This window comes from Falco rusticolus, chromosome 5 (genome assembly GCF_015220075.1).
Source record: "Falco rusticolus isolate bFalRus1 chromosome 5, bFalRus1.pri, whole genome shotgun sequence".
NCBI classification, from domain to species: Eukaryota; Metazoa; Chordata; class Aves; order Falconiformes; family Falconidae; genus Falco; species Falco rusticolus.
This window is the reverse complement of record NC_051191.1, coordinates 85,452,087-85,511,793: the sequence shown is the minus strand read 5'-3', so window position 1 is coordinate 85,511,793 and position 59,707 is coordinate 85,452,087. Positions and strand designations below refer to the sequence as shown.

The 59,707-nt window shown below is 46.1% G+C and overlaps 5 protein-coding genes across 11 annotated transcripts in view; 2 read left to right on the top strand and 3 right to left on the bottom strand.

Annotated features, from left to right (window-relative positions):
* LOC119149268 (protein spire homolog 1-like) overlaps positions 1 to 9,036 on the bottom strand; it is a 14,869-nt gene extending 5,833 nt beyond the window's left edge. Inside the window, exons 1-8 of the mRNA XM_037390354.1 lie at positions 8,919 to 9,036; positions 8,086 to 8,117; positions 7,435 to 7,599; positions 6,567 to 6,692; positions 6,209 to 6,274; positions 3,140 to 3,301; positions 1,007 to 1,075; positions 391 to 520 (exon numbers count right to left, since the gene is read on the bottom strand). Of these exons, the coding sequence (XP_037246251.1) occupies positions 391 to 520; positions 1,007 to 1,075; positions 3,140 to 3,301; positions 6,209 to 6,274; positions 6,567 to 6,692; positions 7,435 to 7,599; positions 8,086 to 8,117; positions 8,919 to 9,036 (868 nt within the window). The remainder of the gene's footprint in view (positions 1 to 390; positions 521 to 1,006; positions 1,076 to 3,139; positions 3,302 to 6,208; positions 6,275 to 6,566; positions 6,693 to 7,434; positions 7,600 to 8,085; positions 8,118 to 8,918) is intronic.
* A 1,538-nt stretch (positions 9,037 to 10,574) lies between these two features.
* NEPRO (nucleolus and neural progenitor protein) lies at positions 10,575 to 28,813 on the top strand. 7 transcript variants are annotated; one of them, XR_005104404.1, is made up of 12 exons: positions 10,575 to 10,719; positions 10,869 to 11,023; positions 11,798 to 11,874; positions 11,982 to 12,113; positions 12,457 to 12,534; positions 13,431 to 13,786; positions 14,506 to 14,576; positions 14,971 to 15,221; positions 22,701 to 22,786; positions 25,045 to 25,242; positions 25,949 to 26,052; positions 27,483 to 28,813. XR_005104404.1 is itself a non-coding variant. In XM_037388722.1 (10 exons), the coding sequence occupies exons 1-9, from the start codon at positions 10,629 to 10,631 to the stop codon at positions 22,762 to 22,764; spliced, it is 1,275 nt and encodes a 424-aa protein (XP_037244619.1). In that variant the 5' UTR covers positions 10,575 to 10,628; the 3' UTR covers positions 22,765 to 22,786; positions 25,949 to 28,813. The 7 variants fall into 7 exon arrangements, 3 of the variants coding, with proteins under 3 accessions (XP_037244619.1, XP_037244617.1, XP_037244618.1); XR_005104403.1 differs by having other exon boundaries at positions 27,436 to 28,813; XR_005104402.1 differs by having other exon boundaries at positions 25,114 to 25,242; positions 25,949 to 28,813.
* Positions 17,070 to 19,502, bottom strand: TAF13 (TATA-box binding protein associated factor 13). The gene is made up of 4 exons (XM_037388724.1): positions 19,415 to 19,502; positions 19,231 to 19,309; positions 18,614 to 18,711; positions 17,070 to 17,722 (listed from the first exon to the last, which is right to left on the bottom strand). Exons 1-4 carry the CDS (start codon positions 19,439 to 19,441, stop codon positions 17,552 to 17,554), a joined length of 375 nt encoding a protein of 124 aa, XP_037244621.1. The 5' UTR covers positions 19,442 to 19,502; the 3' UTR covers positions 17,070 to 17,551.
* Positions 28,689 to 32,317, bottom strand: GTPBP8 (GTP binding protein 8 (putative)). The gene is made up of 7 exons (XM_037388723.1): positions 32,004 to 32,317; positions 31,768 to 31,866; positions 31,101 to 31,231; positions 30,586 to 30,685; positions 30,037 to 30,155; positions 29,461 to 29,587; positions 28,689 to 28,856 (listed from the first exon to the last, which is right to left on the bottom strand). The coding sequence occupies exons 1-6, from the start codon at positions 32,289 to 32,291 to the stop codon at positions 29,503 to 29,505; spliced, it is 822 nt and encodes a 273-aa protein (XP_037244620.1). The 5' UTR covers positions 32,292 to 32,317; the 3' UTR covers positions 28,689 to 28,856; positions 29,461 to 29,502.
* Positions 32,318 to 40,338: 8,021 nt separating this feature from the next.
* On the top strand, positions 40,339 to 42,148 carry LOC119149485 (cell surface glycoprotein CD200 receptor 1-A-like). Its single transcript, XM_037390767.1, has 2 exons — positions 40,339 to 40,790; positions 41,815 to 42,148. Exons 1-2 carry the CDS (start codon positions 40,502 to 40,504, stop codon positions 42,117 to 42,119), a joined length of 594 nt encoding a protein of 197 aa, XP_037246664.1. The 5' UTR covers positions 40,339 to 40,501; the 3' UTR covers positions 42,120 to 42,148.
* The last annotated feature ends 17,559 nt before the right edge of the window (positions 42,149 to 59,707 follow it).

Here is a 59,707-nt window from a genome sequence, read left to right as displayed (position 1 = left end):
ACCCATACACACCAACAAGGTAAGATACTGTGCTGTGACAAGAAAATTACAAATTTGATACCTACACATCAGAATTTGAGATTTGGCTAGACTTTATCCTGATAGTTACATAATCTTTTAGTTTTAGTTGATGGTCAAAATCCTGTTCTTTCACTTAGTGGACAGACAAGTTTGAACATCCATAAATAAAGGGTAAGTTGAAACATCTTTTGAGTCTTAATAAGCCATAAACAGATTTTCTAGAAAGAACTATTCTTATGCCATACCACCTCTATCGCATTATACATGCTATGGGAAAGATAAGTGAGCTTTCATTTCAAAGGCCATTCATTATTTTTAGTCAATGCTGAGTTCACTTGCATGCTTGGTAGGTCACTTTGCAGCAAGTACCTTTGGGCCTGCTCCCATTTTCCCTTGATGCTGCTGACCAAAGCTTCTGTGGTCGTTTTATTTCTGCCATCAGCTGTTCATGCCAGCTGGACTCCAATGGCACACGCTCTTTCAGCTTCCTCTCCAGCACCTGCAGGCAAAGCATGGCACCAGAAAAAACCAGTCGACAGAGCAAGGAGACCAGTGGTGACAGAACTGCTCCTTCAGCAGTGGCACTATTTTACAAGTGCCTCTCACTCAAGAGGGCCCTGGGCCCTGCACATGAGATACACATGAGAACACCTTTAGATGAATAGTAGAATACTTCAGCAACTTTCAGATTTGAAACCAAGAACTCCAGGCGTACTTTCAAGAGCAAAAAGCGTTCCAAATGGAAGAAGCAGTGGAGGAAGTAGGGAGACAATTATCTTTTTCCTATGAAGATATCACTTCCCATTTTCCTAACCCCGTGTTTTGGCAGGAGGGTCTGCCCAAAATTTAAGTATGGTTAATACACCCCCAGCTTCCAAATCCGAACCAGTAGCTAAGACATTAGCTTTCTATTCCAAGAAACTGTCCTATCAGCTCCAGAATCATCTTATTTTGCTATCATTAGATGCAGCACCAGGTCACGTACAGGCTTTAGATGAGGCTTGGGAGCAGCTACATCAACTCTGGGAGTCCTCTGTTTTTGCTCGATGATCACCTGAAAGGGCAGAAATTATGCTTAAGCAATAGGTCTTCCTCTACTGGAACAGCCTCCCATTCAGTGGCACAGTGGATGACTCACATCAGGATTTGGGAATGGGAGAGGTGGGGAAGGCATAACAAAGCTGAGCCGGGAAGTGCACAATGATGAGGTTTACTTACATGGATTTTTAGTAGAGACCAATTTGCCTGTGGCAAGCTAGGGGCAGTCAGAAGTGCTGCACAGCCCTTGGAGGCTTGCACAGGAAGCATAAAGCCTTCTACCCCCAGCAGCTCATGAACTGCTCTGAGAAGCCACTGGAAAGGGTTGTACTCAGATGTTAATGTCAGGAGTGATCCTGACAAGCACCACGGTCACATCACATTCAGCAATGAGAACTCAGCTCCAGGGAAAAGAGCAATTGAATGGGTTAACAAGACTGCAACAAAACCTGAAGCAGTAGACAGCTGTATGCATAAGCTACAGTCCTAGAGACTGGCTTACAGTTCCATAAACTATGAATAATAGCAAGACAGAATTGCAGGGCAGGTATTCATGTGGGACAGATTGTCTCACTTATCAAGCCCCATGCTCCCTGCATAGGGGAGAACTGACAAAAAAGTCAAGCTGCACATGCATGTCTTTAGCTGCCTTGTTCACCCACTCTTACTTTGAGGCTATGCCATTTACTTTCCCTCCGAGTACAACTTCAGAACACAAGAGAGTGCAGGTAGAACAACATTAAGGCTTCCCACACTAGCTGTGCTTTCATTCATTTGCAAATTAGACCACTGTTTGCTAGAGAAGCTTTAAAATAGCTTTGCAGATGGGGAAAACCTCATTTAAGAGCCATCACAAAGACCTGAGCAGTAGCACTGCATGCTTTCTTCTAGCATTTCTGACTAGTAGTGTTTGTGCTTCTCAACCACGGGGGGGAGGGGGGGGGGGGATAAAAAAAGAGAGAAAAAAATAAAATCAAGACCCAGTTCATCCTGCCACCTTGAGTTACTATTCTGTACTGCATTGATATAGTACACTGCAAAGAAAAAAGAACACAAGTATGCATTGTCTCCTTTCCACTACTAGTCATTTAGATATCAATCAAGAGGATATCTCCAGAGAAATGGCATAGCCTTATGTGAAAACTGGAGCCACAGTCAAGACAAGCAAGAGATGGGGTTTTATAGAGGTGCATGGTTTAGTTGAGGCTTTTAACCCCCCTGTACTCCAGCAGCACCAACAAGGGGAAAAAAAGTTGATGTCTAGTGTGGTATGCAAAGTTTTCACTTTTAAAAATATCAGTCTTTATTACAAGCAGAGTTCTGTCTAATCTTCTGCCAAGACGTCTGTTTGCAAAGCATGCCAATGCCACAAAGCCTTATGCCAATGTTTTAGATCTGCTCATTCCCAGCTCAAGCTGCAGCAAACGAAGAGCATCACAAGCCTTTAGAGACACCCCAGACATTTTTGTGTCTGGTCACCTTCAATCATCCATGTTGCTGGAAGCCCCAGCCACTTGAGTCAGCACAGCACTGTCCCCGAAAGGGCTCAGCATTTTGTTCACCCTGACTAAACTCCTGCAGTAGCTGGCGTGCGCTGCCTAGAGGCCTCCACCTAAGGCAAAGGACTTGCTCAAAAGTGCTTTTGCACTTGCACACATCCCACAACATCCAGGAAGGCAAGGAAACTAAGAGATATCAGGTACAGCTCAGCTCAAGGAGCCTGGGGAGGACAGAAGTGTCCAAGGTGGAAAGCATAAGCAGAAAAGCGTTCGTTTCATGAAAAGCATAATTGCTCCAGGAAAGGGAGTGGCTGACCACTGGAAGGAGAAAACGTTTACCTTCCAGCTTCATGAAAGCATGGCTACCCTGACCTAAAAAGTTACTGGGAATGAAGCACCTGGGTGGACAAACAAGGTGATCTTAATGTTGAGCTGCAGGTGAGAGGGAGACTCAGACACTTCCAGACTTGGAAGTACCTTTGAGAAAGGTAGGCTTTTGGAGAAAAGGTCTCAACAAATACTGCTTAGAAATGAGATAGAGCAGGTGGTTTCAAAGCTGCCCATTGACTCTAGTCACTCACCTTCCGCAGGGTGTACCTCTTATGCTGAATATCATCCAAAATTACTTCATAGGGAGAGCGGACAAATTTTTTTGGAGGTGTGTGACGCTGTGGTCGCTCAGTGGCCTTGTGTAGCCTCACACCATTCTGCAGTTCACAGATGACATTGGGCCACAGGGATGCCTCGGGGAAAACAGCGAGGGTCAACAACTGGCTAGAATGCACAGAGCAGCATCCCCTCCCTCCATGTAACAGGGCATGCTTAGCAACCAAATTCATTCAGAAACATGGAAGTGTGTCCTTAATACCCCCATCAACTCACTTCCAAATCAGGGCACAGTACCAGAGTAGAGAATTGCTTCTCTTTGCAGAAGTTAATTTACAACAAGGTATCTGGGAGATGTCTCACCAGGCTCATTCCCAAATTTTGTCATTAACTTTATGAACATACTTCAGCAATACACAGCTTCTGCTGCCAGGTAGCTAGACTCATTTTCCTAAATATCTACTTCCTGCAAGTGCTCCAGGTGCCAGCGTTTTTTTGTGTTACTGGATCCTAGAAAACACTGGGAATAAAATCCATTAAAATCCTCTGAACTTTCAGAAACCAAGGGTTTAAGGGCCCACAGACAAAAGAGGAAGGCAAGGGGAAAGAGTTCTCATGCTTTAACCTTCACAGCAGCATGTGTTAGCAGTTTCAGCCTGGAGACACAAGCTGATAACTCTGACATCTGCTCATCCTGTTCCTGTGCTAATATCTGAGGATGCTTAGGCATGCAGTGTAACTTAACAAAAGTTAAGACAGGAAAAAAAAATAATCAACTCAATAGCATGTTTAGACAACATTGTAATGGAAGTGCTAAGTCAACAGCTTATCTGGATCCCAACTGGCAAATTAAGTAAGAACAAGTGATTGTATTATAAACAGTGAAAAGGAAGCAAAACATTTTAGAAAACTGGCTTAAAACAAAGTTTCTGACCTAGATTCCTTTCCCTTTTCCACTTACAACATGAAGCATCCTCTCTCAACTTATCCCTTCGGATATCTTGGTAAAATATCAGAAGAGTCTTATGCAAGCTCTGACTGATGGCTGCCTTCAAGGAGACAGATTTTGTTGTTGTTGCATTGTTTTATCCCGACTTTGGTGCAATCATACCTCAACTCCAGAGAACCAGAACCATCAAAGACTGACCACATACTAGCCATATCACCTAGGCTATATTTATTATTGTGCAGAACACACAAAAGCCTCTGTGCAAACTGATCAGTATTAGATACCTTTGAAATGACTTATCCCGAGCCATTTGCACTTTCTAGAGTTCTATTTCATGTGGTGACAGAACTTTACTAAAAGATATGACCTGAAGAGAAACTTCTGTAAATGTAATATTGCTGCCTTAGTTCTGGGACAAGAATTGCCTTCAGCTGGCCACTTCAGAGGAACTTGTACACCCAAAACATTTCTCAGATGTAGGCAACATCATTATCACTCACACTTTCCTTCCCCTACTGACTGGAACACTGCAGTTACACTACTTGGGCCATCCCATGTATTGTCAAACTCTACATAAACTTCCCACATCTGTGCAATACAAAACAAATACTACAACACTCCAAACCCATTGCGTTCAGCTCAACAGATGAGTGGTAACACAGCTGTGTTCTTAAGAGGTCTCACTGCTTAGATTTCAAGGTGAAGATGGGCTTGTGACATGTATGGATAAGGTCTGCTGAAACTTTGCAACACTACATGCAATCAGGCTGTGGTCTGTGTTTCAGAAGGCTTGTTTTGTAGCAGTCGGCATGAAAAAGTCTGGTCCATAGAGAGCATTAGCTGCTCAGCACCACTCAAGGCATCAGCTCTCATCTGTGGGATCCCAGTGAAGCTGGCATCCTGGTTATTTTAAACTCAAGAGTTTGTCAGAGCGATGCAATCAGCTGGTGCTTAGGGACTTAAGGACTTGGAAACTGGAGGCAGAGGATTTGCAACAGACATCCTGCTTTTGGAATTCATGTCTCCTGAAGGAGCAGAGGCCAAATACACTGGCCTTCAGGCCACACGGCAAAGCCCGTGTATTTATTCATGTATTCCCCGCAGAAAAGAGCTATAGCAGTTGATGAGTTTGTGGTTTGAGATAGCCTGCCAGTTTATTTTAATAGATCACAAAATTGAGAATATGCCCAAACACACATTTCACAAACATTTTCATACGAATAGTTTGAGCACGCTTCAAAGCAAGTGCTATTTAGACAAAGGGAGCAAGTCCACAAGTCTCTCGGGGCTTGCCATTTGTCTCCACAGTCTCCAGACTACAGTGCATTTGTTTATGCTGGGCAGAGTTCCAGCCAGAAGAGCTGTTTGTTTCTGGTTGAGCCCTGACTGCGTAGGGCCTTGAAAAGAGCAAAGTAAGTTGCTTTCTTTGCCCCAAACACACAGTCCAAAATCTGTGGAAGGACAGAATGAAAAGGAAAAAAAGGCAGTGAGCAGAAGGTAGGAGCCACATCTCTAACTGCAGCCTCCTTCGCCCCTTTTTGCTGCTGGAACTGCAGAGCCACGAAGATGGACAGAGCTACTGGACTTCATCGCCCTCCAGCCCTGAACCAGCACAGACCCCACATAATAAGGGTGAACTAGTCCACCCCAGTACTACCACCAACAGAACAGTTTTCTGGGAGTTTTCAGTTCAGCTACAAGAAAGGAACAGATTGCTTTTAGCACATGTCAGCTCCTGCCAAGAGCTGGGGTTTGGGGCTCATTTGCAGAACAGCCTGAGTAACTACTTGTGGACACTTACTCCAAAGACTGCCTCCAATTTAATTTTTGGAGATGGTTTAAGTTGAACCACAAAGACAATCTTTGTGTAGAATAAGTGTCCACGTGAGGTTAACACATCAAATAGTTTAATTTCAAGTTCACTCCCCAGCTTGTTTTGCAGACAAGTCTTTAACAGCTTAAACTCTGGAACAACCTGAGAAGTTTTGTTTGCGTTCAAGCTCTACTTTTAACTAGAGGAGTCAATAGAAAGCCTCAGAGAACCAAGGTAGACAAAAAACGCCAATCCCCATAATGAAGGAATTAAATCCCTTACCCAGTGTTTTTCCTTCTTCTGAAGGGGATTTTCCACTGAATCTTCCACATCCATTTTTCTCAGACTCTGAGAAGCAAGTACGTCAGATTGTTACCTTGCACTGTTCAGTGATTCCCTATCTATCCATCCAGTATAAATTACTAATGTTAATCTGAAAAGCCTAGAAACCCCAAACATCCAAACTTTCAAAAGATACAATAAACTACTAATAAGGCGCAGAGACAGTAGCCTTTTGTATTGTGAAAATAGACCTTCAGCTAGGTACTTCATTTCTAGTGCAATGGGAAGGTTACTTTAAGAACTAGGTGAGTGTGTGAGGGTAGAGGGAATAGCATCTAAGGGGTAACCCCAAATGTACCTCTTTGGAGGTCTGGATGATGGTCACAAGCCTTTGAAGTTCCATATATTCAGTAAACAGACTCCTACAGGTAATTTCGTAATGGCTGGTAGCCTCACAAGGCCTGGACAAGTGCTCCTCACAGGCCTGAAAGAAGTGCAGCTATTTAAAAGAAATCTTAAAATGAAAAAAACATGGTAGGATGGAATAAAGCCAGATTCAGTTTTCTCATTCCATGATTAAAAAACATCTTCTCCACAGACCCTTTGTAACTTTTGCTTTTTTATTGCAGCTGCAAAGGAACAAAGAAGCAAGATGTCCAATTTTATATGTACAATAATGTAAGTAGCTGTGCAATTTATATAACTTGTTCTGTATAAGGTGTGCTTTGAAATAAATTAAGTACCTGGAAGGGGAAGCCTCCACTGTGGCCACAGCACAAAAAAAATACAGCAGGTGGAGACACTTGCCCTTTTCTTTTCCCCTGCCCTGATCAGACTGAGGGATGGGAAGTTTCTTGTACCTTTAAATTCTAGTTAGGAGGAAAATACTTGAGTTGAGACACTGAAATCCCAGTTCTTGCAGTAACATTTTTCAATATGCATTGTCTCCTAGGTATCAAATTCAGTGACTGTGTGCAGAAGGAGTTCACAGGCACAGCTGCGTTAGAGCCATGCTCAGCTTCCTTCTTAATTCTTTTCCACAGGCACTTGCACACACCTAAGATGGCTTTTGCCTTTTCCCTCTGATGGGAAAGCCACGTGCTCCCTCTATGTCCTCCAATAAGCTACCCAGCTTTTTCCCAGAAATAGTCTTGCCCCTTGGTTAACAGCATTGCCCCACCAACCCCTCTAAAACTGCTATATTTACTAAGTGGGAAGAAGGAAACCTTGATAACATCCTGCAGGGTGACTGCTGGTTTCATTGCCTCATCATCTAGTTTCAACATGAGGCACAGCAGCTTCTCCAAAGGATCACTCAGTTCTCGCTCCACTTGGCTGTCAATTCCCCAGTCCAGGGCTTCATAGATCACCACTCCTAAGTACTCCAACAGCTGCAGACAGAGACCAAGGAACTAGTACAGCACAAAGCATTGCTGAGAACTTCACAGCTCTCTCATCCCAGCCTTGTGCATCCCCTCAGGGCTGAGGGCATCTCTCAGGATGAGAAGGGCCCAAGATGCTGCTAGATGCTCATCAGGTAGCCCAAGAGACTCCCTAAATAAGCTAGTTTAAGATTTTTCAATGGCCTTATCTAGCATCTCTAAGTTACCTGTTATTAAAACAAAAAGACTTGTGGGCTGCTCCACAGTAGGCACCATCTGTGCGCGTTGTTTGCCAGTCCCATTGTCTTACCTGAGTTCAGTCCTAGCACTTTGTTCTATTCTTCAAACTTCAGGGGACAGAGTCACTCTCACAGGACACAGCAAATTTAAGCCCTTGACAGTTTCCAAAGACACCTGCATCTCCTGAGAGGGCCTTCTACTACAGCAGGGTAGTAGTACACCCACCACGTAACGAAGGTGAAGACACAGGCTTACCTTGTCCTCTGACTGCTGAATGCTGCCAACATCTGAAAAGGAAAAAAAGATGGGAGGGGGAGAAAGGTAACTGCATGAGCATTGATAAACAGCTTTTAGAATGCCTGTCAAGAGAGAGAAACTAGAAGAATTCTTGGCAATAAAGAAACAACCCCACCTGACTGGGGAAAGGAGGCCTATATTTGGGTACTCTTGGAAGGCAACACAGGATACCCTTCTTACTCTGAGCCTTAGCCCCAAACCAGCTGCTGCTGGGCATTTTTTTTTTGTTTGTTTGCCAACAGATATCTAACCATAAGGAAGGCACCGGATCTTTGTCTTCACTCTTTTATTACCCACTCTTGTCCCTGAAGAGTTAGCTTAGCATTGACTTCCGCAGCAGTGCAACCAAGTGGTGCACAGACAAGCCTGTTACCGTTTGCTGGCTCCACATAGTGACAAAAAGGGTAAACCATCAATCATAGATCCCTCATGAGAGTTACTATAACAAAGGAACCATACATTGGAAGATGAACAGAGCAGGACAACTAATAAAGCTTCAAACTCTTTATTTCAGATAACATAAGCAGTAACAATCTTTCATCCCAACTATTGCTTAGAACCAAATGACTGGCAAGAGCACCATCAGAAAAACAAGTAGGCTGTACTTCCATATTACCACTCACATACAGTCATTTGAAATGAAGTGTAGGCAGCAGAATAGCTTCATAACAACACAGAGAGAAGAGGAGGAGTGGGTGCGTGTGTGAAACAGAGTGGAAAAAAATTACCTCCCCACATTTCAGCTTGTTACAGGAACAGCCCTTGACATCCACAGCTACCTGTGCTCTTACCAGACTTGTGGTACACCTTGAAGGAAGCAGTGCCGTCAGCATGGATAAAAATACTTCCAGGACCTTTTATGAATACAGAATGGAGTGGTGGGCACAGCCCCTGAGCCAGCTGCTGCATTTTATAGCAACACTGAAAACAGATAGCCCAGGCTTGCTCCTCGCTTATAGGATGTTCAAAACACCTCAGAATCTCAGCTATAGAGACCTTCATAATCCTCTGCTCACACTGTGGATGTTCCATTTTCCCCTTTATCTCTCATCTCTATTCTTAGCCTAGAAAGCTTAACACCCCACTTTCTGGGAGAGGCAAGTGCTCATAGCAGCCTTTTATCAGTTCTGCCTCTAGTTTGCTCTCACCTCTCTTCCCTACAGGTGCAATTACTAAAGACAATTTTACTCTACATTTTTAAAGGGACACCACTTTAGTTTGCATTTATATGAGATTTCTTGAAAGAAAACAGGAGGTATGCAACAAAATGGAGTCTAAATAGAAGACTGAGCAAAAATAATGCTCAATTTAACTGTTGTTTCTAACAAATACATTAATTGGAATACCAATGTTGGCAGGTGAGAAAAGAGTGCATTCAACTTCAGGCAGAAAGCGAAGGAGGCAGGAAATATACTCGGGAGAAGAGCTCAGAGAAGATGACAAGGATTCAATCCATTTAATGGGAAACTGTTCTGGGAACACAAATACATTACAGCAAACAACCTGCATCCACCACAGGTCCCACTCCTGCCTGGCCTTGACCCTTTGGCCCTGCCACAGCATGGGGCTGGGACCCAACGTGTGCAGGGAGCAGGCAGGCTGGGTGGGCCGGCAGGGCAGGGGCAGCGCGGCCATGCCTGGTTGAAAATGCTGATACACATTGCTACTGGTGTGAAGTAAATTACCCAGTTTTTTGGGTGGTTTTTTGGGGGTTGGTTTCCCCCCCCACACACACACACTTTGGACTCTGTGTGTGTCAGTGTCCGGGGTTGGGGGGCAATCACATGGTTTGGGGTGTGTGTGATCCCTGCAGCAGTGTTGCTGCTGCAGTGCTGCGATGCATGGCGGGGCATCGCAGCTGCTGCTGCGCTGGCTCTGAACAACCCAAACTCCGGAGGCAGGCACTGAGGAACTGTGAGCTGTCAAAAGTGTGATTAACGCTAATAATTCATATTTCTTTGCTTTCTCATTTATAATATTTTGGGAACGCAGCATGTCAGAGTCAGGCTCCGGGCCTTGGCGAGATGTCAGGGCCTTGGCATCACGGGCCCGTGTGGGGGGTGCTCACTGGCACCGTGCCCCCCCGGCCGGGCGGTGCCTTCTGGGCGGCCCCGCGGCCCTTCCCCTGCCCCAGGCATCGGCCGGGCCCCCGAGCGGGGCTTTCCCGCTCCCGCCCGCAGCGCTGGGGCCCTGCCGGGCTCTGCTCGCAGGCTCGGCCCTGCCGGGTGGGGGCCTGCAGCTCCCCGCGGCCACAGGCGGCTGGGGAAGGCCGGGAGCTCCCCCCGGCAGCCCCGGGGTGCCCGGCACACAGCTGCACGCCCCCGCCGCCTCCCCCGGGCTCGCTGCCCGCAGGCCGAGCCCCGCAGCAGCCCGGGCCCCCCCGCCCCCGCGGGGGTGGCTCGGTCCGCTCCGCTGCCCCCCCTCCCCGGCCCGGTAACGTGGTCCCGCCCGCGCGGGGCCTCCCTCCTGCCCTGCGCAGCGCCGCCCCCGCAGCGGGGAAGATGGCGGCGCCCGAGGCGGCGTGGAACCGGCTGGATGTGCCGTGGCCCGCGAGCAGCGCGACGGTGGCCCTGGCGGCCACGCACCCTGCAGGTCCCCGCGGGGGGCCGGGCCCGGCCCGGGGGGGCTGGGGGGCGTTGTAAGGCGCTGCCGGGCGCCGAGCGGGACGTCCCGGCGGTCGGGGCGGGGGTGAGTGGGGGGGCGGCGGCGGGCGCTGAGGCGCTCCTGGCTCCCTCCCGCAGTGCGGTGGCTGCCGGTGCTGCGGCGGCGGTGCTGCATCGCCGGTAAGCGGCTGTCGGGGACCGGCCTGGCCGCCGAGGGACGCGTCCTGCGGGCCGTGCTCTACGTGTACCACAGCAGGCTGCTGCGGCACCGGCCCTTCCTGGCCCTGAAGCAGGTGAGGAGCGGTCCCGGCCAGCCACTGGCCCCTGAAGGGCCTTTGGGGTAGCGCGGGCTGCCTGGAGCGTCGTCCAAAAAGCGTTTTGGAGCAGGGGAATTTTGTCGTCTGCAAGTCTCCTCACGGTTGAGTTTAGAAGGTTCCTTGGCTCTGTGCCCACCCCCCCCACCCCCCATCCCCCCCAGTGCAACTGCTGCTTCCCGGCCCTGTGGAACCGATACTCATGTCTTTTATACTGACGCTGAGACCTGAAGTAGGTACAGTTATACACTTTTGAATACACAAGGAATACAGGGATTTAATTTTCAATTAATTGTAATAATGGGAGAGGGAAGAATAATCTTAGGCACTTTCTGTTTTAAGATGAAAAGTGAAGTCCTTACCAGTTTTCCAGTAAAGGGATTGTTAGTATCTTCAAATAACTGTTTTGAAATAGGACAGGAATTGTTCTTGCTTTCTTCATTTGTTTATGTAAATTTCATTCCTGAAAGCCAACACCAAAAGCCCTTGTATACAGCAGGGGAAACCATGCAGCACCATTTAACAATGGCCTACTCCAGCCCATCATTTAATTCCATATTCACTGTAGTGTGTTAAAGGGACCTTTTCATCATAGTGCTGATATAGGAATGTATCAGAACATTCCAGCATGCAAACCTGCAATTTATGCTGTTAAACTAAGAGGAAGGTGTCATTTAGTATAGCGACAGTTCTTGGAGCAGGACGTTCCCATCTCTCAAAAATACCTGTCAAAGAACTTTTCTTTTTTTCTAGGTTGATCAATGCTTGAAGCGGCTGTGGAAAATGAGCTTGGTGGGCTGCATTGAAACTCTGGCAGAACTGATTCCCAAGTAAGTGTTGTAATCCTGTATGTTATACTATCCATTTACTCAGCCTGCAGAGCTACAGAGGGGGAATGCTAGATCATAACCATCTCCTCATCCCTGTATCAACACAGGAAAAATAAATCCCAAGCCCAGGCGGACTGCTTAGTTCCTAGTCAGCCTATGCTGGAAACTGTGGCTCTGAAGGTATTGGGAGGTTGCAAGCTCGTACTACGTCTACTGGACTGTTGCTGTAAAGCTTTTCTGTATCCTTTTTTCACCAAGGAAACATTCTTACAGTTCACCAGCAGCACCGCGTGAGACCATAACCAGGTTTGCTGTAGGCCCTGTATTGCTGACAGACTCAACTGTGTAATTCAATGTGCAACTTGAAGTTTCTTTGATAGCCAGACATCTTATTTTCAAGTTATTACGTAGGAACCTCAGGCTGTTGGCAGGCTGCTGTTCTGGCCCTGAGCAATCCAAAGTCTGGATACTCATCTCCCAAATTATCCAGGATGTTGCCTTGTGAATTGCCTTTAGTTGGTATGTTCAGCAAGTCTCATTACATGCTGTTTATTTTTTATCCTTAACTGGTGTAATCTTCAGCTTGTCCGTTAAACATCTCTGCTCAGAAGAATTCATACTTTTGAACACTGTGGCTTCGGGGTTGTTGAGCCGGCTATGGTTTGTGTATTTTAAAGTCTTGTCTTGTTTGTTGTCTGTTTCAATGTGCCTGTCAGGGAGAAGGGCTTATAATTAGGCCTTGCTGCTGAGTGAGCTTTATTCATTTGGGAGGAGGAGGGGGATCCCTCCATCCTTTTGGACTTGATTCTAGCACCTGAAGAGATGTGAAAGTGGAGAGAGACTTCTTATGTGCTGTTATGGAAGGCTTTCTTCTTGGTTCATAGCTAACTTTAGCACTAATAAAATTGCCGTGTTAATGCCAGCGTGCCACAAACACTAACATCTGGTACTTTTTGCAGCAAGTCCTGCCTCACGCTGAAATGAGAAGGCTGTGATAAAGTTGTTTTAGAATACTGCTGAGTTTACCAGGGAAATCAGTGTCTTGTCTCACAGTACGAGAAAGTAACCACTGTCTGCAGTTGAGGGAGTAACAGCGTTGCATGGAAGAACTTAGTAAAATATTCTTTGGCACAAGAAATTTTTCTCCCCGGTAAGCGTAGAGCTTAATACTTAAGATTGTATGATGTATGATAGTGCCATTATCCTGAGTTGGTGCAGGGTGGTTTTAGGGGAAGACCTCATGTCAAATGATTTGGATGTGACCTGAGAACCTGATGAGTCCCAGGTGTGGCACTGAGCAAAGCTCTAGGGAAGCAGAGGGGCTGCTGACCAGGGATTTACTAGCCAAGTCACTGCTACGTTCTGATCTTGAACAGTTCTTTAAAGCTCAAACTAATATTAAGGAAGGCATGGTGGTGGAGTATAAGAAGACAATCTTGTATTGAGAAGGAATAGAGAAAGGGCAGCTTGGAATCTCTTCTGTTTGAAGGTAGCTGTTTAGAGAGCGCAAGGTTTTGCTAGAGGAGACTCCACACCTTTCTGTTTTGTCTCTTCAGGATTCAGTACAGGTGTGTATTGCAGAGTCTCATGTCCTTGTACAGCATATTGTCGACATCGCTTCATCTGGTATCTGAGACCCAACAGATGCCTTATATCAAGGGCTTTACCTTCCCTTCTGATATCAGTAACTTCCTTGGAGTTAACATTTCTTCTGAGGTGAAAAAGCAAAAGGTTAGAATGCTTACAACAAAAAAACCTACCAGCTGGGTGAAGAAGCTCTTCCCAACAATGCCAGTGGCAGAGGTTGGGAAAAAGAGAAATTTTGCGACCTGCACGAGTACCGTGAGAAACTCTACCATCCCATGCCCTGCGGACATCGGAGAGCCAGTTCTGGTGACCAGAGCCAGCAGAGGTAAAGCCTTGTGCCACAGTGCTACTGGTTTCTGACATCTCAGAGACCAACTGCAACTTCTGTCCAACAGAGCCCAGCACTTCTACTACCTACAGAGTGCGGTTCTAGTACAAACTCCCCTCTTCTGTCCTTGGAAGAGGGAGAGACTGTTGCGTGTACGCTTTATAAAGCTGTGGATAATGCCAGTATTGTGACATTTTGGGGTTTATGGTTTTTTTTTAAACATGATACAGCCTGGAGAGAAGCAGATGCTAAATGCAGTATGCAGGTCCTGTAAACAGTTATTTCTGTTTTCCTGCTTCTGGATAGACGGGGCCCAAGGATAGTGAGAGAAGCTAAGTGCGCTGTCTGCAGCCCATACAAGAGTAGATAAGGGTGTAAGTACAGGATGTGAGTATCCTGTGCTTGCTTGTTCTGGGCCATGTCCAAGTTTTCCCCTGCAGTCAGGGCTATGGCCAGTGACTGCAGGCATCCAGGTGTTTGTGTGAAGCTTTTGCCCGTGAAGTTTTCCTTTGGAGCCATCTGTAAATCTTTGCATCCCCTTCATCCCTCGCCAGCTGCCATGTGAGATGAGTGTAGTCCCCTTGAGTTTGCCTGGAAACGCTGAGTACAGGTGTGAGCCTGCTGAGAGCTCAGCAGGGCAAATCACTGTGGTGTCTCTGTGCAAAGACTTGAAACTGCTTTTACTTCTTAATGGGAACTCTCCTCTCTCTTTATAGGGAAGCACCTGGGGTTTGATGTGAAGAGCTTACTTAGACCATCCAGACCTCCAGTGCAAGAGGTTTCTATGGTACTGCTTTACACATGGGGGTTTTTTAACTTCAAAGACTCTCACTCAAAACATGATACTCCTGATTGAAAATGTCCCCTTTCCATGCCTTATTTTTTGCTTGTCTTAACAACCCAAGTTAGTGTGGAAGCTTTGTACTGAAAATCACTACTAATTTCTGGAATTTGTGGTATGTCAAGTAAAATCACCAGACAGAATTTGTGTTCCTGTCTCCTACTGACTTGCTATGTGCCTCGTTTTTGTATTCCATAAAACAAGACTGCTCTTCCACTTTCTTCTTAGGGAATAAGGAATGTTCTCATAAAAACCTTGGTGCTCTGCTCCTCTCCAGCAGAGAGGATCAGGCATGCCATGGTTTTAAAAGACTAATTATTTCTGTTACTCTTTGTTTCAGGGTATAAACATTGCATCGACACCTTTTAAAGCAAAGTCGGCATCACTTTCCTCTCGTATAGCAAAATTGCAGCACACTGGATCTCTTGTACAAATGGTCCAAGCAGCTGCGTCGTTTGGGGAGCTGTCAGAGGCACTCAGAAAAGCTATTCAGTGGTGCAAAGGCAACAAATTCAAACCAGAAACTTACTTTCTGCGTAACAAGTTGTTGAAAAGCAACCGGCTGCACCACGTGGAGGCTCAAGGATACAGGTAATTTTGCATGCGTGTGGTGTTTATGGTCTGACACTTTATGTTTTAATACTGTGTACTTTGCTACAGTGTAGAGAAATGCAGTGGTATAACCCATTCGTTTTAAACTCTAACAGGATCACTAGTTTAGGTTACTAGATGCTCTGACATGGACATTCTGTTTAACTTTGGTCATTTGTGGAAGGATTTAAAAGGCTAACAAATGTGCAGATACTGAAGAGGGAGGATGAAAATGCAATTTAAATCATGTGCATGTTTAATCGTGGTGATGGTGCATAATATGATGCAAGGGGTGTTGTCTGTCTTCAGAATGCCCTGGCTACTGTGGTTCAAGGTGCTGTTATCTCACTGGTATGACAAGGGAAATGGTTGAGAAGGCTAATAACCAAATCTCTCCAAACCCCAAATGAAATTAACACATTAGCAGCTGATAATTGTTTTGTGCACCTTCCTCCCCTTAAGCTTGAAGAAAAAACTGTGCTGTGTCAAGACATCTGTCCGTAAATGTCTCCTATATGGGTCACAAAACGCACGCTGGCCAAAGCAGTACCGCAGGGCATGGTTCTGTCGAAGGAGGCTCAAATCATCTGTGTGCCTGAAGAGGACTTTGAAAACTGTTCGGCAAAAACCTTCTGAGTTTTCTGGAGTCTGTAAGAGCAGTGCATCACCCATCCTCCCAGCTTACCAGGATGGACCTCTGACTCGGGAAGGCTGTTCCAATGCTGATACAGGCTCCGTCAAACTAAGCACAGCAGGGACCCCTAAGCAGCTGCTTCTGGAAAGAAGCCTAGGCCCTGTGTGGAAAGAAGCTACTGAGAACATGGATATTGATTCTATTTTTGCAGCGATGGGTGTCTGACCCTGGACTTGCAAGGAAGAGAGGGGTCAAGTAATTCCATTTTTTTATATTTTTTTTAAAATAAAACCCTCAGAACCCTAATGGTGTCTTGGTAACTTGCATCCCGAGTTCTGCTAAGAAAGTAGAAACTATTTTATGTTTTTTTTTGTAAAACAGCTTTTTATTTTTTTTAATGGAAGGGGTGTTTCAAAGAGCTGTGTAGTCTTCATCCTTTTGGCTAGCCTTGTCGAGGAGCTGTGACATTGAGTTACCCTTACTTAGTGTTCCTTCTCTGTTGCTTAACCATGTTAAGCTGTCAGATCCACCATGCAAATAGTTACTGTCCTGTGGCAGATGGCTGCAGCTGTTCACTTACTGCTGCTTAGGACAAAAGACTTCCTGCCACTTTTCCAAGGAAGCAGTCTTACACCCTTCCTTCTGTGCTGCTTGTATAGAGGACAGTGTTGACTTGCAATATTAGCACTGTTCGGCGTTTATTTTCCTGAAATGAGGATTTAACTGAACCTGCTGCCTCTGAGCTGCTCCAGAAATAGGGGAAAGCACAGCTGTGACCTGCAACAGTAAACTCCTGACTGGTGAACATGTTTCTCGCTGTCCTGAAATATTAAGTGCAGTTCTGCCTGCTTGGTAATGCAAGGCACAGCTGCTCCAACATGTATTAATGAAATAATGTTAAAACAAGCCATGGGGTTGCTGCTTTACACCAGGCTCTAAGTAAGTCCTAAGATCACCAGATAAGAAAAAAATTCTTCATGCTGAGACAATGTGAGTCTGCTTTATTGTAGAGCACCTGCCTTACAGGACTAAGGAAAGGCTGTAAGTTCAAGTAAACCTGGAATAGGTTACCTTCAATTTACTAGGCTTAACAGTGGTAGAAAACAAAACACTTTTGCCCCCTAGGCCAGAAGGAAAAATATAACCTTCCTAACCCATTAAGTGCCAAACCCCCTGTATTATGCACATTGTGTGAATTACCATTGTAGGTTTAGTTAGGAGGAATAGGCCCAAACTTAAAATGTTTTATTCAAAGAACACATACACAAAGAGAAGAACTTCTATAATAGTCTTCAAGCCTGAACTATGCCCCATTAACCAAGATCCATTTTCTAGGTTTCCTGTCACAGGAACACCTAGTGGTAACTCAAAACAGCTATAGAGAATCACTAGCCAGTAGCCCTCTAGATACCCGACCCAACACAGTCTTACTTCAGACTGTTTTGTAACATCTTACAAGAATTTACTTAGAGGTCTTTTCCCATTCCATAAAATGGTATAAAATTACCTAAGTATACCACATAAAATCAACAGCATTCAGCTGCTTGAAGACTTCTCAGAAAAGACTCAAAGTGAGGGCAGCCATCCCAGCAGTGACCTCCATCCTGAACAACCCCTCCAAACAATAAACAACATACAATGTTCCTTTTGGGCAGCAGGTGCTCAAGTAATGCCCCAGTGCAGCTCGTGCACAGAATCAAGATCCATAGTTCGCTTCATCAAAGGCCTTTCTGGCTCGTTTCAGTTCTTCGTTCATAGTTAGGAGGTCTTTAACTCTGGCAAACTTCCGTGGATCCTTGCGTATTAGAAAGACAATGTCCTCAACCTGTACACGACCCTGCCGCCCAATTGACATGGCCTTGTGTGTCTGTGGGAGGAAAAGAGGAAAGTCAGCAGGGTCCCTTTGCCCCTTAAATTTTTTTTAAGCTCTCCGTACCACTTCATTTTCAGTCATTTTATAATCAAAAAGTAAGCAACTGCAGGATCTGGGCACCATTATCCTACTCACAGGAGAGCTCCCCAGTAAACCATGGACTTGGGGCCGCTCTGCTGTCCCCAGCTACCTGTCACACCCAGCACACACCACTATACACACGTAACCATAATGGCATCACAACTAAAGCCAGATCACATGTAGGACACCCAGCCTGCAGAGCGCTCGGAGACAAACAGCATCAGGCAGAACTTGGAAGCAATGTGAGGTAACTATATCACAGGACAGTTGAGGGCATTTTGATGAGGAAAGGCAAGGCCAGCCTTTCAAAGAAAAGGGATCCACGAAGAGTAGGAATAACTTTTTTTTTTTTTAAAAAAACCAAAACAAACTTTCACACAGTATCCAAATATCTGGAAGAGTGATGGCTTCAGGCATTTCTTTTATAGTGCACAGCTACATTCCCATCCATGTAAAGACACCGGGAGAATACAGAAAGCTGCCAGACTCAGAGCTGAGCCTCGTCTTTTGTCAGCTGCACTCAGAGCGATGCTGCAGTGCACCCCAACGTCAGCTGTGTGTTCCTCCCCTTACAGTACTGATCTAGCTGCTCCTTAAGGACTTCAGACACTTCTAAATGCACATGGAGCAAGATGGATGAATTTTGCCTTAATCTTGGAAGAGCAAAGTTTACGTGTGGCTTTTTCTGACTAGCATCAGAGTTTTGGGCCTGGAATAACGCAGTATTTGAGCTGGAAGTATTAACCTTCTAAGATTAAAGTTTTGGTGAGGATGTGTTGACCATGCTGTCTACAGCCGACTTACCATTTCTGTGATAAACTCTATCACCAGGTCCTCAAGAATATCCACTGATTCTGTGTAAGGGTTCTGGTCATCCCCGAATCCATACATCATGCATCTTACTGCAGAAAGAAACAACGTGAGGCTTCTTTCATCCATTCAGCGCCATCAGCAGCACACATCTAGATAGAGCTCACCAGCAGCACATCCATGCACCAGGATGGCATGTTTATTTTTTTTTTTTTTTGCTGGGCTGGACAATTCTTGAGCAAACATGCAGGAAATAAGCAGGCAGACAGAAGCCAACAGAAGCCCAGTGCTGTGCGTACAGAAGAGCGTGCCTGATGACAGACTCTTTAAATACATATTTAGCCTACCGCCGACTGACCGTGCAACTCACCGTTGGCACAGTTAGGTTCAGAGGATGCATTAGCGATATTTTTTAGGGGGATCTACGCAACAGCTTGCTGTGCTTTCAGCCAGAGCGCAGGGTGCAAGCTGCCGTTTGGCTATGGAAACAGGAGTTCGGGCACTCCGTAGCCACCACGACGGTTTCAGCCGTGTTTGGGGAAGGGACATGGTCCCTAAAAGCCGCGGCGGGTGACCGCCAGGGCAGGGCGTCCTGGCCCGGCTCCACTCACGTTCTTTGGAGAACAGCCTCTTCCTCTTGCCTTGCCCGCCGTCCAGGCCCCCGCCGGCCTCCTCCGCGTCTTCTTCGAACTAGACGGGGCACAGCGGAGGAGAGGCCGCGTCAGCGCCCAGGGCGGCGGGGGGACCCCGACCCCGACCCCAGCGGGAAGCGCTGCCCCCCCACCCCCCACTCACCGGCGCGTCCTCCTCCTCGTCCGCCATGGCCACACCTGCTGCCGGGGCGGCGCTTCCGCTTCCGCTGCCCGCAGCCGGCGGGGGCTGCGCCTGGCGGGGCTCGGGCGGGGCCGGGGCGGTGCCGGGGCCCGTGCTGTCGGCCTTGCCCGGCTGCGGCTGCGTCATCGGCTGCGCCGGTGGCTGCGCGCTGGGCGGGCTGTGGGCGCCGGCTGAGGCGCTGCCGCCCGCCGGTACCGCTCGCTCTCCGAGGGTGCCGGAGCGGCCGGGTTTCTCTGGGGAGGCGGCTGCTCCGCCGGCGAGAAGGTGCTGCGGGCCCCGGGAGCGCGGCCGTTGGGGGACCGAACCGGCCGCAATTGTTACGTGGGAGGCCGCGTTCTTTCTAGCTGCTTTGGTATCTGGAGCATTTTAATGCAGCGCGTTTTCTTCAGGGGCAAAATAAAAAATTGGGCAGTGCAACGCTTTGTAGGTGCAGACCTTGGGTTTTGCTTCAGCTCCCTGCCTGCGGTAGCTGCCCGTGTGACCGCCTGCAGCCCGGACGAGCGCTCGCTGCCCTCGCCGGGGGGGCGGGTTGGTGCTGCCCTGGGCGGAGGGGGGTGGGTGCACGGAAGGAACACGGCGGAGGGCTGGCGAGTGCCCCGCTGCCAGGCTGGGGGGCTGCCCCCGTCCGCCCAGCCCCTGCCGGTGTCGGGGCGCCGGGGGAAGCTGGCCCAACCCCACGGCTTGGGGCTGGGTTATACAGGCACCTGCCTTGGCCCAGAAGCAGGTAGGAAAGGGGCAGTTCAGGGACCGCAAGAAGAAGGCAGCGTATGGATTGTTTACCTTGCATCGTTCACTGTTGCTCGTAACTGTATAAATAACTGTAAAGCAAATAGCTTTGCAGATGGGTGTGCTCTAGCCTGTAAAATTCTGTTACTGTGGAAGCAGGGATGCTACGAGCCTTTTCTCCCTGTAATTTCTTTTTTAATTTTCCAAAACCAAACGTTGTAATTCTTCACATTGAAGCTGTGCTGCAAAGGAGTTACTCTGAGATGGATTTGGTGACCCTCCCCGAATCTGTATATGATGCTCTTTATTAGGTTGTCAGATCAGGATAATGAGGTTTGAAAAGGGACCTCGGGAGGTGTCTACTCTGTTCCCCTGCTGGAAAAGAGGATCAGCCATGAAGTCAGAAAGGTTGTCTTCTCCCAAACAGTCAAGTCTCTGGCCTGTGCGGTTGCCAGGGGCTCTTCCATCGCTTCAGCAAGACTTGCACTTGCCCTTGTTGAATTTCGTAAGGTTGCTGTCAGCCCTTGCCCCAGCTCTCCCAAGTCCCTCTCAACGGCAGCCCTGCCCTCGAGTGTGTCGGCTGCTTTCCCCAGCTTGGTGCCATATGACCGTTTGGTAGGAATGCACCTCCTCCAGATGACTTGTAAAAATGTTAAACTGGACACATCCCAAGGTAGACCCTTATAGTGTCCCACTTCTAACTGCCATGCAGATGGAGTATGACCCACTGACTTCTGCCCTCTGAGCCCAATTATCCAACTAGTTTTTACTGATCTAGTTGTGCACATGTCCAGACTACAATGCCCTAATCTGAATAAAATATTGCAGGAGATAATGTAGAAAGACTTGATAAATCTGGGGTATATGACATCTGCTATTCTCTCCTCATACAAAAATCTGGTCATTTTGTCATAGAAAGCAGTTGGGTTGGTCAGGCATGATTTACCCTTGATAAATTCATGCAGTCTCCAAATCCATTCTCCTTCGTGTGCCCAGAAATATGTTCCAAGGTAACTCACTCCATGATATCCCAGGGACAGAGGTGAGGCTGGCTGAATCTGCAGTTCCCTGAATTGTTCTTTTGACATCTTTGAAGATGGGTGCAACATTTGCTTTCTTCCAGTCATCAGGGATCTCCGCCTTGCAAGGACGTCGCCCAGCTCTCTCGGCACCCTCAGATGTAGCCTGTCAGTTCACATGAACTTGTACGGGTCCAGCTTGCTCAAGTAATCCCTAGCCTGATCCTTGTCCACTGGCAGCTCTGCTCTTGAATCCTTTTAGATTTTCCAAAGGCCTGGGAGACCTTTTTGGTAAAGACAAGCAGAGGATTAGGACATATGACCCACCTGCTTTAGCAACAGGACTGTATTTCCCTTGTTCGGCTTTTTACTACCAGTGTAACTGCGGAAGTTCTGGTTGCTTTTCATGTCCTTCACAAGTCACAGCTGCAGCTGAGTTCTGGCTTGCCTCACACCATCTCTGCACACCTGGGGAAAGCTTCTAAATTCCTCTTTTGTAGCCTGTCCTTGTTTTCACCTCTTACATGCTGCCTTTTTATGTTGGAGCTCCATCATGGGTTCCCAGTGCAGCCAGTTATCTCCTGGTATGCCTGCTTGTCTGAGTATGAGGATGGCTCGTTCTTGTGCTTGGAAGATGCTCTCATTGAAGACTGCCAACTGTCAAGCTCTCTTGTCCTTCAGAGCTGCATCCCATGGGATCCCATGTGGTTGTTCCCTGAATGAGCTGAGGTCCAGGATCTGCTACTCTCTTTCATCGCTCTCCTCAGGATCCTCAAGTCCACTATTGCATTGCTGCTGCAGCCAAGTTGATTACCATGTCCTCAGCAAGTTGTTCCTTTGTTAGTGAGTAGCAGATGCAGCTGTGTGTCACCCTGGGTGGCCCATCTAATACCTGTATCACAAAGCTATTCCTGACACCCTACAGAAATCTTGACTGCTTGTGTCTCATCCTGTTGCCCTTCCAGCAAATGTCAGGGAGGTTCAAGTCGCCCGTGAGAACCTGAGTCTGATACAGAGACTTCCCAGAGTTGCTTAAAGAGGGGGGGGAAGTGTCCATCCGCTTTCCTGCCCTGGTTGGGTGGTCTGTAGCGTGCTCCCACCATGCTGTCATGCCTACTGGCCTCTCCTCTCATCCCAAAGTTTTTGAAGGAGGCACATTTATCCTTGTAACAGGTAATTCTGGAACAGCTAATGTGAGAGCAACTTCCTCTTGGACTTTGGCTGCGAGTTTGTGACTTGAAGCTGACAGTTCCTGTGTACTTGTAATACACTGAGTATTATTTGTATTCTGCAAATATGAAAAACAGCGAATGAGCTGTATCAAAGCTCAAAACCAATTTCTGACTTTCATTTTATGAAAAATAGTGGCTAGGGTGTGACATGGAAGTCAGTGGGTCTAGGTTTTTTTTGCTGGTACTAAGAAGTTGAAAGATTGCACACCACTTTGTGACAGGGTTTTATGGAAAGAGGATCTCAAATGAACTCTGGAATTTCCCTTTCAGATCATCTGTGACTTGGGAGAGAACATGTGTTTGCTGCTGCCCAGGTCTGTTCAGGATAAACTGAAGATGAAACTTCACAATATAAGGTACGATACTGGTGCAGTTACAGTACGGAGTTGCTTGTCCTGTCAGGAAAAGGCTTCCTAGAAGTAAATGTCCTTGTAATCTATGAATTCTAAACACTTAAGACTTTATAGCTTTTAGGCCATTCAAAAAGAAAAAAAAAGGTGATAATAAACTTGTGGGGGTTTTTTTTCTTTTCTGATGGCATTGGTACATGTTCTTACAACATGCTAAGGTTTTAACTATGGGCTAAGTAAATATAGGTAGAAAGGGAGAAAAGGACAGCTTGTTTTACTGCTTGCGTGTGGAACTGATTTGGCTTAGCCAAGTCAAAACACTGGGTTTTATTCGTGTTTCTGATTTTTAGCATGGTTTGGGGTAAGTTCTTCCTCCTCGCTTTATATAGTGAACACGGAACATGCATCCATGCTTGGCAAGTGATTTGAATTTGAGCACTGTGAAAGAAGAGCGTTTGCTTTCTAACATGATACATTATTTTAGATCAATAAATTTGAGATTATGCTTTTAATAATAACCTACAGGAAAGGGAATGGACTTAGTCTTTTTTTTTTTTGGTGAAGTAACTGATGGCTCTGAGAACTGAAGTATGCTAAGGGCAAAGAGCTGGTGAGTGAAACTGCTGGCAGGTGTAAAGAGATGGAATGAGATGCTTTTGCTATGCTTGATAGTGAGGGTGGAAATCCAAAAAGAAAATATGTTCTTCATGAACTCTGGATTTAAGGAAACGTGAATGGATGTGTAGCCTTTTCACTTAAGTTTCTCCTTTTCCTAGTTCTCAGTACTTCACACATTGAAGCACAATTGACTATGACCAAACAACTTGGAAACTGCAGGTAATCCCCACAGGCGTGGCAGTTTCCCATGGCCAAAACCTGGAAACTAACTTCAATTGCGAGGCTAGAGTTCACTCTTGCATCAAAAGTAGGACTGAAATCAATGTGTGTGGTGGTAACTTCTGTGTATGCTGCTTGCTTCCTGCTGTAACCCAGTGTTCAGTGGAGGAGTCTGCACTGGAATCTAGAAGCCCTTGCTGTGACAGTCCCTCACTGTTGGGGCTAAACACAGCGCAGGATGACTTCCCCTAAGCCAAACAAGTACAATGTGACTCATAAATTCTCTTTTCCTTCTATATAATACTTGAGTCCTATCAACATCTAAATAAACTTTTTTTTTTTTTTTTTTGTGAGGTATGTTTCATACTGTTAGCGTAAACTAGGTTTAAAAAAACCCCAAACCAGAGGAGTGGCAAACAAAGGGAAATGGACACAGATTGGTTGCTTAAGTAATGCCCTTTTCAGCTAGGTTATAAAAAAACAGCCTCTGCACCATGCCATGTAACTTGAATTTGTGCTTAAGTTCCCACCTGGAGCTGCAAAGAGAACTGTGTTTCTTTGTAATTTAACATCTAAGGCTTGAACAAGATTTAGCCTCATCAGCTTGGACACCTGTTAGTGTTTCTTAACATCTTAAAGAAACTTTAACATTGATATATTTTATACTGTAAAAAAAGTTTCTTCTTATTTTTACTGCATTATTTTTAAGTTGCTTACAATACTCTTAATATTGTTGGTGAAGTTCTTTAGAGTACCAGGTCTAGAACAAATGTCTTCGTTATGCCTCAGAAGTCATGCTGGGGAACCACTAAGGACGGAAGAAAAGAAATATTTTTCTATTAGAATGGTCTTTAAAAGTTGTCCAAAACTATTTATCCCAAATTTATAAATACTTTGGCCACCTGAACCCTGGCTGCTATGGGCCAAAGCTGCCAGCAGTACCTTCTGACAGTGTGCAAACTGCCATCGAGTGTGGCTTATTTTACAGATCTACCTGCCAAACCTTCCCCGAGGTTTGTGAGTATTGTTCGTTATTTCATTTTTTCCATCATCAGTTTGTAGAATTTCTGAAATGTCTCTTGGAATTGAGGGCCGAGTACCAGGTTTCCCAAGCCGATTTTTTTTTGAAGAAAAAGAATCTCTAAATATCAGTGCAATGTTTTTTATCATGTTTAGCAGAAAGGCAGCTGTTGTTCTGAAGTCCTACAGAATCTATGTGGGCTTTGATTTTGTTTTGCCCTGTTCAATAATACTTCTGAATTGTGCAATAGCTTATATCCTTCATAAATTGTTGTGAGCAGTTAAGCTAGTTTTGTTGATGCCTGAGAAATACAAGTTTCTTGTGCCTTTGCCAGGTTTTGGTTTAAGAAAAAAATTTGTCTTAGAAGAAATTTTTCCTTATCAAGAAAAATCCATCATGTCTCCAGCAGGAGGCTCGCTCTCCCAGTGTAGTAACTGCCTTGCCAAGTTCAGTTTGAACAAAGGCTTTTCTCTAGGGAGCTGAAGAGGAAGGGAAAGGTGCAGCTGAGGGGCAGACACCGGAGAAACAAAAACATGCTGGAGAGTACAGCCAGAGAGAGTCTTGATGAAGCACAGATGGATCCCAAGGAATGAATTCAAAAGGAGTGAGTACGGCACCTTTCAGTGTCTGAGTCTAAATAGCCTTCCCTGGTGGAGTTAGGGCTAGACACCCCATTCTGTGCCTGCATCAGGGGCGAGGGCAACAGACCAGCAGTGCTGTATTTGTCACACACCAGCCAGTGGAGAATAACTTCTTGGGAAGCAGCATTAGCAAGAAAAGCAATGAGATTTATTCCCTGCCCCTCACTCCCCCTACTACTTCTTGGCATCGTATGTTTTTCATCATTCTCACTGGTTTTCCAAGAAAATACTGGTTTAAGTAGCTATGTCTGTGGAAGTGGTGGATTTATTGTCTTGTATAAATTTGGTAAATGTGCCACAAGGTGCACAAATGGCATTGCAGATTATTAGAATATAAAAATATGAACTACCTTCCCTGAAAAAATCTGCTGTATGTTTAACTAAACAGTTGATGGCTGCTCAATAATGACCTTATTGAGCAGAACAGTTTGCTGTGCTTATATAAAAGATGCTTAAAAGCAGACTAATTGTATCTGAAGTAGATGGAGGTCAAGCATTTCACAGGTGCTTGGACAGCGTTAGTGTTAAAATACAGCTGTGCATACTGCCTCAATGCTGTGGCCGGTTCTTAGGAGCAGATCAAATTGCAGTTACTAAACCAAATATTAAAATCACTTGTGCAGATAAGGGAGGGATGCTTAATTTACTGTTTATTGGTGGTGCCTTTAGATACCCACTGGCTGTAAATGCATCAGATGAAAACAAAAGGAAGTTACAGGACTGGTGACAGCATATTGTGGAGAGGCTGGCTTCTCATATAGAGGGCTGTAGAGGTAAGTCACACCTCTCAATTTGTTAACTAGTCATTTTTATTTTGGGATGTCATGTAAGATCAGTTTGCCTTTTCTTCTGTTCCTTTCCTCATTGCACGGCACAAATCCCACAACTTATTCCTCCCTCCTTTGCCTCTTCTGTAAATGGGTTCTGGTCTTTTATTCTGTTTCCAAAACATTTAAGCAGGAGAGTGAATTAAGAAGCTGTATGTCTTCTGGGGTTTGTCCCTGCTTGCACAGAAAAAGCTAGTTTCTCCGTAATATACAGTATCATGTTATAGCTGGGATAAGCAGGTACTAAAGCACTCTCCAGCAGGAGCAGGATTAGCCAGTGATACAGACTGGAAACTTAGCTGCTGCTAAAATTCTCTTTCCTCCCTAGCCAGAAACTTTGATAGTTGAGGGAGGTATCTTGCTTCTCATGGGCAGCCACCCCACTTAATGCAAAATGAATTGTCTGTATTTAACACTTGGCACTTTCTGTTCAGCATCCAAAATTTGTTTCATACTGTACTACTACATCCTAGTTCCGAGCACAGTATGAAAATAATGCTGAGCCCAAGGAGCAAGACTTGTGACAAAGAGTGAAAGAAGGCAACACTGAAACAACCTTTCAAGTGACAGTAAACGGAGCTCCTTCTGCCTTATAGCATGTTGCCTCTCTGTCTAAATGCCTCTAGAGAGGCTGAATCTGAAATGCCTACCTGCTAAAAATCCAACCCTCTGCTTTTCAAATAACTTAAGAAACTTTTTCAGGTTACTTCATTAACATTAAATAGAATTATTGACGTAGTATCTGGTCAAGGTCCCTACTAAAATGCATTCTATGCTATAGTGGCTCTAGGGGACTGTTGGAAAAAGACTGGCTTTATAGTGCCAGGGTTACTGTGACAGACTAGACCAGACACAGCAGAGGAAGACAAAGCAGAAAGTACTGCTGAAAGGCCAGAGAAGATTGCACAAGGTGAAACACTTCCATAGAAGCTAGTACTCTACACCATTTCTGTACGTAACAGGTGCAGAAGAGGCAAAGTTTTACAAGGTAATGCTGAGTGCCTGCAGTACAGTGTATGCACTACAAATGATTTAAGACATCAAAAGCATTTAAAACTGAAATGATCTCTACTGCTTCAGTATGCTGTAGGCCCACCGCTGATCAATGAGTGGGGAAAAAGAAAGGGAGAGCTTTTGTGTCCCTGGCCTGAGAAAGTGCAGTTCCTCACTCCGCAACACAGCATGTTCCTTAAGAACTTGGCAAGAAAGTCTGCTGCTGTCAGACACCCGTTTACCCAAAGCATGTTCCCACGAAGGCACTGACATTTAAGTTTTAATGTTTAGGTGAAGGAGAGGACTTGATTTTATTTACTATCTTACCTGTCACAGGGGCACGGATTCTTGAGCGTAACAAACTGTGGTGTTCTTCCCTGCAGATGGCTGAGCAAAAATGCAAGAGTTATTCCAGTGTTTGAAGCACTTGCGAATGAAGATCTCTTGACCAACACAGCAGAAAACATGTGTCCAGTCCAGAGGTAAAGGTGGTTCTTCAGGATAAAACGATACCTGCTGTTTCTAGTACAGCTGTTAGAAAACATGTATGTATGACCTAGCGCCTCATGGCTTCTGCTAAGGACACCTCAAGGCAACAGTACACACACACTCAAGGATTGTGCAGTCCAATTCACAGTCTAGTGCCATTTGAAAGCACTTCTAATACATAAAATAGGCCCGATAAATCCATTTGTATTTAAGCAGTTAATAAAAGCCTTCCGAGCACTGTAAGGGGTTTTGTTCTGAAGAGAGACTAAAACACGAATTGCACTTTTTGACATATACAGGCTTATTTTCAGAAGCTCTTCAGTCAAGGTTAAGGCATTGACAAGATTGATGCTTTTGGAAGAACCCTTTTTTAAGATACTGAGAAAGTATTGTTCCTGAAGTGTTTACCTGCACCTGTTCCATCTGTCTAGATACTACTGCACTTCCCCCTAGGATCAAGCATCCCACAGGCTGGTTTGCAATTAGAGGTAAAATATTAAATCAGTTACGGGTTTGATCTCTGCTAAGATGTGGAAGCTAGAGATCTACATCTTTCTGCTGCATTCCTTATGCCCCCCACTTCTTACGTGTATGTTGAAAACAGATTCACCTCGTGTCTAGTATGAGTTACAAGAAATCCCATAATGAAAGAAAACACTAGAAATACCACCTTCTCGCCCTCAGAGTGGTTTACAAAAAAGAACTGCCCTTTCTTGAGGTTTAACACTTAATATAAGTAACTTTGAGAAGTGCATACCCACATTCATCAATGCTGACGTGACAAGACTGAGTTCTAGTTTGATGGAGGCGCGTAACAGCTTTGCTCTGAATTCTCCTGTACAACTACTGCTGTTGATGGCAGCCCTTTTGTCCGATTCTGTACCTTGTAACTGGACAGCTTCAGCTGCTTTGAAGCAGACCCAGTTGCTGTGGGGGACAGTTCTTCAGGTGCACAGTAGCAGCTCACAGAGTACGGGACATCAGTATTTTGCTTCAGCTGCCAGGGTAGAACAGATGCAGATAATGGACAGGATGTCTCATCTCTGACAATTCACCTGAGTGCAGCTGGATTAGAAGACAGATGTAGCACTGACTCATGATAAAGTGCAGAAGGAGGGCATTCCCCTAGATGTCAGTCTTTTATTCCATTTTGTTTCAAGCCAACAGTAATCAAAAAGCAGACCCCATTAAAGATATGTCCTTTCCTTCACACACCGGGAACAGGAACAGCTTGACGTGTGCAGGCAACCTGTGCTGTCATGCCGCACCTATCGAATGTGCAAAAAGTTACAAAGTAAAATACATAAGAAGTGCTACACACACCTTCACAGACAACTGGCTATTTCCACTCCAGATTGCCTTAGAGCAGGCAGGTTGCACAGGCACTAGTTTTTGGCCCGCGCTATGTAAGCTGAGAGAAGTAAACCTCTGCGTATCATTCAATTAAACTGGGCAAGTACAGTTTGCCTAATGTTAGGGCTACAGTTTTTATTCCCTAAACTAAATGTGTCTTTAGTAATGAGATTACTAGACTATTCTCGTATCCTACATAGAGCAGAGCTTAGGCATGCAGTGGTAGCTTTTTGAACATTTTGGTGGAGGGAGAGGAAATGCTGTATTAAAACTGAGCTTCTCTTTGGAGGTTCTCTTTGCTTTTTTGTCCTCAGCACAATCATGTAGGTTTTATAAAACAGTTTTATAACAACCTGGATTCATTCACAGTGCAAACTTCCTGAATTGATGGATTTATTACACAAAAAGCTTAGTGTTACAAATACTAGTTTATCCAGAAATTTATACAAGTTTATCTAAAAATGAATTCTAGTACCTCGGGCTTTTTACAACAAAACCCCAGACCTCTGGTTTTGGTACCTTTTGTTCTGGATGAGCTGAGCAGATCAGGAGCCTGTCTTTTCAGCTGGCCTCTACAGCACGCAGGTTTCCAGTAACATGGGCTACAAAGCATCTTAGCAAGTGAACCCCCGAAAACTCCAGAGAACTGTGGAAACAAAGGCATGGGTGTGCAGTGCCAGATACTGCTGTGTCTTGGAGTAATGCAAGCAAACCCAGCTACCGGCTGTATGAAATTACATTTCCCGCAGTGCAGTACGACCTTGGCAAGAGCAAGCACCACAGCTGTGTAAATCAAACGACAGCTTGCTACTGTCAACGCGAGTCCAAACAGGATGGCAAAGCCCACTAGCACGCAGCGTAGGGACTGCTGCCCCCTCGGAGAAAGGCCAAAGGAAGAAGCAGCTTTGAAACTGGAACTCCCACTCGCTTGTAGAGGAGGGGGAAAAAGGAAAGGGGTGCTTCCCCATCAGCAGCCCACCGTCCATCCTCGGGACACAGAGAAGTGCCACCTCTAGAGCAGACAGACCCGTTTCAGGTAGTTTGCCCTATCAAAATCATCACCTGAAAGGCAACGGCAACAGAGAAGAGCTTTACCTGACCAGGAATAGCTGAGGAAAGCATCCCTGAGTTTTCTCCTTTACAAACTCCTGGATTTCCAGTACATTCTTTAACAACAGTCCTCTGGAAGCACGGTCAATTTTTGTTAACACCATCTGCATGGATCCAGAAAGGGAGGATTAAAAGAGGAAAAGGAGATTATTTGGTTGCTAGTCTGGAACATCTCTAAGAGTCTGAGCCATCTTGCAAGGCAAGCTGAAAGCTCTGGGTTGTATCTAGGGGGGAAAAAATGGTATAATGCAGTTCCCTGGAACAGTTCTATAGTCTGCATAAGGAGTGGACCTTCTCAAGCTTAAGCTGAGCACTGAGAAAAAAAAAATTGTCCACTTAATAAATCAAGCAAAAAATCCTTTAAATCCCACTTGCCGCCCTCAACATATTTTAGCCCTGTTTTATTAGCAGTAAGGGGTGTGTGTGTGGTTTTTTTACTTAGGTAGGACACCTTGCATAAGCTCTGGTAGCGGGTACACACCTTTACAGATTATCTGTAGTTTATAACCAACACGAGAACAAAGCATTACCTACCACATAAGGAATCCCAAACTCTTCCAGCATCTCTACAGCAATATGATCTTTTTTCTGGAGTCCTACTACACCATCAACTAATAGAAAAGTCCTCTTCAGGCTGCCAGAAATACAAGCAACAGTAATAACCACCTTTTTTTTCATGCCTGCTCTGCTACTTCCAAATTCATAACCAAGAATAAGTCACATGGGATCCAGGGATAGGAAGAGCCAAGAAGAGCCATGCATGCGAGCTGAGGGTCAGCATGGAACAAGTAACATGGGATCCGGGGAGGGGAAGAGCCAAGAAAAGCCATGCAAGGAAACGGAGGGTCAGCATGGAGCAGCACCTCGATGTTTGCTGCTGGTTTGATCTCTCTAGGCACGAACGAGGTTCCCAGTGAAATGACATGTGAACTAATCGATACTACCACTGGAAGTAGCTACCCCTTCTGCATTTTTTCACCGAATTACATGACGTTGTATACAGGCATCTGGCTTCCATTGCTCTGTGAAGGTACAGGTAAGTCCCTTACTTGTGCCGCTCCTGCAGATAGGCCTCCACCATCTCCACAAAGTCTTGCGGGGCACGGTAGCCATATCCTGGCATATCCACCACAGTAAAGTACTTCCCTACTTTGAAGAAATTCATCTTCTTGGTATGGCCCTAGGGAGAGGATTTAGGTAAGATGAAGGAAGGGGGTGCTTTTAAAAAGGTGGTTTGAGGAGTGGACTAGGGGCTGCCCTGCAAAACAGCTCTGTACTGTACCCCACCTGCGCAGGGAAGGCTGCAGAAATGTCTCTGTTGCTTTAAGCTGCCCAGTCTCTCATCCTTGGAGCGATCCTGTGTGGCTCTAGCCTTAAAACAGACTAAAAACCTTCATGGGTCACTGCGCTCGGCTCTTCCCCAAAGGGCTTTATGGCACATCTGCCCAGGTGCAGCCCTTCTGTCTGGTGCCCGTGCTGGCCCTGGGCAAGGAGCAGCTGGGGCTCCTGCCACCTTTCCTTCGCTGGTGCACGGCCTGCGCCAGCTCCGAGCTGCTGGCCGCTGTGGCTGGCACCTTCTGACGGACTCTTCAAGTTACTGAGAAATTGATCCCCCCTGTCCTCAGCCCTGCTCTGCGGTTGGCACTGGCCTCTGACCGTGCAGGAGGTGGGCTGCGAACGGGGCTTACCGGCAGGTGCGCTGCGAACGGGGCTTACCGGAGTTTTTGACACTCTGACCTCCACCTCAGGGGCCAGAGAGAACAAGGCTCGGATTAAAGACGACTTGCCCACGTTGCTGCGGCCGATGAAGCACACCTGCAGCGGGGAGGCACAGAGCATTTCCACACCTGCCCAGCGCCCCGCACCCACGCCGGGCAGGGGCACCTGGACCTTGGTCAGCCTTTGGGGACGGCGCCGGGGGACAGCGCCGTGCGGCCCCGCGGGTCCCTCACCTCGGGCGGCCCGGGCGGCGGGGCATGGCCCATGCGGACGGCCGAGCTCACGTACTCGATGGCGTGGCCGTGGCCGGGCCTGAAGAGCAGCTCGGCGCGCTGCAGGGCGGCCAGGCCGGGCTGGAAGAGGCGGAACCGCTCCGTGTCGGCGCCGGGCGCCAGGTACCGCTCCAGCTTCTGCAGCGGGAACACGACGCCGGCGCGGCGGCTCGGCTCCAGCCGCAGCACCTGGGACAGGGCGGCCAGCGCCGGCGGGCCCCGCGCCGCCACCCCGCCCGGCAGCAGCATCCCGGCGCGGCGCGGCCCGGAAGGCGGCGGGGCCCGGCCCGGCCCCGGAAGGCGGCGGGCAGCGGGGCGGAGCGGGGCGCGGGGCGGCCCCGGAGGGCGGTGAACGGGGCGGAGCGGGGCCCGGGTGCGGCCGAGCCTGGGCCTGGTGCGGGTGGCTGCGCCCTGCCCGGGAGCCCCCGCACCGCCCCCGCGAGCAGCCGGGCTCCCCGGGCTGGGCTCCGCGCTTTGCTCTGGCTCATGCCGGCCCTGGGCAGACCCGAGCCGGGCACCGGACGGCGCTTTGCTCTGGCTCATGCCGGCCCTGGGCAGACCCGAGCCGGGCACCGGACGGCGCTTCGCTCTGGCTCATGCCGGCCCTGGGCAGACCCGAGCCGGGCACCGGACGGCGCTTTGCTCTGGCTCATGCCGGCCCTGGGCAGACCCGAGCCGGGCACCGGACGGCGCTTTGCTCTGGCTCATGCCGGCCCTGGGCAGACCCGAGCCGGGCACCGGACGGCGCTGCGCTGCCGCGGGCGCTGCGCGGGGAGCCGCGGTGGCCGCGGAACGGGCGGAGCAGCAGCGCCCTGCGGCCGGCCCCGTCTGCTGCCCGGGTCGCTTCTCCGGGAGCGGCTCCGATGTGCGACCTCGCCCCCCCGAGGGTCCTGGGGGACGCTGCCATTGCTCCGAGACCCATCCTTCCTCTGCAGCCACCGTCCTCTGCGTAAAGCCCTGTAAACCTGGCTGGTTTCTTTATTACAGTGAAAAGATGTAAGGCCAGGAAGGACCGTTAGGAGATAACACGGTCTGTAACCGGCTTTCCTTTGAGACCAGTTGATCCCTGCTACAAGGCTCTACCGAAGGAACTTCTGGCCCCTAAGAAAAGTCCAGCCACCGACCTACATGTTTCTCATGAGCAGTTTCTTCAACTCTTTCCTACGAAGACAAGCTTCTACTGAAATGCATACGCTTCCATGGTCAGTGGAAGCAGTTACTGGTGACAGGCTAACAGTGTAAAACTAAGGGAAAAACCCCTGTATCCTACTTTATTCCTGTAAATTAAGTCCTCTTAGATTTTCGCTTCACAGCAAGGTGGAGCTCAGACGTGCGTAGCTCAGGACAACCCGCAATCGCTGGCTGCTACGTGCATGCTTAGAAAAGTGCTCCCAAATAAATCTACAGATGAGCTTTGATTCCCAGCCAGTCTGAAACTTACAGATCTGGCCTCTCCCCAGTGGTGGAAGTAACTGTAGGTAAATGTAGAGAAAAAAAAGCAGAAAAATAAACTGTTCAAGGATCACTTCAGCAACACTGCTATTTTTTTTTTCTTTTGTGGTAATGCAGCCACCTAATTCAATTAAAATCTGTGGTGAATCTAGTAACAGAAAAAAACCCCAACACTGGCCAGAGATGATGTTCATAACGACTCCAGCAGGCAGATTTCCACATTTCTATACCAAACCATGGCACGTGAAACAGAGCAAGTGCTCTTAGGTATTTTTGCCTCAGCATCCCGTGCAGCTCACCGCCACTGGCAGCAGGCTTGCCTGCTTGAAGTGACCCTGCAGTGGTTGCCCTTAGTGCCCGTGTTCTCCAGCACAGTACCCCCAGACCAGCTGGCCAGAGGCACGAGGGAAGGCAGCAGAGAAACTGATGGGCCCGTGTAACAGCACATGTGCAGGCATGGTGATGTGAGCAGCGCTCAGTTCACAGTGCCCTAGCCACTAATTAAGTCTCCCTTTTTAATGTGACAGTACCTACATAGGCGACGGGAACAGATTAAAATGGCATAGAACTTTCTGAATGTATCTAATTTTAGCAAAAGGCTGGATAAATAAGAGCATCCAGTAGACCCACATCTCAAACCTGAAGATCAGAACAGTGCATTTCAACAGAGGGTGGTGGTTTTTTTTTTTCCTGGACCAAACTGCAGTGTAGGTTCTCTGGAAGCAGATGGTATGGAGACTGGAAATGGCAGGTTACTGTGGACAGAACTGGTAAAACATCATTGAAGCCTACTTCATATCTCCCATGAAAGACTAGTTTCTATTCTGTGTATTATTGCCAAAAATTAGGCATTCAGACTAAAATTGCCTATGGCTCATGTCTGTGGCAGCAGATGTCTCTTTTCAGTTGTGGGTTATGTAGTTCAGATGTTAGGGAATGACTACAAAAATAATTCAGTCCACATGAAAAACTCTAGCAGTCATTCCTCTGGAGTATGAAAGAGGGATCTATAACCATTGACACCGACCTTAAATCCCAAAGAACTGGTCAAAATAATCCCAAAGAAATGGTCTGAAGCATGAAGCTGGAAGGAAATAGAAACATCGGTTGTCTGTTGTGATCTGATCTTGTCTATCCCAGCATCGTGTGACAGGTCAAACTGCCATTCACCTCAGATGCCTCTTGGAGAAGCAGAGCTGTGAGACCAGCTGGAGATGGAGTTCTGGGAGAGCATGGGGGCTCCTTGTGCGTTTGGGGCAGTCAGCTCGAGTATTGTGAGCCAAAGGCAACCGGGCTTTTGAGCACCTTTTCCAAGAAGAGGAACAGAGACCAAATACTGTCACCAGGACGCATACCAGAAAGGACATGCAGGAACCTTTCTGCTTTTCTGTGACATTAAGAACACTACTAACTGTGTCCAAATCTGTGCTTTCCCCTAAAATACAGCCTATGTATTCCAACTGGAATTCCACTTCCACTTGGAAGGTGGTTTAGCAATTAAAGTTACTAGGATAGACAGTTTTAAAGGATAAATTACTTGTATAAAATACTAAACAGCTCTGCATTTTCTCTAGGCAAATTATTTTAAGGGCGAGGGGTGGGGGGGTGAGTGTCTCTCTTTCCTCAAGAAGGAATTCAAAACCAGAAACCTCTCAAGGACTGGATATTTTGAGACAGAAAAAAAATTATAAAGTAAAAATAAAATTCAAGTACTCAGTGGGAAAGTTTTTAAAAAATTCTCAAGGAAAGTAATGGAAGAGAGAGGCATTATTGTTCGTGCAGCAGCCAACACTGCTAGTCCTAGCTGAAATGTAGTTACCACTGGCTTGACAGAACTGAAATTTTCTTTATGATATTCATCTAAATTCAACTAATCTCTTCCATTTGTACCTGGTCTGACCCCTGCTGCAGCATTTGTTTTTGCACTTTGGCCTTTGAGGAGAGACAAAGAGCAGAAGACAGAACTGCTCCATCCATTTGCTCAGTTAGCCGTGGTCACTAGCACAGTGATACACAAGAGGAGGAAATTCTGCATCTTAAGGCCACTAAATCCATTAGAAACCCCATGAGTTTGGGCTGAAAAAATAGAAGGGCCAATAACATGGACTGGTGAGGACATTGAAAAGGGAGAACCTCCCATGACCGGTGCAGGTGGGATGGAGAATCGTATAACCATTACATCAAGAAATGATTTGGGGAAAACATTTCATTTCCTTAATGCCGGTTTCTATGGCTGTGACCAGGACCATGGTAGCAGCAGGTAATTCTCAAAATAAAGGAATTGGTAAAGAAAGAAGACAGTGACATGTGTTTCCTCCCCATACTTGCTGTAACTCATATCATACAGTGATTTTATTGCAGAGACATTCAGACTATCAGACAAAGCTATGTGAGGACACTTCTGTACTCCACATCTTTAACCAGGTTTATCAGCAGAGCTCCTGCCTTCATATGATCCGTATCTGTGCTAAAACAGTGCAGTGGCATGGGGAAAAAAGGGTTCAAACAATAGAATTCCTACTACAAATTTCCAAGCAAAGTACCAGCTTATGCAAGAACCTAGTGTTGCATGGCTGAGATCCCACAACCTACCGCTGGTTTGTTTATGATAATCATCTAGAAATGTAATCTTACTGCCTCATCAGCTTGAGATTGCCCTTTTTAGCATACTGAAATTGTTGTGGACGTAGCATCCACAGGCTGCCATGTGATGCAATTCAGGGTTACTGACGGCTCACATAGCCCCACCGTTCTGAGTTTTATGTTGTAAGAGCTGGTGGGGATGGTCTTGTTCTGTCCTTTGCAGATCTATGGCGTGTTTGCTCAGATTACAACATTCTCTAATGATCTGGCCCAAAAACATTTCTGATGCAAGCAAAGTGTTTATTTGATAATTTATAAATCCAGTAATAGCTTCAGCAAATGCCTGCCTTTTCATTCCCAAAAGGAAATGTCCTACTTCAGGAATTACAAATGCTCCATTAGAAGTTAACCCAAACTTACCACATCAATACTAGAAAGCAACAATGAAGATCCTGGAAAGTGAACTGTTCTGGGGTTTTTGTTCATAAAAAAAAAACAACACCAAAAACAACTTTTCAAGGTGAGTGCTGTTGCTTGCTTTGGCCAGGAGATGAGAGGAAAGCGCAGCTAGAGCCTGTGCTCCCACAAAAGCCCTCACAGATGGACTGCACAGCAGCAGCAGCATGAAGCCAGCGTTTGCAAAACTGTGCTCTCTCCAGGGGATGAGCCGCTAATAACCATGGAGCAACCACATAGCAGCATGTTCTGAAAGACCCAGGAGGGTGGTTGGATGTGGTACATCAGCAACTGGGGGAGAGGCGGGGGAGGCTGAGTCCTTCTCCTAAGGGGATGATGTACGGGTAGAGCCCTTTGCCAGGCCTTTGCTCTTGCAGAATGGCTCAAAAAACCCAAGGTAGCAAGTGAGAAACGACAAAAAGGAAACAGGTTATCAGGCCAGTCATTCATGGTACTCTATGACCTCAACTAAAACAGGCTCTCAAACACAGAAGTCTTCTGAGCTGAGGAGGAAACTAACACTGAACGACACTTACAACCAGCTCCAGGGCTGTGCTGGAGGTGGATGGAGAACACCCAGGTCCAGCAGATCAGTTCCCTGGATCTGCTGCCTGGGGCACAACAGTGGTGCTCTTGCCACAATACTGCCATGCTGTCTGGCTCCAGCCTGAGTGTCAGACCAAGGGTCTGGGCTTCCAAAAATCAAACCAACCCCATCAATCCTCCCTCTGCCAATTTGCCCATATAAAACCTTTCCACTCTTCATAGTCATGCAGTAAGTTGCTGTGCTGTGGCCAGACTGTAATCTGAAGACTCAAAACCCAAAAGGCTAATTAAAAAAATACAAACATGATTTTTTCAGCCATCAGCTTTGTTATCAGAGAGCAAGCAGAATCTTTAGCAAAAAAACCAAACCCCAAACCCCAAAGTATTAGACCTTACCCCAAAGATAATTGGGCTAGGCTGCACCATGTACTGTAGGGAATTCTCCCTTTCATTTCATCAGTTTTCCTGTCTTCGTTTCTAAAATGACCCTAGATTCTTCCAGGTGCCTGGGTGCATTGCTCCCAATTAAATCCCAAGTGATTAGGACCCTGAAAGCTTCTGATTTTCATGACTTGGACCATTATTTCTTGCTACCTCCGCCAATTAGTGCTGAGCTACACCACCCACATCTGTGGCTGAAACTATGGTATGTCTTGCACTGCAGGGATCTAAATGTGATCTTTGCATCTACCTCTAAACATGAGAAATGGTTTCTGCACTTAACCACCAATCCGCACAGCACTGGAGCAGAACCTGCATTGACCAAGATGCTGATAGCTGCCTAAAATTGTCTGACAAAGTGACTTTCGGAAAGTGTAACTGCAGCAACCACAGCCAGCAGAGATGAAGATTTCATTGTATTGCTGTTGTTGGCTTTTCTGAATATAAGAACTGTAAACACAGGTTACCTAACTTTCTCTTTGACCTTACCTAGATTTTCTTTTGAGTCATTAATGGGTGCTGTGCCTCTTCTCAGTTAAATGGCACCCGCTGTTCGGCTGGGGGAAGAGACGCGGTTGCCTGCTGGCCAGTGATCCCCTCCATTCTTGGATGTCTTGCATCTCTCTGACCACAGAACTGAAGCCCTTCCAGGCACATTTCAGCACAGCAATGGAAATGCATAAATCTGCTCTAACTTACGGAGGCAGAGTTCTCTTCTTGGAACAAGCAGATAGTCACCAACTCATTTCAGCTTGGTGGCTTCAAACTTTGGGGAAGCTAACATTTTTCTGATAAAACTAAGTTCAGTGCATTCATTTCCAGGGAGGTTCATCTTATATCTAGGGAAGCTGTCTCTGCTGGTATAAGACAACAGTCTTAATCACACGGGAAGATCGACAGTAGTAGCTTGGGGAAAGCTCAAGGACCTTGTAAAAACTAAGGGACTTTTTTGGCTCTAAACAAAATCCTGCAGCTGACCACTGGAATGACCTTCAGTGTTCACATGTGTATGTATGGGGGCAATATAATACCAAACAGTTTGAAAACCAAACAAAACAGTGGTGCAAAAAAAGTAACTTCAGTCTATCTGTAGATTTACTATCACCAGAGAAACAGAGCTCTTATATAAATTTACCATGCACCTATCTGCCCTCCCTCCCTGCAGGGGAGAAGCAATCACCAGTGACTTTTAGAGAAAAGGTCATAGCCTGTTAGGTATGTGGGCAAGAATAAACTGGGGAGGAAGAGGGATTTGTTTTAAGAGATTTCTTGGAGTATGTTGAGCATCCTTTGAGTGGTAGGCTAAGAATATCCTTCCCCCAATTCCCAGTGATCAAATTCTCGCTGTGAAATCAGAGCCAGGCATGAAAAATCACACTGCTTAGACTTTGTGCAAGTTCTGCAATAGAGTTTGTCTTCTCACGGTAACACAAGACAGAAGGCCAGTGGTCAGAAAGCAAATACCAAACCATTTCCTCTCTGTTCACCGAAGCACAAGAAGCTCTATAGTAGGAAGATGAGCCACATCTTTGTTTCCGCGCTGCGGGGCTGTCAGGAGCGCAGGAAGAGCAGTGACTCTGGCTGCTGAGGATCGCTGGCAGGGGATGATGGGGAGCTCACAGCAAGTGGGATGGTGCAAGAAACCCACATTGCTCACAAACACAAGAGCTCCTTTGAAAGTTGTCGGGGAGAACGTGTACACCATTGCTCTGCTCACCATCGCTGTGGTCACAGGAGCTACAGGTACTTCTGATGGTACCGGTGAGGGCAGAGGAGGAAAAGGCAATGTGTCAGAGTGATGTTTACTGAGTTCTTCTTTGGGAACGAAAAAATCTCGGGCAAGGGATCTTTACAAATTTCTTAAGGGACTTTTTGATGGAAAACCAGTAACCTGCAAATCAAAACATTTCTAGCTGCAACTAGATCTTTTTCACTTGTCAGCCAATAAAATGCTGAACTGGGGCTTTTCATTGATTTGATGAAAACCGGTAATGATTTTCTTGGAGAATGGTATTTTTCATGATAATTAACACATTTACTAAAGACATGTTTGATAGGAGGTTTTCTGATCAGTCTGAGCACCTTATCAAGCTTTACTTTTAGGTATCAGTGAGTTGTCCTGGCAAATGAAGTATACTGGGATTTTACAACACTAGATTCAGATGAAAATTTTAGTAAGACTTAATGGGAAGGTTCTTTGCCCCTTGCAAATTCAGTTAAATACACAGAAAAGCTAATTAAAAAAATGTGGGATCTGAAGATGCAGCTTTAATAATCCTTCTTCTCCCTACTCTACATTAATCATGCAAATTCTTGCTTGTTTTTCTTGTTTGTTTTTGTTAGGACAGGTGAGGCAGGTCACAAGGCAGTGACCTTGAGTCTATCGGGGATCTCTGCATCTAACAGCAAACACAAATGTGTTTTCTTTCCAGTTACATGTTATGCTCTTCTATTTCATCTGTCACCACTGTAATCAGGGAATTTGGTTCATAGAAGCTTTGGAGTGGCAGGGCAGAAATTGCCACCTGTGCTTGACCTGATTAAGAGGGCTGCTTATATCCAGCACAAAAGTGGGGTGAATATCTTCAAACGTGCGTTTTTCTGCTGTACTGGGCAGTGTGGCTGAGGGAAAAGCAACCTGAGAGATCTCCCTGTACAGATGGGCTCTGCGGCTCATTCAGACACTGCCTCCCAGCCAGGTTATTTATCCACTGTCCTAGGGAAGGGAGCTTACAAAGGGAGGCAGTGAAAACAAGGACCAATGTACGTGGACACAGCCATGAGTTTGGAGACCTGCTGCAGCCTAAGAAAAGAGATGCAGCTTTGGGGTGGCACGGACAGGGCCTCACGCTGGTGTGTGACCACGCACACCTTTCTCTGTGAGGCACAGAGCAGAACTCCAAGGCTATGGGTGATGTGCCTGGCACATTCTCACATGTCCTTCTCCTTTCTCTCCTGCAGGGAACCTCGAAGTGTCAGCAATGGTAGGTAGCACCTCTGTGCTCACCTGCACTCCCAGGCCAAATACAACTTTTATAATATGGAAAATGAACCCCAAAGTTGGAGGCCCCTGCACCTTGGGATACAGGGCTGATCACCACAAGATAGACAGAACAAACTGCAGTGACAGCATAAACTGGAGATCCAGACCAGATTGGGATCCTGACCTTGAGATACGGCAAGTGGGAATAGCCCATGAGGGAAACTACACCTGCGAAGTAGTAGCAACAGAAGGGAATTTCCATGAGATGTACCACCTGACCGTGCTGGGTAAGGGGCTCCTTCCTCATTTTACAGTTCTGCAAAGGACCCTGTCTGTGCCTGGACATACAAAGCTCCTCTCTCCATGCACCGGGGGAAGTGTGCAGTAGGAAAAGGACCTTTCTTGCTGGGAGAAAGTGTCATGCATTTCATTGGTAGTAGCTGTGTGTCTCCCTTCTTACTTCCCAAACCTCTTCTCCCTTCTGCTACCCCCTTTTCCACTGTCTAGTTAGAAGCAAGAGGTGTGAAGCAATTTCCAGTATACTAAAAGAGGACCCTGCACATGCATCCACTTATCCCATAGACTAATTTAAGAGAACTAAAGCAGCTGACAGTAACACTTCCAAGTGCTGAGATACTCTGTCAAATATAGGATCACAGGATGGTCAGGGCTGGAAGGGAACTCTAGAGATCATCTAGACCAACTCCCTCTAAAGCAGGTTCTCCTAGAGCAGGCTGCACAGAATCAGGTCCAGGTGGGTTTTGAATGTCTTGAGCAGGAGACCCCACAGCCTCTCTGGGCAGCCGGTTCTGTGCTCTGTCACCGTCAAGGTAAAGAAGTTTTTCCTCATATTCAGATGGAACCTCCTGTGTTTCAGTTTGTGCCCGCTGCCCCTTTCTTTCTTCTGTTGCATTCTTTCTCCTGGGTTGTTCTTACTCAGACCATAGGAGGGGACCCATTTCCTCTCATGCTGGCATTCAGATACATCTTAAACCACGTGTACTATGGCTGCTTAGCACAAAAGTCTACTTCAGCCCCGCATTTGGGATAAGCCCCCCTGCAATGTCCAAGAAAACCTCCTCTAATGGCACATGGCTGCGGTGACTCACCTGAATGGGGGAGAGTTGTCCAAAAGGGAAAAAGGAGGCACGATCTTGGTCTCTTGTGACTTTGGCCCATGTCGCTGTAACGGGGTGGCGCCTCCAACCTTCTTCTGCTCTTTGCACTGTACATTTTAGGTAGAGAACAAGAACATCATATCCCAACTGCAGCAAACTAACTCCATGCATCTCCCCCCCCGACACTTTGCAGTCCCCCCCAGGCTGACCGTGCGCTGTGATGATGACGATGGGAGGCCGGTGTGCGAGGCAGGGGCAGGGAGGCCGGCTGCTCAGATCTGGTGGGTCCCAGAGAGCAACTCCCCCCCCAGGGAAGAAGCCCATGACAATGGGACAGTGACTGTTCTCAGCAAGTTCGCAGCATATAGCACCAACGTGACTAATGCAACCTGCTTCATGTCCCACCCAGTGTGGAACCAGAGCGTGGACGTAGGCTGTCCTCCCCCAGGTAAGCTTCTCTTTGTTCGTTTATGTTTAAAACCCTGGTTCATGCACTAATGAAAACATCAGTGGCACTGGCAGGATTGCAGCAGGAACTCTGCAGCTGAGCTGAAATTTCCAGTGAGAAATTTGTTGGGAGGGGGAAGGATAAATAGCAGTGCTGTCAGAACTGCAAAGTCCTTTGTGAAATTCTAGGAAAGATGGATGTAGCGGTCTCCCCTTCCACCGACAGGGCTGAATGGAAAGGCAGGATTATTCAGAAGTTCATGACACACAGAGATGTAAATGGTATGGTCACCCAGATCTATGCATTGTAACCCAGCGGTACCATTACATCTTGCTCATTGTTGGGTTACACGTAGGTTGTGACAGGGAGACTGAAAACCAGCTTTCAGCTTCCAAGTACTGGCTGGTAGGTGAACACTTTAGGTGGTGAAGTGGAAGGCATTGCTGGGAAGTTGTGTGCAACAATATGTACTTCACCGAAGTACTCGGTTGGAAGAGAATCAGAGCTGAAATTTGCTGGGATGCACATGCAAGGCCTGCGGCTGGGTTATGGGAAGTGGTGACGTGGAGGACCTAGTTAGTGCCCCTACAGCAAAAGACTAGGGTCCTCCATCGAGTGCATGGGAGGGCGTTATTTATTCCCAGTTCTGCCTGGCACTGTGTTCCAGCTGCCTTAGGTCACCCTCTGAAGTACAGCACAAAGAGAGCATTGCCTACATGATACCATCCTGACAGGGGCACGGGGTAAGCGAACCGTCTGAGATGTACCTCAAAGAACAACTGTTTCTCTTTAGTCTTTGTAAAGGCTGCATGGTTTCTTTGCTGTGTCACCAGCCTTGCTAGTCTCCTGGGCCTCCTCCTCCTGCTCGCTGTTCTTCACCTCTACGGCTTCTGTGATAGAAGGTATGTATGGTGCATGATACACACAATCCCCTTTGGCTAGCCCTGGGGAAGTTTGGCAGGGCTTCTGGCACTAATTCGTGTCATGTACAGTCACCTTAGTCTGTCACAAACACGCCAGTTCAGCACATGTCCGTGGAGGTTTGTCTGAGGTCTGTAACACCGCAGCTGGGGCAGCGGGGAAGGGAGTCCATAGCTGAGCGTTAGGGACCTTCTCCCTGCTGCCATAATGGTTCCTTTTTATTTCCACCCAATTGAGGGATCTGAACAAAGATTTACCAAGCTATGAAGATTAAAGAAGCAGCAAGATATTTTTCTGAGCTTGGAACCAGACTTTTGGTCCATTTTGTCCTGCTTAAAGGAAGCCAGGGAAGGCAGGTCCAGTGCAGAAATGCAGCAAGTATTGCAGGACAGCAGAACAGGACTGCTGTTGTAACTGCTCAGGAGCTTTGGCAGCAGTCTGGCAGTGTGGCCCATCATCGGAGCTAGCCTCTCTGTCACAAAGTGCCACTGCTGCCCAAAACGACAGCGCAAACACCGCAGAGGCAGAACTAACTACTGTGTCCAAGTTGCCCGTGCTCCATGCTTTGCCAGATCACCAAACCTGATCTGGCTTTGGTGCCCAATAACTCCACACAAGACACCACCTCTCCTGTCCTGAGTGACCACCATAAAAGATGGAACCCAAACAGACTGAGTGAACTCACTGAACATTTTGTGGACACTTCACAGGGGGGTGGTCAACAAACTAAGAGAATGATATCTATGAGTATATATCAAAGTATGGGAAGAGGGGTGGTAGTTAATGAGGATGTATTGGATAGTGTGTGGCCTAAGCAGGACGTAAACAGTAGGCAATAAGGGGTGGAGAATGTGCTGGTTTTGGCTGGGGTAGAGTCAATTTTCTTCACAGCAGCCAGCATGGGGCTGTGTTTTGGATCTGTGCTGACAACAGCGTTGATAACAGGGATGTTTGCATTGCTGCAGAGCCGTGCTTGCCCAGAGCTGAGGCCTCTTCTGCTTCCCACCCACCCCAGCAGCGAGCAGGCTGGGGGGGCACTAGAAGCTGGGAGGGGACACGGGTGGGACAGCTGACCCCAACTGCCCAAAGGGATCTCCCACACCATACGAGGCTCAGCATATAAAGCTGGGGGGAGAAGAAGGAAGGGGAAGACGTTCATAGTTACGGCATTTGTCTTCCCAAGTAACCGTTATGTGTGATGGAGCCCTGCTTTCCTGGAGATGGCTGAGCACCTGCCTGCCGATGGGAAGCAGTGAGTGAATTCCTCGTTTTGCTTTGTTGCGTGCCTAACTTTTGCTTTACCTATTAAACTGTCTTTATCTCAACCCATGAGTTTTCTCACTTTTACTCTTCTGAGTCTCTCCCCCATCCCACTGGGGGGAACCAAGTGAGCAAGGGGCTAGGAGATGGGCTTACTTGCTGGCCAGGGTTAAAACATGTCAGCAGGAAAAGATTGCTTGCCTTTCTATGGGAGTTTTTTGTTTGTTTGTTTATTGGTGGGGGTTTTATGCATATACCAGTTTTACTACAGACTCACTTTTCTGTCACTTGGTGAGCCTGCCCCAAAGGATTACATAAAACCCCTTTCACATCCTGTTCATTTGCAGAATGATCTCAGAGAGACTGCTCCAGTATTACCAGCTGTGTCTCTTCCACGTTACCACTATTTCAGTGTTACAAGTTGCTAGTACAAGTCTCTTCACATCTCTTCTACCTCCGAGTATGGTGAACGGGCACACTGCGAGACCAAAAGATGCTCTCACTTCAGAGTATTTCTGAAGCTTGGTACAAAGATTCAAACCCGCATTATCCCACTGACAAACTATCATACCAATCTGTAGAGCATCCTGCTTTTCTTCTGCATGCTGCAATTCATACAAGTAGAAACAGCAAGAGAAAATGATCAGGGAAATGTGTTGCTCACAGTGACTTCTTGTTTTGTGTATATAAACACACGGACAAAGGTGCAGATAGTGGCATATATTTGTTTCCCTAAATCCACCCGTGCTAGGTAGAATAAGACTGGATTACTTCAGAACCCGTTATGAAGGCTTTGCATCTTTTTGCTTCTACACCCCCTGATGTCCCTGAAGTAGTAATGTGTGCTGAGGTGCCCAGACTGGCAGAGCACTGGCAAACATAGGCCTGTCCTGCCAGGTGTTTTCAGGGCAGCTGGCAAACATCCTGGCTTTAAGGTAAGGGTTCAAAAGTGGAAAGGTACTGCAGCGGCCAGAGCTAGAGATGAAAACAAGAGAAATCCCACCCTCCCCCATGATACAGTTTGTTGTATTGGCAGGATTTGTACATAGCAAAATGCTGTTGCTTCTTAGGCATTTTGTGCCATTAGAAACTGGCCTCAAAGTCCCTCCTACCCACTCCACAGCTGGCAGCTTATTCCCACCTCCCCGACGTCCCTATTGCTGACATTGGCACAAGTTTATGCAGCTGCTCACCAAATGGAGTTAGGGAGCTCAGCAGGCAAGAACCAGTCAATGCCACAGTCTGCCGTAAGGTGAGGGGACCACAGGGGTGGAAAGGACCAGCCAGGGACAGGGCAGGTGAGCACAGCAGCTTAAACAGCAGCGCCTGCTTAGTCCTCTCCAGTGCTGATGGTGGTCCAGTGCAAGAGTGGGGCTGTTATAGCTAGAGGCAGTATCTCTTTATGGTAGGAGAGAAACTGCAGACCAGACTTGCAAGGGAAGAACAGAGATACTCAATTTTAACGGTTCCTCTTGTACCTAAAAATTAATAAACAACAGATTTTTCTACCTAAACTTGCTTATTCAGTTTCACCCATGCCAGCACAGCAACTTTCAGTAAAAGCAGGTTTAGAGCCCCTGTTGTTACTTTTCTGTCCTGGGACTTGTTCAGGCACTGGCCTTCACAGAAAAGATCTCAGGTTGTTAGTTCTTTTGGGGAAAGCTGGGGTCATGCCAGAACAGTGCTAACACCTTTGTAAGTACTGAAGGTAAAACATACTTCCTCCGGTTCCCTGAACAACCAATGTAAAAATTGTCTTCACCCAGCTGTGTGAGAAGTGAAAACTAGAAGGCATAGTCACTGTATCTCTTCCCACATGCTTTCCCAGACTGACACCACAGGAAGCTTGGTGCTGGGGAGAGGGATCTCCAGCTTCGAGCAGCTAATCATTCAGAGGCAGGCAGGTCAGGGCAAACTGGCACAGCAAACAGCAATGCTGAGAGCACAGCAAGAAGGTCCTCCTACTCAGCTGAGCGTCACAGTCGCTTGAGCGGTAAAAACAAGTGTTGCTGGCAAGGGGGTTGTTGGAAGGATTGCATGAACCTTCATGCTGCTTGCTGTTGGAGCCACAGGCAAGGTCTACTGCTTAGGAAGAGTAGCTGTTGAAGCTGGAGGTCAGGGCAACACAGGTCAATTGCTTTTTAGCTTTGTTATACACATGGCTAGGTAGCACGGTCATATCTGGAATTGGATGCTAATCAGCACCTGGATGGAAAAATGAAGGAAGAAAATTCACTGCAGGAGCTGCAATGTAATTACATCAGCCTGTGTTTGCCAAGAATCAGAAGTCTTCCAAGAGAACAGGACCAGGCAGGTGGTTGCTCCCCAGATTTCCTTGTCATGAGGACACATAGCAAACTCAGAGCAGAAAAAGCATCAGAATGACCTTTCCTGGTCCTCTGCTGGATGGAAAGAGGAAAAAAAGAAGTAAATGTTGGGGGGGGAGGGGGTTGTTTCTTGGAAGGAGGTGGTAGGGAACAGCTTAGGAAAATGCTTGGTTTCTGTTAGGAATACGACAAGCCCCAAACTAGAGGTTTCCAACCATGTATCCATGTGCCAGTTGCTTTTACAGAGCTTTTTAACATTTGACGTAAACTGCTATTTTCTCTGTGTTCAGGCACTCGTCAAAATATTTTAAATTAAAAGATTTTAGGGAAAAATTCTTCTTATGAAAAGCTCACAGGAACATGCATCAAACTGTGCTTCTTACTGGCATGTAAGACTGAGGGCAGGAGGTTGCTTTGGAGCAGACTGCAGATCCAAGCGGCCGCCTGGGGCCTCTGCCCATTGAGACACGGGCCCAGGCACAGCCTCCACAAGGCATGCCAGAGTCTGACATCGTCCAGAAGAACAAAAGCATTTTCTGGGGAAGACAAGGAGCACATTTTAAGTGAGGACAATTGCACGCTCCGGCAGTTGAACTGAGTTTATTTCCATCCACACTTTTTGGTTTTTCAAGCTGTCACTGCAGCACGATCATAGCGTTAACATGGGCTTCAGCAGTGACCGTGTAACCAGGGCAGTGACTTGGCTGGCTCTGCAGGGGGAAGACCTGTGGACACTTCAACTCCCAGACTTTTGGCACAGTCTCCTACAACATTCTTAACAACAAGCTGTAAAAGGATGGGCTAGGTAAGTGCACAGTGACATTGGATTTAAAACTGCCTGAACAGCCAGTCCTGGGGGGTGGGGTGGGGTTGGGGGGGTGATCAGTGGCAGAAAGGCCGGTTAAAGGCAAGTCTCTAGCGGTGTGCCCCAGTGTTTTGTTATTTGTTCATGAAGTTACCTCTTCATTAATGGCCTTAGCACTGGGACAGCGTGCATCCTCAGCAAATTCACAGGTAACGCAGAACTGGGAGAAGTGGCTGATACACTAGAGGATCATGCTGCCATGCAGGGGGACTGGACAGGCTGGAGAATTAAAATGAAGGGAATCTCATGAAGTTCAGTAAGGGAAAATATCAAGTCCTGCATCTGGGTAGGAAGTTATTCCTACCCAGGTACCAGTACGGGCAGGAGCTCACCAGCTGGAAAGCACCTCTACAGAAGAGCTTGGGATCCTGGGGGTCACCAAGCTGACTATGAACCAGCAACGCATCCACAGGACAAAGGCAGCCAACAGCATCCTGGGCTGCATTAGGAAGAGCATTGCCAAAAGTTCAAGAGAGGTACCCTTCCTCTTTACTGAGCCCTGGTGAGGCCACATCTGCAGTGCTGTGTCCAGCGTTGGGCTCCCCAGTTAAAGGAAGATATGGACTTACGGGAGAGAGTCTAGCAGAGGGTTACAAAGATGAATTAGGGACTGGAGCAACTTTCTTATGATGAGAGGCTGAAAGAGCTGGGACTGTTCAGCCTGGAGAAGAGAAGGCTTGGTGGGTACAAGGTCAATGACCCCATCCCAAGTTAGAAAAAGGAGGCAGAAAAGCCAGAAAGAGCAGATCAAGAAAACAGTTTTCCTTGTCTTGTCAAGTCTGACACAGCAGATGTCAGACTGTCAATACTACTGAAATGAGCACCTTAAGCTGTGCGTGCAGAGAAGCCTAAATCTAAGCATTATGCTTAACTGGAAAGGGAGGAGAAGAAATTCCACCTGATATTTTTTGTAACGTTACTAACAGGATGCACAGTAGCATTCCATGTTTTCAGAATAAGAACAGCTCCCCTAAAAGCACTGGTCAGAGTATTTAGGAAAAGGACCATGTGTCAGAAAGGCCTTTCCGGCTCATCTCTGTAAGCACTTCCCTGGCTCACTGCAAACAAACTGCCTTTTACCTTTAATCAGCTGAGGGTACCAATGACCGCCGCCTCTCACAGTAACCAAATGTATGCCATCTGCCGTAATTCCCCTTCACCCACTGGAGCAGCTAACCACAAAGATACAGATAAGAATCTCATTATCTTCCTTGAAGCACTTAAAATACTATTTGTTGCCATGATTTCCAAACAACAACAAAACAAACCCCACATATTCAGGAGCTGGATTGTCCCTGTGTGTTGAGGAGACTGCTTAAAAAGAAGCTGCGTGCACCATGGTTTCCGCAGTGATGCTTCTGTCTGTCATGGTGCTCCATCCTTGCACAGAAACTCAGGGCACCAGGTAAAGCAGATAATCAGCCACTTCAAACCCCTTCAGGGTGACAACTGAAAATACAGTGCAGAGGAGACCAGACAAGAATTCTGTACCAAAGGCAAAGCTCGGAGTGTATTTATGACTGATGCTGTATTTCTGAATGTCTCAATTTTCCACAGAAAAAACCCAGACCCCCTTAGAATTAAACATTCAGATTCACCATCTAGAAACCTTTAAGCCTTCCCTGAAGCCTAACAATAATGGAAAATGCACTAAAAATCCCCACAATGAATCAAGTGCTGTTTTGGCTCAGTTAAAACTCTCATTCCACCCTAAAAGGTAAGTGTTATTACTTGCTTGACACAAAATGGAGATTAAAAAGCAGATAGTACATTTTAGATTTGTTCCCTTGGTTTTACACACAACAAATGCAGCAGAAAGAACACCAGCACATCTATGCAGTCACATGCACAAAGACGTGAATAACTAGATAATAAAAAACCTGTAGGCATATAAATAAATGTATTCCTAGGGGAATATATGAGAAATAGCATTTTCAGTCCACATTTGAATCAGAGAAGAAGCTGGAGATGAAGATAACAGTGGTTCTGCCCCCACGTTCACCTAGGTGCTTGATTTTTCTGCGTGTCTGCTCATGATGTAACAGCAATATATTGTATGAACGTAGCATTTGGCATTATGCTGGTGAATGCAGTCCTGCGTGAATTACGGCTCCATGTCATTCCCACTACTGCTCTGAAGGACAGTGCAGCCTGAGACTCGAGGCAAGTGAAATTGCCACATAACTCTAGAATCTGAGAGTTTATTTTAATTGGATCTTTGCTTTTGTTTCTTCTTCAAACATGAACCCAGGTTTTATCTCACCCTAATCTGCAGAAATCAAAGGAACAATGGTTCACATACTACAAAGTAAGTAAATTTCCCCTAGTTCAATATAATTTAACTACAATTCTTTGTTAGCATGTCTTTCAGAAACATTTTCCTGCAAGAAAGGTATAGATTTTTCCACTGATCCCCCTGGAGCAGGGATAGTAGATATTATCCTTCATCACAGAAAAGACCAAACCTGTCCTTTTCAGAGGTTCTGTGGGAACAGTCCTCACCATCAGAGCAGGACTGTTGGAAAATACTAATATTAGAACTAGCTTTAGCCTTACTGTAGAAATAGAAAAATCAATGCGTGCCTGCTTTCCTGTTTGAATTTGTTTGGGTATGCCTTCCAGCCATTAACAGGCAGTATACTTCTCACATGGAAAACAGGATCCTTTAACATCTAACGGTTCTTCTTGAGTAGCCTCCATAGGTTATTTGCCAAAAGAATTAGTTATTAAACAAGAGTTTTTCAACAGACCTAAGGAAATAAACTAGGGCCCAGCCATGATGAAAGTTAGTGGGAGGCAAAATTTTGTTCCCTAGAAGACTGGAAAAGACAGGCACCTTTTATTCATAAGGGACCTTCAAGATTTCTGGACCAAAGTTTTTCTACAAGTCAACCTTCCATTGGGGTGAACACATTCTCGCATTCACATCTGCGGAAAGTTTCCGAGATGGGTTGAGCTGAAAGCAGTCATCAGGGGAAGAAAATTCTATATCCCATAAGTCTATTGGTCTCCACAAAAGATTGCCATCTATACTACCAGAAAAATATCTTTTTTAACTCCTACAGCTTAAGACTGACTACAAGCATGGATTTCTGTGCAATGATATTCGTCCACAGTTAGTGAAGTCACTATATCATTTCAATCCTACAGAGCAGGGATGATATGCAAGTAAATCATAGGCATGAGAAAGGACTTAATTGCAAATACCACTTTTATGGCTGCTGTTATTGCTTTATGACACCAGGTGCCCACCAAAGCTGCTCTGTCACTCCCCCCAAGATGGACAAGGGAGAGAAAAATACAAGGAAAGGCTCGTGGGTTGAGATAAGGGCAAGGTGAGATCACTCGCCAATTACTGTCACAGGCAAACCAGACCTGACTTGGGGGAAAATGAATTTATTAATAATCAAATCAGAGTAGGATAATAAGAAGTAAAACAAATCATAAAACACCTTCCCCCCTACCCCTCCCTTCTTTCCAGGTTTAACTTTACTCCCAATTTCTCTACCCCCTTCCCCTCCAGCAGCATAGAGGGACAAGGAATGGGATTTGTGGCCGGTTCATCACACATTTCTGCCACTCCCTCCTCAGGGGACGACTCCTTGCTCTCTTCCATTGCTCCAGTGTGGGGTTTCTGCCATGGGAAACAGTCCTCCATGAACTTCTCCAACATGAGTCCTTCCCACAGGCTACAGTTCTCCACAAACTGCTCCAGCGTGGGTCTTTTTCACAGGGCACAGCCCCGCAGGCACAGGCTGCTCCAGGGTGGGTCCCCCACGGGGGCACAGACCCTGCCAGCAAACCTGCTCCAGCCTGTGGTCCTCTCCCCACAGGACCACAGATCCTGCTAGGAACCTCCTCCAGCCTGGGCTGCCCACTGGGTCACAGCCTCCTTCAGCATCGCCCTGCTCCAGCATGGGGTCCTCTAGGGGCTGCAGGTGGGGATCTGCTCCACTGTGGACCTCCATAAACTGCAGGGGCACAACCTGCCTCACCACAGGCTTCATGGAAATGCCCATTCTGGTGCCTGTAGCACCTGTCCCCCCTCCTTCTTCACTGCCCTTGGTGTCTACAGAGCTGTTTCTCTCATATTCTCAATCTTCTCTCCAAGCTGCTGCTGTGCAGCTTCCCCCCTGCTTCTTAAATATGTTACCCCAGAGATGCTACCACCACCGCTGATGGGCTCAGCCCAAGCCAGCAGTGGGTCCATCTTGGAGCCGGCTGGCACTGGCTCTATTGACATAGGTGAAGCATCTAGCAGCTTCTCACAGAAGCCACCCCTGTAGCCTCCCTGCCTACCAAACCCTTGCCACACAAACCAAACACAATAAGCAATCTGTGTTATCGAAAGCCATATGAATTCTAGGCTCCACAAACCACACTGACCCAGATCACATTCCTGCTTACACTGCTGAGTGAGTTTCCACAGTAAACCAAACCTACCACAATGGAAGACACGCAACCGATTTGAGTCAGTTGAGTTTTGCACACTTTGCACGTTAGGACACACTTCACCAATGAGCATACCTACATTTTATTCAACTTTGAGTGCAAACAACATGCTACAGCCAGGTGCCACCACTAGGTTGGGTCAATATTTCACAAGTGACACAGAAAAGTTGCGCTGGTCATTCCCCACTCGTGCCTATCAGGCTCAGATTGAAGCAGTAACCTTATTGGGGGTATCCAGCCACAGCATGAGAGAAAAGAAAGAGTGAGCATCTTTAAAGACTCCTTTCAACACACACAGCCACAGGTTTCTCTTCCCTCAGGGACAAGAAGCCTCAGCATCATACCATTAGACACCATAGGATCACAGGCAAACTGGAGCTTCTCCACAATTTGCAGATAATCCATTCCTGAACCCCCCTGAAGGAGTGAAGAGAGCAGAACCCAGAGCAGCAGAAGACACTACTCTGAGTTCCAGCACGGTATCTGTGTCAAGCAAGTGAAAAGCAACCCTATTAAGCCATCAACAGTACTTCTAACAAAGCCATTTCCCTTGTGGTTTCTTTTCTCCTACAGGCTCAGTTTGCCTCAGCTGCAGGCCACTCCACAAAATGCCCAGTCGCAGCTAGGTAAAATAATGAAGACCCTTTTTAATTCTTTCTGGATAGTCTTTCCCTGTGGTCTGTGTACATTGCAACTAATTACAGACTGTAAAATAATGCAAAAATGCTATGCAATGTTTGGTTGTTTCCTTACTTCCTCTGACTTCATTTTCAAGCCTCTAATGTGCATTTTACATATGCTTTTCCTTGCCTTTTTTACCCCATCATTGTTTTGATGCAATATGTTTATCCTAATGGTAAAAGGTGAGCAAGTAGTAGGTGGAACCTCCAGGGAGAAAACCAGCCATTAGTTCTAACTTTCCATTACCAAAACAAACTGAGATCAGTAAGTTTCAAGTCCTCCTATACCACGCATGCTTACTTGCAAGACAGCAAATCTGTGACCACAGGTTCTTTTTTTTTTACTCAGTGTATCTGTCCAACATGAGAGGAGTATGAAAAATCCACCCACACCTTCTCAGCATGTGAGCTCCCCAGTGACCTCTGTTCTACCTATCTCAAACTAGCAATACCTTGCTAGGTAAGCACCTCTTAATCTCCGGTATGTTTACTCATAGCATTTCTAATATTCATGTGATTGTAGTTAAAAAACTACATGCAACTACTAGCTCCGCAGCAAACAGGACGTCTGAGATTTGGAACAAGGCTGGTTTCAGGTTATGCTACAGACAGCATGGCACCTTAATCCATAGGCGCTTTTCTTTTATGCAGTATGATGAATGGAAGTCATAGGAGTGTCTTCAGGACCTTCTGCTAAGTGGAACATGTCACTTCAGAAAGGGATTAGATAAAAAGGGGAGGTTAAAAAGATTTAGTCTAGAAAGAAGCCCCTGAAACATGAGTAGGAGGAAGAGCCTTTTAGTCTGACCAAACTATACTGTGTTTTTTCACAAGTAGGCTTTATGCAAGTACTGTGCAGAAGCATGGGTGGATGTTTGTAGGTGGGATGATACAGTCAGCTCTCAAGAGTGTGGGACAGTTCCCACTATAAGAGTCTGTTTTCTACAGTTCATGATATTACCAAATGTTATGAGTATGGGCTGGAATTATCTGTGGTAGATGTCTGTCTCAGCCTGGTATTTGATTTTTTTCCCTTTACATTTTAGATTAGATCAATAATTCAACTACATTTTAAATGCGTCTAGATGCTAGGGAGAGGTTTCTTTCCATTTTTATTCTGTCCTGTATCACTGAGACACATGACATTGCAACTAGTGTTGGGGATGTCCACAGAAGCCATAATATGGCTGTGTGAGATAAAAACCTCATTTTTGGTTTGGTGTTTTTTTTTTTTTTGCACAGCATGGTCACATGTCCCGACATACCAAACTCTTCTCTTATGAGCAGAATGACCATGGAGATGACTAGATACAGCAAGAGGCAGAGGCTGAGACAAACCTGATTTTGAAGGTCTTGATATTCCCTGTCCCCACATTGCTCATACTCTTTCCCTCACAGCAACTCTTGTCAGCAGTATAGCTGGAGAAGACAGGCACGAGCCAGCTCTCCACCCGATACAGTCAATACTTTGACAGTTAAAAAAGGCTTCTGCACAGCCACGTCTGTGTTTTATGAAGTATTGTGAAGAAAAGTTAATCTACTAAGAGGTACCACCTAGGCATACAGGTTTCCGTGTGCCTGTGTAGGCAGTACAGTTTCTAAGCAGCCTAAACCATACAAAGTGTGGTGTATAAACCAGCCATCAGAACAAAGATAACATTTTCCTTTTGCACTGAGAAACAGCACAACAAGAACTTCACAGGACTAAATTGGGGTTGCTATTAGTTCTTTGTGGTAATGTAACTGCAAGATTGAAAGCCACAAAGGATTCAGTAACAGAAAGCTACACTGCTTGGAATATATATTTTAAATGAATATGAAGATCAGGTTCACACAGTGAAAGTGGTCCTGCTGCAGCTGAAAGGTGCTTGATTTTTATAAATCCTTTTTTACAGCAGCAGCAGAACAACCTGTAAGTTCACATCCAGTCACACAGAGGATGCACAGCCGGTATTGCTCAGACACAAGAGGAGCCATTCCCTGGTCACAAGAGAAGTTTATACATCCAAGATCTATGTAGATCTCTCCAAGACGTTACTGCCCAAGAGTACTCTGGGCAAAGGGTATACTGTAGATTTTGTGGATATCATTCTTCAGTGTCCTGACTCATGAGACTATGGGCCTTGTCATGATTTCTGATACTACCAGAGAAATACTTTGTCAGCAACAACCTCTCAGTACCTGTTGTATTTGATTTCCACCAGTAGCCTTGTTTTACCTTTTATAATCATTCTGTTAATGGTTCTTTCCAATTGGTTAGATGCTGTCTAGATAAACTGTAAGAGAAATAAATAGCAAATTTTCCCCAGAGGTCTAGAAATTGCCTTCAGTTTTCCCCTACCAAAGACGTCCAGTCAACAAGCTTCAGGACTGAAGTGAACACAACCTAGGAAATAGCAAAGGTCCAACTACAGACTCCAATGCTTTATTACTACTCTAATCCATTATTGCTCACCAGTTTCTCCCAGAGAATTACACAGAAGCCCATCCCCATCATCTTAACGTGGATGCCCTCAGAGACACAAACTTTCTGCTGATCAAGGCCTTTATAGGTCAGAAGTTATGTTTAATCTGGTATCTAAGCAAGTGACCCTCTACCACTGAGGTAAGCAGGTGATTTCATTAGTATTTTGGAGCTGGGGAGCAAAGGGCAGAAGTATAGGATATCCTGTGAGGTCTGGGAATAATTGTCAGGCCACAGAAGGGGCAGTAGCAACTTAAAAACCCCGCAGGGCTCTTTCCAGCACAACTTCTTACTTAGGCAAGGATCCAATGGACAGATATGCCTGATACATTCTCAAAGCTCCCCCAGGTTATGTGGTTTTGCTTCTGATTATGCTAAATTTTCCAGAGAGGGGTGGACAATATGCACTAAACCAGGCATACAGAACAGGGTTGGTACCAGTTCCCGAGCCTGAGAAGGACATGCCAGGGGTCCATCATGTCTGCCCTATTCCTCATGTTCTTTCCAAGTACCTGGGAGGCCTCTTTGGACATGGGCTCAGAACTCCACTCCTGCTAATGGCTGAGCACCTCTTCACCAGAAAAAGCATCAACAGCACAAATATAAAAAGACATACATTGCTACCACTTTGCAGAAATCTTGGGGAAGGACGGTATAATTTTTAGCATTTTCAGTGCTAAAGAAAGAATGTTTCTTCCTCTAGCTCAGAATAAGAAAACTATCTCTGATATGAAACACAGACAAGAAGAGACTCCTGCCTCATTTGAGCTCTGCTGTGGGGTTTATCAGCTACAAATCAGCCCTGTGAAGAGAGGCAAGGCAAAGAAGGCACAGGAAGCCCAGCTCTGCAAAAAGGCAGGTGATAGAAGCTCTCCAGCTTCCAGGACGCAATGTGCCGGACCAAGGGGGAGCCACAGCACAGCTGAGAGCAGTGCCTCTGGCTGCTGAAGATGTACTGGTACAACAGGAATCTGGCACAAGCCAGACCGTTCGGAAGACCTATCGGAGACAGACATGAGCAGACTTGAATGTGGAGTGCAATAATCACTTGTGCCTTGCGTGAGAAGACCACAAATGCAATGGGGGGTGTGTGTGTGTCAGACTGTCCTTTAGAACACGGCACCATTAAACACCAGGGCCAGGGCTCTGTGCCCAGGCTGTTTCTTTCTAACTTTGTCACGGTCTTAGCCAGACACTGAGATCACATCAGAGACCAGGTCAGAACACCAGGTGTTCATATGAGGCATGGGAAACAGAAGTTGTGGAGGTCAGTTGAGGAAGGGTCACATTGCTTCCTGAAATGGCATGTAGGCCAAGTGTTTATCACAACTGACCGGGGACTAAGTGCTGCATTAACCCAACATATCAGAAGCAGTCACAATGCAGAACCACTCTTCCAAAGATAAACATGCTCCAGGATAATATGACAGAAAGAGCTGGCCAGAGACCAAGTTCTCTGGAATTTAGCAAGCCTCATACTGACATTAGGGAGGAGAAAAAAAAAACCAAACAAACAACTTATGAGAACTGAGTATCAAACTTACAACTTATCTTATAAGCTAAACATTAAACTTACAAAAAGTAAATAGCAAATATCATTGAGGACCCAGAATATACACACAGTTTTTCTGCAAGTGCTTGAAAGAAGGGACTACATCCCTTTGTAATGCCTCTTCTGCTCAATCCTGACATTTTTCTCAACATGACATTTAAAAGCAAATAGTGTCACCATTCATTGATGATTTCTACTCACAGCAACATTGTATGGGAGTTTTAACATTTCATTCAGACATGTAATTCTAAGAGCTGACTGAAACTTTTCTCGTTATTATTCCCAGCGATTTAGACACTTTTTCTCATTAGAATTAAAAATATATGCTAAAAAGAGCACAATATAATAATGCAGTTGAGATCACTGCCTCTTATCCTATCATTGGTAATGATTTTAGCACCATTAAAAAGGATGTTTATAGTGCCCAGCTTAGCAAGCCAGAAATAAAACTACGAGGTAACTATTAGGGTTTGCAGACATGCCTTCATCCAGGTTTCTCTCAGTGATGAGATTGCAAACCTAGTAACACTACTGGAGCCAGAGTTAGTTCCTATTTACAAGAGTTAAAAGGCAGAATTTCTACTACAGGAATATGTGCATTAACAAGAAGTTAATAACAAATAGAGTATTCTTGCCAGCATAATTCAGGAGAACATTAACATATCTAATAACATTCTAATACATAATAATCCTTACCCACCTGTGCCAGTCTAAGACTTCAGCTGAACTAAAGCAAGGGCTCTGCCTTACTGTTCTCTCATCTAGTACAAAGTGGAAACTCCACTGGCCATAGATAGAACAGCAGCAGTCTAGGGCTGAGAAATACCCACATCAGGTGGGGTAACTATCAGGGGTAGGAATAAAGTTACTCTCTCACCACTCTCCTGTCAGAGAAAAGCAGGGTCAGAAGGCTTCTTCTTTCTGTAGGCCAGTCCAGGGGACAGCAGCCCAGTCCAGATCATTAGACCAGTTCATGGTGGTAAGGCTGCTCCAAGGTCATGCCAGGAAGTTAATCCATAAGTCAAGGTCAGGTCTGGTAAAAGTAACAAGGGTCAGACACAGGCCATCACCTTCACAGCCACAAGACATATCTGGGAATCAAGCTGTAAAAACCGTTCAGAGCAAGACACAGGCAGGGCTAACTTGGACATCAGCATCTCTACGGGGCAGCTCAAACCAGAACCAAGGACCCACATCCAGGCTTAAATAGCACTCCTGGCCCCGTGGGTAGAGAGTGGGTGGGCGCCCAGGTGAGGCCAGTCAGGGCCATTAAGGCTTGTTAGTGCACCCTGACAACTAGGAACATAAAGGGCAAACTAGCTGTACCGAGATGAGCTTTATAAATTTACCCAGAAACAGTTATTGTCACTAGGTGCTTTTGCAGCTGCATCTAGAGCTACACAGAGCATAGTCACTCTTGAGGGCTGAAATGTAAATATGGAAAGAGGGGAGAGACTAGCTGCTCTGAGTTCTGCATCAGTAGGGTAGCCACAAAATGGGTTGCTTCTCGTGGGGCTGTAAAATAGGCTGTGTGTCACTCATAGCTACCACCGAGCAGGAGAGCCTTGGGCTGGAGGGCTGGGCTTAAACTGGACATACTGCTAGGGCTTCATATAGGCTTTGTCACCCTCCAGGCTTTTATTCACAACCAGAATTGTTTCTTGCTTCAGGTTTTTTTCATTCCTTGGGTAATAATCAGCCTGGAGAAAGCCATGCTTGTCTCAGTACAAAAGGAATTAAAAAATCTACAAGTTCTAACCTGGCCAACAGGGCAAAAGGACCTCCTAGCTGGGGTGATGGGGGACTGTCCAGTGCCAAATCTTCAGGATAAGACTACAAATATTCACAATGCAGCTAGCGTAACTATGCAAAAATAAGTAGTGCCTGCCTGATTTTTTGCTTATTGATATCTGTCTTTCCATCAGTAGGCTGGTTGGCCCTAGTTTATTCTTACTGCACGTGGTATTTCCACTCATGCATATCATACTTTTTCCTGTGAAGTAATTTGTTTAACATCTATACATCAGGAGGTTATCTTACAGTGCATCAAACAGTTTATTCATTTCACATGTTGCCTGATAGTGTCATCAAAATGCAACATGTTATGAGGCAGGGCAAGCACAAACATCCCTCTGAACCAGTGAGTCTCAGCTTTTGCAGGTGGGTAGACCATTCCAAAATTTTTGGAATATTTGGAAAAATATTTAATTATGAGATTCCTTTGATTATATGGCACAGTAAAAATTGTGCCTGCATTCTGTAGAACTGGCCCATTCATATACACCATGTTGAAAAGCGACTACAAATTCAATCTTGTATTTAAAAACAATGAGTTAAATCACATCTATCAAGTACATGAGAAGCAATGTTCCTCACAGCGAATTAAGTTCTGCTTATTCTGGGTGTTCTGCCATGGGGTTCAAGCAGCAATACTTACGATGCTTAAATTCTTAAATCTTTAGATTTAGTGAGAAAAATCTCACTATATTGTTTTTTACTATTTTTTCTTATGATCAAATGTACAGAAGAATGAACTTCCTTTCATTAGACAAGGATGAATCTTCACAGCGGTATACATACAGGTGAATGTCAGGATGGGTAAAAAAATTATCACAACATCTTCCAATTTTAATATTTTAAAATAAACCTACATATAATGATGAACAATCACTATGCCTTACCTATTCCAGCAGTTACCTTAGCTAAAAATCATGAAGCTCCCCAGAAAGTAAACCTTCAAAAATACTTTAACCCCCCCCCTTCCCCCCCCCCCAATCCCACTCCTTCGAACAAATAACATTTTTTTTCGTTGGGTAGAACAAAATATTTCATTCCACTCTACAATGTATTTCAGAAAGAGGGCAGCATTGTCTGGCTTGACCACAAGGTGGAGATGAAAGGGCAACTAGGGTGGGTTTTTTTTAATCTACTGAAAATCACGCACAAGTGAAATGCTTATTATCCCAACTGCCTACTCTTATGCACTGGACGGTGACAAAACCAATGACTATCAGACACCATGTTTTGAAACAGCTGGGAAAGAGATTAAAAAAAACATTTCAATTCACTGTGAATTCTAGCAAAACCTGTGGGATAGAATGGAGAAAAAGGGATAGT

Coding starts and splice junctions, on each gene's coding strand:
- NEPRO (XM_037388720.1), top strand. CDS start 10,629: ATGGCGGCGCCCGAGGCGGCGTGGAACCGGCTGGATGTGCCGTGGCCC. Junction 10,720..10,868: donor GGCGGCCACGCACCCTGCAG/GTCCCCGCGGGG, acceptor TCCCTCCCGCAG/TGCGGTGGCTGCCGGTGCTG. Junction 11,024..11,797: donor CCTTCCTGGCCCTGAAGCAG/GTGAGGAGCGGT, acceptor CTTTTTTTCTAG/GTTGATCAATGCTTGAAGCG.
- TAF13 (XM_037388724.1), bottom strand. CDS start 19,441: ATGGCGGACGAGGAGGAGGACGCGCCG. Junction 19,310..19,414: donor ACGAGGAGGAGGACGCGCCG/GTGAGTGGGGGG, acceptor TGCCCCGTCTAG/TTCGAAGAAGACGCGGAGGA. Junction 18,712..19,230: donor GAGGCTGTTCTCCAAAGAAC/GTGAGTGGAGCC, acceptor TTCTTTCTGCAG/TAAGATGCATGATGTATGGA.
- GTPBP8 (XM_037388723.1), bottom strand. CDS start 32,291: ATGCTGCTGCCGGGCGGGGTGGCGGCGCGGGGCCCGCCGGCGCTGGCC. Junction 31,232..31,767: donor TCAGAGTGTCAAAAACTCCG/GTAAGCCCCGTT, acceptor TCCTCTCCCTAG/GGCCATACCAAGAAGATGAA. Junction 30,686..31,100: donor TATCTGCAGGAGCGGCACAA/GTAAGGGACTTA, acceptor TATTTCTGGCAG/CCTGAAGAGGACTTTTCTAT.
- LOC119149485 (XM_037390767.1), top strand. CDS start 40,502: ATGGTAGGTAGCACCTCTGTGCTCACCTGCACTCCCAGGCCAAATACA. Junction 40,791..41,814: donor GTACCACCTGACCGTGCTGG/GTAAGGGGCTCC, acceptor GACACTTTGCAG/TCCCCCCCAGGCTGACCGTG.